Here is a 72,089-nt window from a genome sequence, read left to right as displayed (position 1 = left end):
TTTACAGAGCCTGCCCATTATTTACCACATTTGTGCGATCTCCCTGTGTAGGGCCCCCAAGCCTATTGGGCCTACATGACCCAGTTTGGGCCAAAATGGCCCAATATTATTTTGACCTATGAACACGATCATGGCCATCTCATCGACCACACAGCCATGTTTTGTTACATGGGCGACCACATGCCCGTGTGGTGTTGACAGTCCATTTTTCGGCTTTTCGGCTTTTGCCGTTTCCCATCTAATGGTAGTGTTACACACAACTGTTATGAAATTGTAGCCAAGACGCTTCTGAGATCAAAGCACTTATGATTAAAACCAACCCCACTATCAATCCATATTCATGGTTAATCCAAAACTAGAGTATTGAAAATACTTTAACTGATTTATCGCTACCTACTAATCGAACAATCGCAAAACCCCATTTTTGTTCCAAACCCAAGGTTTACTTCCTGATGCTTTAACTTTCACACGAAATAGTTAACCGACTCATAAGAATCAATAAACCATCATAACTATATCTAAAACTTAAAGCACTTACCACGAGAGAAAGGATCCTTGCAAGGGCAGGGCAATCAGCCTAACTCCTTAATTAAAGAAAATGAGCCCCTAGCAACAAATGAACGAAAAGAGGTGTTAGATAAACCCTTCCCCCAAGGTAGAAAAAGAGAGAAAAACAACTGTTCAGCCTAAAGATATAGAAGCTGAACCTTTGAGAAGAAAGCCAAATAAGATTTGGCTAGGGGAAAGTTATCATAAAAACAACACTTACCAAGAACTTAGTGGGATTTCGGCAGAACCACAACTAGAATCTGTTAGGGAAGAAAAGAAGATGCTTAGGGCTTAACAGATTTAGCCAAAGCAAGAAGAACAAAATATTTAAGAGAGGGAGAGGAGGAATCGATCAAGAAAGAGTCAGTTGAATCCAAGGGAGAAGAAGGAATAAATCGATCGACAAGCAAGGCTCAAAACCAAAAGGGGTTTGTGAGAGAACGGACAAGTGATATTCGGCCAAAGTAAAGAATACCAATGGAAAAAAGGAGTGATGGCAAGTAAAGGGCTAGAGAGAAGTGTAGAGTCAAACCAAACTAAAACCGAAAGGTACTCAAAACAAAAACAAAGAGATACACAGCTTCAGAAATAAGGGTGAAAGAACTAGAAATTGTCAAAACCCAAAAATGAAAAATGAGAGAAGCTCCTAACCTCAAGGCCAAATTCCCTTGCCAAAGTCCCTATTCGGCTACAACTCTTCCCCTTTCAAATCCCACATAATCCTCCTCAAATCACTCCCCCATTATCCCCTCAACTAACAAGTTCAAACTCTACTCAACCAAGCAGAGTTTCGGTCAAACATAACCTCCTCCCACGGCCATCAGTAAAAATACTCTTCGTATGCACAAGCAGGGATTCGAACCTTAGACCCCTTGCACACTCTACACGCCACTATCCTTTAGACCAGCAGGCCTATTCTGTCAAGTTTTTGACAAGTTTTTCATATAACCATACCGACCAAAGGTAGGGTTTAACCTTAACAATTTTTCTTTTTGTGGAAGCCAAGGCTTGAACCCATGACTTCCTAGACACTCCTAGAGCACACTACCACTAAGTCAGCCATACTTTCACGTCATAAACACACAAAAATAATTTTAACATGGGTTTTTAAGATTCGGGGATTTGGGGCGTTACAAAATCAATATTTCGATTTGACTAAAAACGGGCTGTTACAACTCTCATTCCTTAGGGATTTTCGTCCCCGAAAATCTTATTAGTGAATAGGTTGTAGTATTATCTTCTCATAGTTTTCACTATCTCATGACAATTTCATAGAACTTTCACTAAGGTTATGCTTTTGTTTCTTAAACCTTTAATCTCACGTGTCATAATTCGGATAGGTTCTTCATTATCTGACATGTCGACTAAATTTCAACGTATGTCAGAGAAATTATATAAGAATGCTCTGATCGTAACATAGATAACTGAAACACATTATGAATCTATTCTAAGTTTGATGGTAATTCAAGTCGATATGTCACTGGCCCTCTCTCTCGATAAACTTATACAGCCCAATAAATTATAGAGTCAAATTTTCTTTGCGATTACATTGAAAAATCCTCTTTTAGGGTGATACTTTCAGAAACACTCTGTCACCGATTTGAAATCCAATATCTTTACATTTCAAATCTGCATACTATTTATGTCAATCTGAAACTGCTTTCAACTTTTACTAATCACTTTCACTCTTTCTCCAGAATCACAAATTAAATGAACCTCATGTATCTTTTTCTCACTAAGCTTCGTCCAATATAATAGATTTCGTCGTTTACAACCACATAAATTTCATACAATACCATCTTATACTCGACTGAAAATTATTATTATATGTGAATTTGACCAACTGTAAACATTTTTCCTAGTTACATTTGAAAATTTTTCCCAGTTACCTTTGAATTCTAAAATATAGTAACGAAGCATATCTTCAAGAATTTGAATCACTCTCTCATACTTATTATCAATCTGAGGATGAATTGTAGTGCTAAAATACAATCGCATACTCAGAGCTTCTTGTAGCTTTATCCAATAATCACGATATAGACCTTAGATCTTTATTCAAAATAATAGAGACTGGCACTCTGTATAACCTGACAATCTCAAAAATACATAACTCAGCAAATCTACCACGTGAGAAATCTTTACGTACTGGAAATAAATATATAGATTTAGTTGGCCGATCAATAACAACCCAGATAGTATCTTTCTTTTTTAGAAATTAGGGTAACCTCGATATGAAGTATATCATAACTCTATCTCATTTCCACTCCAATATAATCATTGGCTATAATAGTCCTGAATGCACTTGATATTTGGCTTTAACTTGTTGACAAATCAAACATCTAAGCACAAAACTAGAAATATCACTTTTTATACCCGACCACCAGTGCTTCTACCTCAACTCACTGTACATCTTATTACTCCCCTAATGAATAGACAAGCTACCACTGTAAGCCTCACGCAAAGTTTTCTGTATAAGCTCTGGATTCTTTAGTACACAAATTCTATCTCGCAATAATAATAACAGTCATCAGGTCCAACCTAAAATTTAGAATCAAAAGTCTATTCATACTATACTCATTTAGCTTGCAACTTACTATCACATTTCTGAGCATCTTATATTTGCAATGAAAACATCGGTTTAGCTTTTAACTCAGCTAAGATTGTACCATCATTTCAAGGTCAATCGTGTAACCATCGTTCATAAAATAAAATAAAAATTTCCACTCAAGCATTGGCAATTATATTTGCTTTTCCCCAAAGGTTAATCAATAACTAACTCACAATCTTTCAATAGCTCGAGCCATCAACACTGTCTCAGATTCAAATCTTTTTGTGACATGAACTACTTTAAACTCTTGTGATCAGTAAGTATGTGACATTTTTCATCGAACAAATGATATCGTCAAATTTTCAAAGCAAACAAAATAGCAACCAACTCTAAGTTGCATGTCAGATAATTTTTTTAATATGGCTTTAATCGTCTGGAAGCATAAACTACCACTTTACATTCTTGTACTAAAACACATCCCAATCTGTTCAATGATGCATCACTGAAAATTACAAATTCTTTACCTGATTCAGGCTAACCAAAACTAGTGTTTTGGTTAACAATGCTTTCAACTATTTAAAACTTTGTTAACAAGTATCAGACCATTCAAACTTCACAAGCGCGATAACTTTATCAATCAGAACAACTTTAACTCATAATAACGTCTTTCAATTAGAAAAAATCTAATAGATATATTTCTGTATCATGTTTTCTAGAACATGAATTCTTCATTCAAACTGTCAGTCTATTTACCCGTGAATACACAAAATTATTTCCATACCTGAGGATAGACTTAAATGCATATAACACAAATTATTCTTCAATTAATTAACCCCCTTAAATTTAAAGAAACTGAATCGATCTTATCTATCGGATAATGACATTTCAAAGTAATCTATTCTTCATGTTGTTAGAACAACTCAAACATACAATCTTTCATAACTCTCTCAACATAATAGTCAAAGATCTTTACAAGCTGCATTAGCTCAATGAATCATAATATCCCGATTTAACTCATTGACCTTAATCAAGCTTACCTAAGAAAAGAAAACCATTATACAAATTTGAGCTTGAGCTTCCACCGTCTATACTTTTTTCAATGTCAACCCTTTTCACGAAACTAGAAAAACTTGAGATCAGCATCACCATGCTCTCATGATCAAACTAGAAATTATAACCATAATAAATTTAATTATTTCCACTCACTGAATATCCTTTACAGATGAGTCATATTTGATACAGTAAGAATGATAAGAAAACTGAGATAATGAAATATAAGATGTGAAGCTATACTGAATTTTTAAGAACACAATCCATATTGGATGATAAAGATCTCGATGATATCTTAGAGAAAATCCAGAAGAAAAACACCACTTATAAGCACTAGAATCAATTGTGACAGAAACAATATAATTTCCATATATATATAAAGCAGGTCAACAACGAGTAGAAACAAAATACTAGCATCATATGAATTTTACCGTCAAATTTTCTACCAAATGTAATGGAATAGAATACCAAAGAAAAATAGAGTAATGTCGATCATAAACCAACTAAACCCACAATGCTTTCATCTAACAATATGGTTAGTTAGTGTTCTCGTACAACAAGAATCTCATCTGAAAATGAAAATGTATATTTATCTCTGAGAATGAATGACCACATAGAATACCCAGAAGAAATCGTCATAATCTACTCAACTATAACCACTACACTAAGATATCTTTACAATTCAAAAATGATTCCACTAACTATTACAGTCATCACTAATCCCACATTATTCCATTCACTAACAAAAATCAATTTAGAAGAATTTCCAGTTAATACATTCTTTAGACATTATACCTGAAGGAGTCGATTAGTCGAGATTAACTTCTTCTTTAATAGTGTCACCGTGTAATTCAAATGATCTTCAGAACAAGCTGATATCTCTTCTGGAACTGTCTTTGCTTGCTAACCTTTTATCATCTCTAACCACATTAATAATTATTCCACCACTGAACTCTTTAGTTTCACACTTGTGAGCTTATCCAATCTAAATCTTGTAAACTTCATTGTATAACACTATATTGGTGAGGGGGTGAAGATTGTAAAGCCTCAAAATTTGACTATCATATATACACACATATAATATAACATTTATCATCAACACAATATTAGGGACTTTTATTCATACCTTTATGAGTTTCAACTCATCATAGGCACATTTTTATTCAGATGCCTAAGTATCATTTTTAGTATCATCGGAACTAGCTCAGTTGGAAAACATCTCTATCTAAGTTAGACAAATCTCATCAAATTCGGGAGAGATCACACTATCATAGGTTATGTAATGGCATGTATAGCTAGACTCACATACGCTACGTTAGTTCGAGAATCGACTAAATTGTAGCTCTGATACTAACAAATGTAACACCCCTCACCCGTATTCAATGACGGAATAGGGTTACAGAGCATTACTGAACTTATAATTCATTCAATCATACATTTGACCTACAATTAATCAAATCATATACATTTCATTCACAACAAATCATTGTGTCCCTAATACAAGCCTACGAGGCCCTAAACATACATTGGGAGTGGTTTGGGACTAAACCGATAACTTTGTAAACTTTTTGAACACATAAGAATTTTTCTCAAAAACAGGGGACACACGACCGTCTGTCTCAGTCGTGTGTCTCACACGGCCAACATACACGCCCGTGTCACAAGTCGTGTGGACATTCGAATTGGGAGCACATGGCCGTGTCCTAGCCCATGTCCGACCTCATGTAACTCTCTGACTTGGGTCACACGGCCAACACACACGCTCGTGCGGCTAGCCCATGTGCCCTAAAAATGGCCATACACGCCCGTGTGCTAGGCCGTGCCAAACTTGTAGGGTATACTGACTTATGCCACATGGCCAAGTTATAAGCCCGTGTGTGAGGCCATGTGGAGCATACTGACTTGATTTTAATTTCAACATCAAAGGACACATAGCCGTGCACATGGTCGTGTATCACACACGGCTGAGACACATGCCTGTGTCTTTGTTCGTGTGGACAAAAATAGGCTATTTACCAAGCCATTTTGCCACCCAAACTTGTGCACACCTATATTAACCCAAATGGCACTAAAACATAACATTAAAAGGCATTTTAATTAACCAATTTAGCCATACCTCATGCACATTCTATTCTCTTATTCTCCATGCACACAAATCACAAGTACATGCTATACCATTTATACCAATTCACATTTATAAATCAACTAATTATACACTTCTAAACTTGCACCATTTTGCATTAAAACCACAAGCATGATACTACTCTAAAATCAACCACTTAACATCCTAATCTTTATAATTCCCAAGCACTATATATTCATTCATACACTCACATTTTATCATGCTTATAACAACCCAAAATTTTCATTTATTTCACATATTAACCCCTAAATTTACACATTTCATAATTTATCCCCTAATTTGCATTTTCATTAAAAAACACTTAACAAAACTTGTATATCTATCAAAAAGCATTCATAATCTATCAAGATACGTGCTTATTCATCAATAGCAACATTCAAAATCTTTAATAGTTTTGCAAATTAGTTCTTGGGCTAACTAGACCTAGTTGCAACGATCTTAAAAGCGTAGAAATATTGAAAATCAAGACAAAAATCATACCTTAAATGAAAAAGATGAGATTGTTAAAATTTTAGCACAAAAATGGTTAGGCTTTCTTCTAAAATCGGTGGAGAATAGAAAATAAAAGATGAAATTTGGTTTTGGTTTTATTTAATTAAACATTATTTATCTTTTTACTAATTTGCCATTAAAAAAATTCATATTTACACAAATGCCAAACCAAATATCATCCACTAACTCACAATTGGGCTAATTACCACAAAAAGACCTTTACTTAAGGTTCTATATCTATTTGACACCTTTAGCTATTAGAACGTCACTTTTTCACTTTAAGTGATTTAGTCTTTTTTATTAAATTAAACATTCGAACGATAAAATTCCTTAATGAAATTTTCACAAAAACATATTTTAATGTTGTGTACATTAAAATAATAAAATAATTATTTTGACTTTGAATTTGTGGTCCTGAAACCACTATTTTGATTTGACTAAAAATGGGCTGTTACAATAGGGATGTGATTAACGGAGGATTTAGGGCTTCTTGAGAAGGATTAGTTGGTATAAATTATGTGTTCACAAACTGTTAAGCTTGACAACCCTAATAAGTTATCATAGGCTAGACAAGGTCGGGCGATAAGTCGAACCGAGTAAATCATAATTTATTCTAGTTGAGAAAGTGAGGTCAAGAGATAAGCGAGTATTAACCAATCGATTAGTTAATTAGAGGCCGAGAGGTAATAATTGATTAATCGATGACTAATCCACCCTAAAACCCTAATCTGAAGTTAGTTACAAACTCTGAAATGAGTTAATCTTCCTGATTGGTTTATTGATTTATTTTGTTGTTTATTTGTCATTATTTATTTCTTTTCATTGTTTGTTTATTTTTATCTCTTCAACTTATTTTATGATTTATCATCATATAAGAATTAACTATTACTACTTAGACTTATTACTGTAAAAAAGTGTTTTCATTATTTATTTTATCCTCTCTTGAGCACAATCCTTGGAATACTTCCAAGTGTTTCGTTGTACAAACTATATTACAATTTGACACATGTACTTACGTACACCTGTAATAGCCCAAAATTGGGTCTAGTTGGAACAGAGGTTTCGAGACCACAAAATCCAAGATATAAATAATTATTTTATGATTATTTTGAGGTCTATGATATGATTGCATGATTATGTGAAAATTTCGTGAGGAAATTCTATGCATAAAGTGCTTAATTTGAAGTTAGGGACTAAATTGAATAAGTTGCAAAACTTGCATTCTAGAAGTTTCTAGTATGAAATTGCTTTGAAATATTAATTAGAAGGTCTTAAATAGAAATTTTAACAATTTATAAGTTATGGACAAAAATTGGACATGGATGGAATTTTTGGAAAGTTTAGTAGTAAGGGCATTTTGGTCATTTAGGGGTAAAATGAATTAAAATACAAAATTAAAAGCCAATTTTGCTCATCTTCTTCACCATGGACGTGTATACCAAGGGAGACTCCATGGCTAGGGTTTTCAAGCTTTCCAAGCTCAATAGTAAGTCCGTTCTAACCCCGTTTTTCAAGTTCTTTACATTTTTTGAGTCCTGGTAACTTGATTTAGCTTATGCTAGTAATAATTCAACCTAGGGTTCATATTTGAAAAAATACCCATAGGTGAAATTTGTTTATTCTGGTGTTTTATGATACAATATGAGGTTTTAAATTATGTTATACAACTTGTGCTACTCGGTTTTAAGTGAAAACGAGCAAAAGGGCTTAATCGGTAAAAATACCTAATAGTCATAAGTATATGTTAGAGTGAGAATTTGATGTTGCCATATAAGGGAAAAATGATCAGCATGTCATAAAACATAAGAATAAGGGATGAAGTTTAATTCCCGAGCCTAGGGGCAAAAGTGTAAATATGCAAAAGTTTAGGGGCAAAATTGTAATTTTTCCAAATTTTGAGTTAAGGACTGTTTTGAATAGTACATTAATTAAATAAGTAAAATATGATGTTTTAGATCCCGAAAATGAGATTTGAACCTAGAATGAGAGAAAATCAAAATTGGGAAAGTTGGTAAAATGGCCATTTTAGTATCGAGGAAGTTCATATGTATAATAAGCATTAATTTATGCATTTTTCAATGTAAAATTGATATATTTACTATGATTTCGAGGTGTTGAAAGTATGTAAGTTGGTATGATAATAATACTGACAATAATGTTGTAATTTATATTTGAAAGTTAAATTTAGTGAATTAATTGAATTATGTTAAATTAAATGTTTATGGTGCCCAGTTTATGAATTGATTTAAAAATATGTCTATGGTACATGAAGTGCATTGAATTATCATACATAAATGTGATTTCTATGATTACGGATATTATGAGAAATTGTAAGTTCATATGATTTTTAATAAGGTAATGTGTAATTTAATGTTATTGCCTTGATATTAAATGAAATGTAAGTTTATATGTAAGTAATACATCACTATTACTTGTATTATGATATTTCATAATAACATTGAAAATATGTTTGTGGATAATTACTTGATTGGTGAAATTGTTGGAAAAGAGAGAGAAATCCCTGTTGAACCTTCGGAAAGATTGGATGATACAGATGGTATGTAGCTAGGTCATATGTATGGTGCTGAGTGCACATCATGTGTACAAGAGAGCTACAAGAAATTATGATGTAGCTAGGTCGCATGGGTTATACTATGTGTACACCATGTAGACAAGAGAGCTACGAGATATATGTAGCTAGGTCGCATGCGTGGTTCCAGGTGAAGGACACCATGTAGATAAGAGAGCTACGAGATGAACTGGCTAGGTCACATGGGTGGTACTAAGTGTTCACCATGTGTACAAGAGAGCCGAATTATATGATGGGTGGAGCTATGTGCTGAAACCACCAAGTATCGAGGATTGATCCGAAGTGTTCAACAGGAGACTCTCTATGTATTGCTTTGTGAGTTTTGTGATGAATAAGTGCAGGATCTTGGTTATGTGAATGATGTGTTCATTAAGTGACCAGGATGTGGTAAGGTTATAAACAAGTAAGTTATACATGAGAATGATTTTATGGTGACTTTGTGATCATGGGCCTATACTTGTGATGTATGAAATGCGGTGAAAATGATTTGTGATATGTATGTTAAAATGAGATTAATACAAAGAAAGTGTGAAAGAGTGAATTAGCAATAAAACTGTTTTGGACAGTAGTAGTGATGTGAATTTGAAAAATCACCAAAAATATTAGAAATTCAATAAGAGACTGAATAAGATATCAAATTAAATCTTAATGAGTTTATTTTCATATAAAAGAAACAGAGCAAGAAAAGGAGTTCTATATTTTGAGATATTTATGTTTTTGTGAGACTGGTTCAGAATAATTACGTGATCCCCTGTTCTGACTTTGGAAAATCACAAAAAATTGGAGAAAAATAATTAGAGGCTCAAACTTATATTTTTAAAATCCCTAATGAGTCTATTTTCAATATAAATCAACAAAAACATTATCTGAGTTCTATACTGTGATATAATTAATTTTTAGTGAAGAGAAGTCAGAACTGTCAGAAAGTGAAATAAGGGAAATTTTAATGAATAAACTATACTAATTGGCTAAACCAAAATTTATGAAAATCTTATGGTGGAAAGATATATGAGTCTAGCTTCATCAGAAATTTATGGATCTTAATTTGGAGCTCTGTAACTCGAATTATAAATAATTAAGTGACTATGACTCGTGTGGACAATTTGATGTGAGAATTTATTAGTAAATTGTGAAATCGTACTTACAAGAATGCTATATACATTAAGGATGTGGAATGGAGAGGAGGAGGAGGAAAAATAAATATATGTGGAATACATGGAGGAGGAGGAGGAAAAATAAATATATGTGGAATACATGGAAACTATGGTATATGAAATATTGATATAATGAAATCAAGGATATGTGTTTATAAGAAAACAGAAAGAGAATGTTATGTATCATGACATGTATATATATATATATATATATGACTAGTCTCAATGTAATGCTTGTTGGGTATGGAATTGAATTGAAATGTTTCAAGAAAACATCTTATTCTGCGCATCTGAATTGTGGTATTTTATAAAGATATGATCTATCTTTAAATATGAATGCTTGATGATTAAACTGAAGATATTTGATAAGATGATAATCTTGGTATAAATGTATAAGTGGTACTATAATAAACAAGGTAAAATGAGTATGAGAGACACATGTATGATGACATAAAAATGCTATGTTTCTGGTTTAATTGAGGATGTTTAATCATTAAATGAATACCATGTTATATGCTTTTGATTTTGTATAAGTGTGTAAGAGATCAAGGTTGACCACAGCTTGGAAAATAGCCTAGGTATATTCCACACGGCAGAGAACACGACCATGTGTCTCAGTGTATGAAACACGACTTTGGGACACGGTGTGTGGAGCCTTAAAGCATGAAATTTCCAAGATTTTCGTAAGTTCTCGGTTTAGTCCCGAACCCTTTCTAAAGTATGTTTTGGGCTCCGTAAACTCAAATAAGGGACTATGTGTAAGTGAATGAACGCTTTGAAATATGAATGAAATTTTATGGCCCGTATTTTAGTTTAATGTTTGTATGTTTGTCCGGTAACGCCTCGTACCTTATCCCAGCGTCGGGTATGGGTAAGGGGTGTTACAACACCCCTGTTATTAATTCTTATATTTTTGGTGTTATATTTATTCTATAAATGATAGTATTTTCATAGGCGGTCAGTGTAACACCTGGATACTCCAATGGACTCGGAATTTAGGAAAGCTAGATTAAATTGAATGCACTTGTAAATTGTCAGACTCCAATGGGAGATTAGAAAATTTTAGTAGTTGAATTTCTGATAGTTGGATCTCGACCCTAGTTCAGTTTGATTGGAATCGGCTAGTTCCAAAGTAGGAGACAAAATGATTATGAATGGATGGTGGAAATGCTCGGTGAAGACCATGCCCAAAGAGCATATATATGCGTGAGTGGAGACAGAATTTTCTCAATTTTGTATGTAAATCTTCTCCTCTCCATAGTATGATCTTCTTTAGTCATTCTGAAGAAAAATAGGGATGCAGATGAAGGAAGCTCTGCATGTTGTAGTAGAGGTGTGAACTTAAGTCCGGTAATGGAGAAATTGAAAAAATGGTAAGACTCTTTATCTCTGTGTACTTATAAATTGAAGAAAGGAAGTAGAGAAAGAAATCTCAAAGCTTCTGGTTAATTATGAATTTTGTTTTTTAAGGGTTGGACACCTTTAGCTTAACTAATATATGGTTGTCATACTTAGCTACCAGTACGAAGGAGGCTTTAGTGTTTGGACTAACTAAGCTGTCAAGGATAAAAAAAAAAAAAGGTGAATAGCTACGTTCTGCCTTCTGGTTGCTAAATGTTGTTGTGTCAAATTGCAATACTAACTATTGATCATAATAGTAGATAATAGTTGAATGGTTATCTAGTATAATGCAATGCTTAACTATGTTCTGCATAGTATGCATGTTAGGAATGGGGAAAATGGGTGGTTATGTTAAATACCGCCATACGATATTGCTGAGTGCAAATCGTGATGTGCAAAGCTCCGGGTCCTTGTGGAGGGGACACTGTGATGTTCGTGTCACACCCTAAATTTTTATTTTTACTCTGTCAATTTATGTGCAAGCAAGTTAAGTAGCTTAGTGGTAAAGGGTTTAATTAAATTTCCTAGGATTTTAGGTTCAATTCCCCTTACCCACATTATTTTTACAATTTTTACCATTTAAAAATGGTGGTCAAACCCCTTTGTCGTCCATACCAAGTTTCCATGCAAAGGAAGATTCTTTCCTTGTTTATCTAGTCAACCTTCTCCCAATAGCCTCTTCTCTCCATTGGTTCCTTCATGACCCACTTTTCATGCCTTTGTCCCCCTTGTTGCCATTTTTCCCTCCCTTTTCCATGCTATTGTCGTCCCATGCTTCTAGACACCCACAATCTATTTTGCTTTTCATTTCCAACATTCTCTCGTCTCTTTTCTCTCTTCCTCCTCCTTCAACCACCATTTCTTTTACTTTTTTCCATAAAACACCACCATTGGCCGTCCCTTTCTCACCAAACCACCACTACAACATCACCAAAACTTCCTTCTCTTCCACGCTTCCTCCACACCTCACCATCGTTGCACTGCCATTATGTAACCCCCTAAATCTATCCTATAAGTTATGACTAAATCTCGAATATCACATTGGTCATGTTAATGGCGCGGGGAATGATTAGCTACTTTGGATTCAATGTTGTTAACTCCTTTAATAAAATAAAAATCAGTGAGTTGATTTGTTTGAGAAAAACTAAAGTAAAAACCCTTTGAATTTTTAGGAAGATTATTTCAGAAAAACGAACAACTTTGAAAATAGTCTAAATTTGAATATTTAAAGTTGACATCTTACATTGAATTGTAGTAGTGGAAAATTTTAACAAAAACTTATTTGTTGATTAAAAATCGTCATTGGATAAAATATTAGAATATTAAACAAACAGGATTAATGCTCGTAAAAACATTTGCTTGATTTTGCAATAAGTTTCTAAGTCGAAATTATCGTTGTATTGAAAAATTCAATTTTTCCACATTGATTTACTTAAACCATTTTAAATAATGTTTTCAAACCAAATCATGAAAAATACCCCAAAATATACAAAATTAACGCCCATGCTACAGTCTACAAATAATAATAAAACAGTCTCAAAAATACCAATAGTAAATTTTGACAGTTTATTTCCAAAAATATTTGAGTCCTCCTCTGTAAGCCTAACCCATGTCCTAACTTCGTGGGTTATCTGAAAAGTCAAAAATTTGAAGGAGTGAGCTAAAAGCCCAGTGTGAGTCCAACATAAAAGAAACAGTAATCAAGTCATACATATCATAATTATGGCAACATGTATAATTCACATAATTTTACATATAACAAGATGCATGAGAATGTCAATGCAACTTTTTCAAAAATCAGTGCAAGTTTTTCAAAAATATTACTACTCATCTCTACTACACACCAATAAAGAGTTCCTTAGAACTCGTCCATCCAATAACACACCACGTTGTGGCCAAGCCACTCAATGTTGTAGACAAGTTGCTCGTTGTGGTCAAACCACTCAATACGTTGTGGCAAAGCCACTCAATAGCATTGTGGACAAATCACTCAATATTTCAATAAAACTGCCAGATTCTTCCTTCTTTCATATTCATCCCAACCCTATACATGTGATATGGCATAAGAACAGTATTTTTATTAGGCAACTTATCATGTGAATCAAATCTAAGATCAATAGAGTCAGCATGCTTAGCATGCAAATCAAATCTCAGTTTATCATAGTTGGCATTCTTAACATGCAAATCAAATATCAATTAACAACAATGGCATGATTAAAAATATATCGTGCATAATCAATTTCGCCATAAAATCACATGTCATGAGAATTGGTTTATACCCATCATTTCACTTTAATCGTTTAATCACATCTCATATAGGATATAATAACAAAAATAGACAAATCGAAATCCTTACATATGTTTTCCCTTTTTCTTTTGGATTTTGCATCCCTTTGGAATACTTAATGTATTCTCAAATTTTCACACATGTAATTTTTTTATCAAAGATTAGATCTTAATATATATTTATTATCATTTTAATAATAATTCCATAATTTATTTTTCTGATACGTTAAATCCACACCTTGACTGGTAGATCTGAAAATTTGATCCCAAATTCGATACCAACACTAAGGGAAGAAATTCGGTCTTGAATCATTTATTAATAAATTAATAATATATTAAAAGTCTAAAAATAGACCATTCTCATTCTAAAAGTCGAACGGGTAGACTTACGTATCTATCTTCCAAGCGAGAGTACTTTCTCTTAAGGCCAGAACACAAATCCGAGCGGCACGAAGATGGACGCTTCACAAGTCCGTAATGTAACACCGCTTACCCGTATTCAACACCAAAACAAGGTACGAGGCATTACGGGACTTACGTCATAAGTGAACATACAAATTGAGTCATAAATTTGCATCCAAATTAAAAACCATTTGTATTCAATCATAAAGTCCCTAATACGAGCCTACGAGGCCCAAAACTTGCTTTGGAAGTGGTTCGGGACTAAACCGATAACTCAAGAAATTTTTACAAAACTTAGAAAATTTTTACTATAAACAGGAGTCACACGCCCGTGTGGGTAGGCCGTATGGTCACACACGCCCGTGTCCCTAACCCTTGTAACTCTCTGTTTTGCAAGGCATGAACAAATTGAAGTCATACGGCCAAGCCACACGCCCGTGTGCTAGGCCTTGTGGTTAATTAACTTTCATAAAATAGGTGCTGACTTCACACGCCAAGATACACGCCCATGTCCGAGGCCATGTCCCTCACACGGCTGAGACACACGTCCATGTCTCTGCCAGTGTGCTCAATTCTGAGCATTCTATTTCTCAAAATTTAGATGCAGGGGACACACAGCCAAAACACATGCCCATGGCACACATCTATTTACCAAGCCATTTGCCACCCTCATTTACACATACACATACACAAATTCAATCACATACACCATGGTATACTTAGGCAATCAAAACATCTACAATCATGGCCAACACATGTCAATGCAATGCCATCATCTATCATGCTCATGAAATTCCATTATGCCAAATCAAACATACCAATTTCACATTCAAAATACCACTAAGACTACTTTCAATTTGCATTAACTTATCAAGATAATCCATCATACCAATAAACCAAATTCATCCATTTCACAGCAAGTTAATAAGCCACAATCAACATTTAGTAAATCAATATAAACCACCTCACCAAAGGGACATTGGCACATACATCATATATATATATATATATATATATAAGCTTACAATCAATTTAACCAAAATGAGCCCATTTACATGGACAAATACCAAATCAAGCCTTTGACAATTACAAGCCAATACATTTGGCCAAAATCATGATGACACATATAACAAAATGACCAAGTCCTTATACATGCCATATACTCAAAATTTTAAAATCATCGATGCCCAAAATGACAGTTTGATAGTGTGATACGATCTCCGATGACCTCCAAGCCGAGTTAGCTTGGTAACACTATAAAACATGGAAAAATAAAATGGAGTAAGCTATATAGCATAGTAAGGTCGTATGAAAGAAATAAGCAAATCCTACCATACATTTAACATTCAAGTAATGTAATATAAGATAATGTAATTTACCATAATCTAATGACCATAATTCATTCCATCACAAACTTACATTGAGATCATCATTTCACTAATTTAATAATCATAAGTTTTATGTACATACCTGTACCATCTCGTAATAAGTTCATACTTATTCTCATCATTGACAAACCCAATGAAACACTCGAAATAATAATATCGGATACTCGGGAAACCTTGCACACAAGGTGTCACATATGTTTCCATTGCTACCTCTGTCTCATAACACATATATGCTCGCTCTCGAGCCATCAACGGGCCTGCTCACACAAGCTGTCAGTCAAAATGTATCTATACAGTACTGCTTATACAAGCTGTCAAGTAGCTACAACATATGCCAGTATACTCAGCCACGAGTAGGATGTACAGGACCAGCACTTGGATCACATAACATAATACCCTAGTGACATGTCACTTGTATCCTAATCTATTCCTAAGGTTCAATTGGGATTTCTCACTTGCCAAAATGTCGTCGAACGTTTCCATAGAGTCGTTTACACAATTCATACAAAATTAAAGCATTTCAAAATACAATTAAAATAAAGCTTATTTACATACGAACTTACCTCTGATGCAAAAACAACAAAAGGGATCTATTCGTTAATTATTTTGATTTTCCCCTGATCTAGATCCGAACTTCATTTTTCTTTATTTATAATGTCAAATTTAGCTTATTTAATCATCACATTATTAAATATAGACCAAAAACACATTATGGAAAAAATTATATTTTTTCCCCTAACATTTCATCATTTTACAATTTAGTCCCTAGGCTTGTAAAATGAATTTCATTCAATTTCATCACAACCCAAGCCTAGCCAAATATCATTTGTACACATAACAACCCAATTTTTCATTTATTCACACTTTTCTCCACATTTTATAATCTTTTACAAATAAGTCCCTATTTAACGTTTCTATCAAAAATCACTTTACAAATGTTGTTTAACTAACAACAAACATGCATTTTCTACCATCAAACATCAAAATACAAACATATTCAACATGGTTAAAATTTTATACTTTAACTTTCTTTCAAATTAGTCCTTGAAATAGCTAGATCAAGTTCCAACGATCTAAAAAATATAAAAATCATTAAAAATGGGATGAGAACAGACTTACAATTGAGCTTGAAAGCTTAGCCAAAACCCAAGCTATGGCTTCCTCCAAATTTCAGCTATGGGGGGACCAAATTGAAGAAGATGGACATCTTTTATTAGGTTAATTTGTCTTTATTTACCAAATTACTAATTTACCCTTAATGCATAACTTTAAAGTTTCACCTAATCATATCCATTTTTGTCCATCCTAAAGTATAATGGTCTAATTACCATTTAAGGACTTCTAATTAAAAATTCATAACAATTTACTACATTTAACTTATAGAACTCATATTTTGTAGCTATTACAATTTAGTCCTTCTAGTCAAATTGAGCACTCAAACGATAAATTTCTTAATGAAATTTTCACACAATTATTCTATCATACTATAGACCTTAGAATAGTAATAAAATAAAGATTTCTACTTCAAATTTGTGGTCCCGAAACCACTATTTTGATTTGACCCAAAAATAAGTTGTTACACGTAAAAACATTATTAGTTTCAACTCTAAGATATGAATGAAAAATATTGATATTGGAACTTCGAAGTTTACATACAAAAGTTTCAAGAATTAAAGGAGTCTTTGGTCCCATCACACTTCGTTTACAATGGAAGATTATCTAGAGAAATTGTCATTCAAAAGAAAATAAATGTTTAATTTTAATCTATGAAAAACAAAAGTGGAGGATTAAAAGTTTGATTTTAATGGAAGAAATGAATAAAAGATAAAAATCAGTGAGAAATGATGATTTATGGAGATGGAGGTGCAGCAGCGCAGTAGTGGTGAGAAAGGAGGAGGCGTGGAAGAGAGGAGAGGTTTTGGGCGATGTGGTGGTGATTTGGTGAAGAAGCAGTGGTCAACGATGGTGGTATAGTTGAAAAAATAAAAAATAATAGTGGTTGAAGGAGGAGGAAAAGGGAGAAAAAGATGATAGGAGAAGAATAAAAAATAAAAATGAAAATTTGGGGGTGTTTAGGTGCATGGCCAGCCAAGGTATGGTAAGGGGGGAGAAATTTGCAATATGGGGGAAAAAGGCAACAAAAGTGGATCATGGGAGTGAAAAGGGGGCTATGTAAGGTAATTTGACTAGAAAAAACAGGAAAGGAATCCTTGCTTATAAGGTAAGTGAGGTGGATGGCTAAAGGGGTTTGACCATCCTTTTTTACATGCTAAAATTTAAAAAAAAAAATAAGTGGATGATAAGAATTAAACCTAGGATCTCTAGGAATTAAATTAAGCCCTTTACCACTTGACCACTTACTAGCTTGTTCAATAAAGTGAAAAAATAATAAATAAAAGTATGGGGCGTGACATGTCGTACCACCTTGTGCCGCCGACATAGTGTCGTCACACCACCACCATCATTAGTCACTGTTCTTCGTCAATTTTTATTTCCTTGTCATTTCTTTAGTTATAATTGAATTCCTATTCCTCCTCTCCTATATTCATAGGTCGTTTCTATGTCTTAATGTATTCTTTTATTTTATTTTGGATGATAATTACGAGAAAAACCCATATCAATGTCTCCATTACTTATAACTGTGTATAGGGGCTGATTTTTTCATGACTACTTTTGGAGGGTTGATTTGATTATTTGGATTCTCTACATCCATAAGGAATTAATCAGATTTCTTCGTAGAAAGGAAACAAGAGTAAGTTCTCTACACAAAACCTTAAGTGTTAGGGATTGATTTCATGGCCAAGACTATTAATCGCATTTCTATAATAAATCGTTACTTTAATCTAATCAAGTGGGATATTTTTCTTTTTGTTCCATCATAAAAGATCGAAGTTTAAATCTAGTGGGAAGACCTATCATCAGGTGTGGATTTAACTTATTAGAAAATTTACATGGAATTATTGTCAAATGATTTATATGTAGTTATTTAAAAATTTAAACCTTGTTAAAGATCTCCATTATGCAAAATATTGAGAATACATTATGTCTTCAAAAATGGGATGTTAAATTCATAAAAAGTGGTGATATTCAAGGAAGTACTTCGAATTAATAATTTTATGATTGTATGTGATATTTGATGTGATTTAACGTTTGTTGTGAAATTATGTGTACATACCAATTCTCATGATATGTGATTTTATGGAAATGTTGATTTTGCATGATATATATACAAATTGTGCCATTGTTATGATAATTGAGATATCATTTGCATCTTAAGCATGCTCACTGAACTGATTAAATTCGATTCGCATGTTAAGCATGCTGATTGTGTTGATTATAAATCTGATTTGCATGTTAAGCATGCACACTAAAAATATTGTTCATATGCCATATCACATGCATGGGGTTCAGATGATTATGAAAGAAAGGAGGAAGACCCTGGCACTGTAATAATGAGTGGCTTGTCCACAACATCCAGCTTGTCTGGGATATTAAGTGGCTTGGCCACAACGTGGTGTGTTGTTGGATGGACAAGTTCTGAGGAACTCTTTATTAGTGTGTAGTTGAGATGGGTAGGAATGTTTTTAACAAAATTGCATTGATTTCTAAAAAGGCTCTGCATTGACATTCTCATGCACCTTGCTATGTATGAAATTATATTGAAATATAAATGTTGTTATAATTATGAAATGTATGACTTAAATATTATTTTCTTTTATGTTGAGTTCACAGTGGGCTTTAAAATCTCACCCCCATAAAATTCTTGACTTTTCAGATAACCCACGAAACTATGACATGGGCCAGGCTTATGGAGGAGTACTCAGACATTTGCGTATAAAATTTTATACTTTATTATTAGGTATTTTAAGACTATTTATTTATTATTTATGGACTATGGCATGGGACATTGATTTGGATTTTGGATTGATTTTGCATGATTTGATTTCACAACAATTATTAATAATGGTTTATCAAATTGATACAAAACAAATAGATTTTTCAATACAATTACGATTTTGACCCATTGATTTTATATCAAATTCAAGAACATATTTTTACTAAAAGATAACTCTTGAAAAGATTTATATTTCATGCCTTTAGGTCTAGCTAATTGCTTGTACTTAAGCATACTTTGTTGCATTTTAGGATATTTTAATTAGCATTTTTTTAATATTGCATTAAGACCTAGACTGGGTTGGAATTAGGTGCATTTAATAGCTTGTGGTGGAGCTTTTATGTGATTATGTCATCCGAGCGCTGGCCCCGTATGTCCTACCGGTGGCTGAGTATATCGACATATATTGTGGTTACTTTGTAACACCCCAAACCCGGCCTGGATGTTATGACCGGATCTGATGCGCCACATTGATGCGTTCAAAACACTTAGTTTGGAAAAGCTGAGTTGGTGTTGTAAAGACACTTTTAAAAGTAAGTTAAAGTGAATGGAAGTGCGCACTGTAGGAAACCGGAAGAAGAGGAGGTGAGTCCGTCGGTCGCTTAAGTACCAAGCTCTCTTGGATCCAATCCTAGACATGCACACCGCCATTGCCACACTCTAACATCTCGTATAATTTTGAGAAAACCGTTTGATTATGACCACTTAAGAAAATGATTAAGGTTGCAAATCGTTTGCTTAAAATATTTATTTTCTTGGGAAAACATTTACTTATGGAAACTTTATGCGTCATCATGATCTTTTAAAACAAGTAGATTTTATAAAACGAACCCTAGTGCTAGCAGTTTAATAATCCCCAAAATATAAGTAATTAAAAGAGCGACCTTATTACAACTTTAAGCATAATAAAATAATCCAAAATAAATGCTAAACTTATTTAAAATCAGCAATCAATCTTCATGGCCACTGAATCCCGCCTAACCCAAGTCCACCAATTCTAGGGCTCACCGCAAGGATGGAAGAGGAAGGGGTGAGTTTAGGAAAACTCAGTATACTGAAACCCATCCAAAGCCCAATTCAGCTCGAGCCCATTGGGCCCGAGCCCTATTCAGATAACGAGACACGATGAGGCCAAAGCCCTTTTCGAATCAAGAGCAAGGCCTTAGCCCTTTTACATAACAGTGTGGCCCATAGGCCCGATTCAAGAGCATGAGTAACAACAAGAATAATGAATGCAAGCCCATCCGGGAGACTACTCAACCCACCAACCGCTACACCGCCTGCACCAACCCTACACACCATGTGGGAATATCTCAACCCACCCAAATTTACACACACAGTTGCAAGACAGCAGCACTCAAATTTCGATCGATTGAGGCAAAGCCTCCAAGACGTGGATGAACCACTTTCAAGATTTCCTCCATTAATACCCCAATCCCATGCAACAGATATTAATAAATGCATATCATGCAAAATACAGAGTAATCAATCAAGCGGTTCACCAATTTAAAACCCTAGGGGTATATCGGTAATTTTGCTCTTTAGGGTAATTTGGTAATTTTGCTCTTTAGGGGTAATTTCGTGATCTACGCCATCGCACAAGCTAATTCATAATTTTTATCGGTTTTATGCAATTTGATTCCACCATCTACCTAATGAGCTAATTTGCCCATCTCTTACCCATATTGGTCCAGTAAGCCCATTGGGCCCGATTTTGGCCCATCGAGTCCCTTTTTCCGAAATACGCTAAAACGTCACGCTGAACGTGCTTACCACCTTGCGGTGCAGATCTAACAATTATTCTATGACTTGAGAGCATTCGATACCCACATGACCATGAAATGCCGAATTTGACATTTCGGCTTTTGCCTTTAATTGAACTAAAGAAGGGTGTGTTGTGACACACTGCTTTCATGACGATCGCCTCTTGAGATCCCTTACGATGTCCTACAATTATTCATCACCATTTTAGCATACAAGTTATGCTTAACAAACTCAAAATCCACCCTACCTTATTTACCAAAGAACCCTTATTGACCATAAGTTGCTTACCTTCACAGGTCCAATAATATGATTCAAGCTTATCCAAGTCGATACTCCAAGCCTCATTGCTCCTCCAAAGTTGTCTATATCGCACAGTCCAAGTCGGTCACTTGCCCACAAGGGCAAAATAGTCATTTAACACCCTAGGGGCAAAATGGTAATTTTATAAACAAAGGGTATTTTAGTAATTTTACAAACCGAGGGTATTTTGGTGATTTTATAAACCAAGGGTATTTTGGTAATTACAGTAAATTGAGGGTAAAATGGTAATTCAGAATCGAGTACTTTGGTAATTTTACAAGTCGAGGCATTTCAAGAATTGGTAAACTAAAGTATTCTAAACATGGATAACAATACGAATGGGCCTAAAGCCTATTCTTCTACCCAAATGGGCCCACACGCTCGTGTGGCCCTTTTAGCCCAAACCTAGCCACAGATATTCGATTCACCTAGCCTAGTCCAATATTTACTACACAATCAAACAACTTATCCAATTAGGCTCAGAGGCCCATTGGGCCCACATGGCCCCTTTCTACCATCGCACTCAAGTAGCAATCCAACAACAAGAGTAGTGATAAATACACACCGATAGGAGACTGGAGTTAATCCGCTCCAAGCACTTCTAGCCGATGCCCAACCCAAACGAGCTCGCCATAACGCGAAAGGATCACCAAGAAAGGTACCTTTGCTCTCCTCATAGTTCTCTATTTAAAGCCACCAGATCCACTCCTATGTTAGCTTACCGATGTGGGATCCCTCCATCATCGAGTTTAAATTCAACACCAACTCTTGCCATCCCAACATAGCAAAATAATCAACCATTGCATGCCAAGGATTCAACCAAAGTCCTCCTATATGCCAACTCACGCCATCACCACTAGGCCACCAACTCATTTGTGTCATAAATCCAACACATTAAACTTTAAAGCGCACCTACTTGCTTCTAGATTTATTGAAAAGAAAAACCAAAATATATTGTAAGAGCCAAGACTTGAACCTTAGACCCCTTGCTTCCTCTATGGCGTCACTTCCTTGTCCCTAAGTGGCGCCACCTTGCCACTACACCACACTCCTTTTTGTGTCACAATTTCTCCAACAATATTCTTAAGGCCTACCTACTACACCCGTGGTTTGATCTACCTTAAATTTTACTAGAGTCCGTGTTTGAACCCAAGACTTCTCCAACACTTCTCAAGACACTTAACCACTAAAATAAGCCTTCATTAACAAAATTTACATGCACAACAAAATATTAAAAGCTGCCTTCAACCGCTCCCATGCTCAAGGCCCAAAACTTCTAGGCCCAAATTCAGGGTGTTACATACTTGACAGCTTGTGTGAGCAGCACTAAGTAGCTACATCTTGACTAACAGCTTGTGTGAGCAGGCACGTTGATTAGCTCAAGAACGAGCAATTATGTGATATGAGATTGAGGTAGCATTGGCTACATATGTGGCACTTAGTGTGCAAGTTTCCCAAGTATCCGACATTATTATTCCGAATGGTTCACGGGTATGTCAAAGGTGAGAATAAGTGTAAATTCGTTACGAGATGGTACAGGTACGTACTCGAAGCTTATGATTTGGTATTTAGCCATGTAATTGGCTTAGTTTGGCTAAAATGGTTGTAAGCCCATTTATATAAGTATATGAGTTAATGCCTACTTGTTTTTGTGTTTTGTAATGGGTTGACTTGTTGTGAAATAGATAAGATGGATCCTTTGGTGTGCTAGGAAACCTAAGTAGAATTTTGCATGATTAAAGTATTCATGTTGATACTTGTGAATGTGAGATTGGTATGAATTGATTTGGTAGATTATGCTATAGTAAATATGTTAAGTGTTGGTAATGAATTATATGATTTAACCTTGTTTATGGATGTTTTAGTTGCTCAAATATGGCATGGATTATAGAATTGAAATTGTGTATGTGTAGGTGTAAAAGAGGGTGACAAATGGCTTGGTAGATAGCCTTTATTTTGTCCATATGGGTATACACACGGTCTGCCCCATGGGCATGTGTTCTGCCTATATGTCCCCTGCACCTTAATTTTTAGAAATTGAATGCTCAGAGTTGAGCACACAGGTAAAGTCATGGGTGTGTGTCTCAGCCGTGTGAAGGACACGGCCTGAGGCATGGGCTTGTGTCTCGACCATGTGAAGTCTGCACCTATTTTATGAAAAGTAAATTAACCACATAGCCTGGCATATGGGAGTGTGACTTGGCCGTGTGACATCAATTTGTTCATGCATTGCAAAATAGAGAGTTACACGGGTTAGGGACACGAGCGTGTGTGACTAGGTGACCTACTCACCCGGGCTTGCGATCCTTGTTCATAGCAAAAACTTTTTAAGTTTTGTAAAAATTTCTGGAGTGCTCGGCTTAGTCTCGAACCACTTCCAAGGTATGTTTTGGGCCTCGTAGGCTCGTATTAGGGACTTTATGATTGAAAGCGAATGGTTTTAATTTGGATGAAAATTTATGGCCCGAAATTGTATGTTTTCTTGCTTTGTAAGTTAAGTAATGCCTCGTACACTTTTTGTAATGCCTCGAATTTTGGGCCTAGAAGTTTTAAGTCTTGAGTGGGTGTAGTTAGGAGACTGCACATAAATGTTTAGTCGTGCAAGAAACTGACACAACTGTGTATCTGCTTCAGTGGTTAAGTGTTCTAGGTGTTCTGAAAGTGTCTGAGAAGTCTTGAGTTCAAGCCTTGCCTTTTGCAAATTTTTGATTTTACTTAATTAAAACCCTGTCTCTAGTTAGTAGGCTTCTTAAATAAATGTGGTTATTTCTTGTCATAAAAAGCCTACTAGTCTAGTGGTAAGTGGCGTGTGGAGTGTGTAAGGGATCTGAGGTTCGAATCCCTGCTTGTGCAAATGGAGATTATTTTTACTGGTGGCCAAGGAAGGAGGTTGAAGACCATTTAGTAGAAGGGTTATTGGTCGTGTTTTGGTTCCTTTCAGGTTAGCGTTTTGAATTCCCTTGCCTTTCTTTTCATCGTTCTTTCTCTTATCCCTTCTGGCCGAATGTCTTCAATCCCCTTCTCCCAATTTTCTTGAGATTATTACTTCCGTCTTTTGTTTAGTATACTTTGGCCGATTCTCTCTTCCTTCTTCCTTTCAATATTTCTTTTCCTTTAACCTTGTTCTTAGGCTGCATACCTCATCATTTCTCTCTATCTTTCTCTAGTTTCAGTTTTTGTGTAAGTGCTCTTAACTTCTCTTTTCTTTACTTCTTGCTTTTGGCTTTATTCTCTTTTCACTTTATGGGGTTAGTCGAACATTCCATTGCAGGTGTAACTGTAGTTTCTTGTTCTCTTTGTTCTTTTTCAATAGCTTTCCCCTCTAACATTTGCTTTTCTCTGCTGGTTGTTGTCAGAGGTATTGCACCCTCTTGTGCCTCGATTTAGGGTGTACTTTGTGTAAGCCGATTTCTATTACCCTCCACTTTTAGTTCTTCATTTCGGTAAGTTACGTACTAGGTTCAAGTTGTTTACGTTTAGGGTTCTAGTTGACAGATTAGGTTTCAATGCAAATCTTCGCCAAGGATCTTGAAGTTAATCTTGGTCAGTGGGATAAGTGGGTTGAAACACTTTTGTCAATCAAGGCAGGTAATAATCACCGTATTGGGATTAAGTGTTACTAAGAGGGTGCTTAACCTTAGTGTTTAAAAGATTGATTGTTTGTCATGTATGAATGTAGGCTGTGGCGCTTGTGGACTTTTAGCACTCTTCGCAATCAGGTGTGTAATCACACTACGATAACTGTTAATCGGCAAAAGGCGGAAAACATGTCTGTTGACGCTACACGAGTGTGCGCTCGCGTGTGTGGTGGTTCGAACGCATAAAATGTGGGCGTTTAACAAACAAGGCCACCATGAGCGAGTTCATGGGCTTAGGCCGTTCTGGGCCACATTGGGCCCAAATGGGCTATGTGGGCCCCACGGGTTCGTGGGCCCACATGGGTAAACCACACAAACGTGTTGAGACTATTGGGCCAAACTATGTAATTCACATGGCTAAGGCCATTCTGGGCTATATGGGCCATACGAACGTGTTGGCCCACATGGGCTCGCAATATGGGCTATGGGTCCATTATCATTGATTGACTCTTAAGGTTGCATGGGTTGCCCAAGATGACTGTGGACCTACCGTTGGGCCGGTAAGTGTACCCGGACCCTTATTTTTATAAATGACTGGTATACCCTATGTGATGTTTGAATGTTTGAGCATGCCATTTTTACTGTATATACATTGATATTATGTTGCATTGCATGGGGTGGGATATATGATATTGGAGGAAGTGTACTAGAAGGCTATAAGCCTATTATTGGCAGCTCTACTGCAAATACTATTTTAGTGCCGCAACCGGTGCTACTTGGTGTGTAGGGATGGGTGGGTCGATTTTATCTCCACATGGTGTGTACGGAGATGGTGTGTAAAGGCTAGATTGCGTAGGATTTTCTGATTGCATACTATACTGATTCTGTAATGGGCTTAGGCCCCACGAACACTATTACTGAAATGGGCTAAGGCCCTAACTATAACTGAAAGGGGTTAGGCCTCAATTGTGTTTACTCTGATTGTTTGCTTATATGAGATTACACACTGAGTTTTCGTAAACTCACCATTCTGTTTATCTACGCAGATAATTCTTAGGCAGATCGATGATGCAAGGGAATCGAAGGTGGCCACACAATAGCTCACACTTCCGAATTTATCTTTTAAACTATAAGTAGTTTAATTTGGGTATTTTTATGTAATAAGGCCTCTCTCTATTTTACTTTTAATTTGGGGGAACTTACATTTGTTTTGCTTTAATGCTGCCAGAAGTAGGAAAAACACGCGGATTTTAAAAAAGAAAAATGTTTTAAAAAATATCACGAATATGTAAACGGTTTTAAGAGCTACCAGAAGAAAATAATGTTTTACAAGTAATCGCTAGTACGCAACTATTTTAAAAAGCTTCCACTACAAATGAGATTTTGAAATTAATAACGTTTTAGATCAAAGAGGCTTAATAAAGTTGGGCTTTTCAAATGATATTATGCTTTACGAAAAACACTTCAATGTGACATCGCCAGATTCAACCATAACATCTAGGCTGGGTTTGGGGTGTTACATTTAGTTGTATCAGAGTCGAGATGCAAAACTCGACTATGGATTTGGGTTCCTTTTAAAATCGAGATTTTAAAAAAAATTGATTTAAATGATTTGAAGTACTTTGAGATGTTTTACTAAATGTGTGGTACACCGAGTCTCTGGCATCGATCTGTCTATTTAAATTGAAACACTGAGACTACTGTAGGTAGTAGGAAACATTTTGTTTAGGGTAAACTGAAACAGTAGTGAAACTATGATTTGCGAAAATTAAACTCTGAACTACTGATACTGTTTTTCATAAAATATCTGTTAATAAACACTGGAACTGTAAGTTGATGCATAAAACTGTTAAACTAGATAAAGCATAATTTGAAAATGAGCACCAGAGGTACTCGTGGAAGGGGTACAAGAGGTCGTGGCGGAGGCCGTAGAGGTGCTCGGGTCGAGTCTTCGTCATCGGGCCACATGTCGAACACGAAAGCTAGAGAGGCACTACCTTTACCCGTAACTGAGACTGGGTCTCATGATCGTGCTATTAGGGATGACGCACTATCCCAAGCAATGTTGCAAATTCTAGAGAGGGTCGCTAGACCCAATACTGGTACTGTAGGCCATGGGTCGGTTACGAAATGACTCCGGTCCAATGGGGTTGAGATTTTTAGGGCTATCACTGGAGTTGCCCCTAATGTGGCTGAATATTGGATTGAGGCCACAGAGAGGATAATGGATGAAATCAACTACACCCCCAAGAAGAAACTAAAAGGTGCAGTGTCATTGTTACGAGATGAAGCCTATCAGTGGTGGCTTATAGTTAAAGAGGGTACCCAACCCGACCTGTTGACTTGGGAATTTTTTAGACTGTATTCCAAGGAAAATATGTGGGCACTAGTTATGTAGATGCCAGGAGGAGAGAGTTTCTGAATTTGACTCAGAGGGACAAATCTGTACTTGAATACGAGGCTGAATTTTTACGACTTAGCCGCTATGCGCGTGGGATGGTGGCAACTGAATTTGAGCTTTGCGTTCATTTTGAAGACAGTCTCAAAGATAGTCTACGGGTTCTGATAGCTCTACAAAGGGAGCGAGATTTTGTTGCTTTAGTGGATAAGGCGAAGATCGCCAAGGATGTGTAACGCGCTGAGCGCCAGAACTGTGAAAAGGAAAGGAGTAGAAACAAGAGGGATTCGGAGCTCTGAAGCCCATTTTTTAGGCCTAAGAAAAAGCCCCGAGTTGAGGGGCCGGCCAGAGTTGAGACCCCTATTACTGTTACTGGACCGCAGCCTTGTGCAGATTGTGGGAGGTGCCATCAAGGAAAGTGCTGGAGAAGGATTGGGGAATGTTTTAGGTGCGGATCTTTGGTGCACTGTATCAGAGATTGTCCACGGAGGCCTAATCAGATGCAAGTTACTGGTACGAATACTGTTCAGCTGTCGAGAGGTGTTCAGCAGCCGCCGAGAGGCCGTGGTCAGGCCAGAAGTAGAAATGGCATGGACTGGTTGGTTAAGCATCAAGTGAATTTAGATTGTGCTAACACTTAGGTTAAAGGTGGTAGTGTTTTGGAATTAGAGTGTCCAGTAGGAGCGTGGTGGTGTAGTCTGTAAATGCAACTGTTCTGATAGTTGGAAATTTTGGGGACAAAATTTCTTTAAGGAGGGGTGAGTTGTAACGTCCCAAATTTTGGGCCTAGAATTTTTAAGTCTTGAGTGGGTGCAGTTAAGAGACTGTACATAAATGTTTATTCGTGCAAGAAAGTGACACAACTATTTATCTGCTTCAGTGGTTAAGTGTTTTGAAAAGTACTGAGTTCAAGCCTTGGCTTTTGCAAAATTTTTATCTTACTTGGTTAAAACCCTGTCTCTAGTCACTAGGCTTCTTAAATAAATGTGGTTATTTCTAGTCATAAAAAGCCTTCTAGTGTAGTGGTAAGTGGCGTGTGGAGTGTGCAAAGGATCTGAGGTTTGAATCCCTTCTTGTGCAAATGGAAATTATTTTTGCTGAGGTCCAAGGGAGGAGGTTGTGTTTGACCGAAGCACCAAAAGTTTGAACAGATTTGTTGTTAGTCGAATCTGAGGAGAGGATTATAGGGGATTTCGATTGTTTGAATTGGTGGACAGGAGGGAATTTAAGAGAAAATCAAGGAGATAGGAAGTAGAGAGAGTGTTGGAGCCGAATGGGGAACTTGTGAGTTTGATGTTGGGGAGTTTCGGGATTGGTTTTAGATGTTTTGCTCTTTAATTCGTTTTTGTCACTTCTTTTATTTTTAACCTTATTCTTCTCTGTTTGCTGAAGACCATCTAGTGCAAGGGTTATTGTTCGTGTTTATGTTCATTTCGGGTTAGTGTTTTAGAGTTCCCTTGCCTTTCTTTTCATCATTCTTTCTCCTACCCCTTTTGGCCGAATGCCTTCTATCCTCTTTTCCCAATTTTCTTGAGATTATTACTTCCCTCTTTTGTTTAGTATGCTTTGGTCGATTCTCTCTTCCTTCTTCCTCTCAATATTTCTTTTCCTTTAACCTTGTTCTTAGGCCGAATACCTTATCATTTCTCTCTATCTCTCTCTAGTTTCGATTTTTGGGTAAGTGCTCTTGACTTCTCTTTTCTTTACTTCTTTCTTTCGACTTTCTTCTCTTTTCACTTTATGGGGTTAACCGAACATTCCATTACGGGTGTAAGTGCAGTTGCTTGTTCTCTTTCTTCTTTGTCGAATAGCTTTCCCCTTTAACATTTGCTTTTTTTTACTGGCTGCTGTCAGGGGTGATTGCACCATCTTGTGCCTCTGTTTAGGGTGTACTTTGTGTAAGCCGATTTTTGCTACCCTCCACTTTTAGTACTTCATTTTGGTAAGTTGCGTACTGGGTTCAAATTGTTTATGTTTAGGGTTCTAGTTAACAAATTAGGTTCAATGTAGATCTTCTCCAAGGATCTTAAAGTTAATATTGGCCAATGGGATAAGTGGGCTAAAATGCTTTTGTCAATCAAGGCAAGTAATAATCACCGTGTTGGGATTAAGTGTTATTAAGAGGGTGTTTAACCCTAGTGTTTAAAAGATTGATTGTTTGTCACGTATGAATGTAGGCTGTGGCACTTGTGGACTTTTAGCACTCTTCGCAATCAGGTGTGTAATCACACTACAATAACTGTTAATCGGCAAAAGCTGGAAAACATGTTTGTTGACGCTACACGAGCATTCGCTCCCTCTTGTGGTGGTTCGAACGTATAAAATGTAGGCATTTAACAGACGAGGCCATCATGAGGGAGTTCATGGGTTTAGGCCGTTCTGGGCCACGTTAGGCCAAAATGGGCCGTGTGGGCCCCATAGGTTCGTGGGCCCACATAGGTAAACAACATGGACGTGTGGAGACTATTGGGCCAAATTGTGTAATTCACACGACTAAGGCCATTTTTAGGCTATATGGGCCATACGAGTGTAGGTCAACATGGGCCCGGAATATAGGCTGTGGGCCCATTTTCACCGATTGACTGTTAAGGTTGTACAGGTCGCCCAAGACGACTATGGACCTACCGTTGGGCCGGTAAGTGTATCCGGACCCTTATTTTTATAGATGACTGATATACCCCTCTGTGATGTATGATTGTTTGAGCATGCCATTTTTACTGTATATACATTGATATTATGTTACATTGCATGGCGTGGGATATATGATATTGAAGGAAGTGTACTGGAAGGCTATAAGCCTATTAGTGGCAACTCTGCTACAAATACTATTTTAGTGCCACAACCGATGCTACTTGGCGTGTAAGGATGGATGGGTCGATTTTATGCCCACATAGTGTGTTGGGTTGGTACGGAGATGGTGTGTAGAGGCTAGATTGGGTAGGATTTTCTGATTGCATACTGTTCTGATTCTGTAATGGGCTTAGGCCCACTCTATTTCTGATTCTGAAATGGGCTAAGGCCCTAACTGAAACTGAAAGGGATTAGGCCCAAATTGTGTTTACTCTGATTGTTTGCTTATATGGGATTACACACTGAGTTTTCGCAAACTCACTATTATGTTTTTCTGCGCAGGTAATCCTTAGGCAGATCAGTGCTACGAGGGACTCGAAGGTGACTACACAACAACTCACTCTTTCGAATTTATCTTTTAAATTATATGTAGTTTAATTTGGGTATTTTTATGTAATAAGGCCTCTCTCTATTTTATTTTTAATTTGGGGGAACATATATTTTTTTTGCTTTAATATTGCCAGTAGTAGGAAAAACACGCGGGTTTTCAAAAAGACAAATGTTTTCAAAAATATCACGAATACATAAACGATTTTAAGAGCTACCACAAGAAAATAACGTTTTACAAGTAGTCGCTAGTACGCAGCTATTTTGAAAAGCTTTGCTACAAATGAGATTTTGAAATTAATAACGTTTTAGATCAAAGAAGCTTAATAAAGTTGGGCTCTCTATTTTATTTTTAATTTGGGGAACATATATTTTTTTGCTTTATATCGCGGTAGTAGGAAAACACGCGGGTTTTCAAAAGACAAATGTTTTAAAAAATATCACGAATACATAAACGATTTTAAGAGCTACCACAAGAAAATAACGTTTTACAAGTAGTCGCTAGTACGCAACTATTTTGAAAAGCTTTCGCTACAAATGAGATTTTGAAATTAATAACGTTTTAGATCAAAGAAGCTTAATAAAGTTGGGCTCTCTCTATTTTATTTTTAATTTGGGGGAACATATATTTTTTTTGCTTTAATACTGCCAGTAGTAGGAAAAACACGCGGGTTTTCAAAAAGACAAATGTTTTAAAAAATATCACGAATACATAAACGATTTTAAGAGCTACCATAAGAAAATAACGTTTTACAAGTAGTCGCTAGTACGCAACTATTTTGAAAAGCTTTCGCTACAAATGAGATTTTGAAATTAATAACGTTTTAGATCAAAGAGGCTTAATAAAGTTGGGCTTTTTAAATGATATTATGCTTTACGAAAAACAATTCGATCTGACATCTCCAAATTCAGCCATAACGTCCAGGCCAAATTTAGGGTGTTACACTTTTCCTGTGTTGAATACTGGTAAGGGGTGTTAAATCTAGTGGTATCAGAGCTATGGTTTAGTCGTTCCTTGGACTAACGTAACGTAGCGTGTGTGAGAGTCTAGCTATGCATGCCATATTTAATTTGTGATTGTGTGATGAATCTTGATAATTTATATTATGTTTTCCTCTAGTAAATGGATCCTAACCGAGAGGTAGCTGACGATGTTGAAACTAATGCGTCGGCTCTCGCCGAAGGGACAACGCCTTCTTCTAAAAGATGAATGAGTGGTTTTCCATGTTTGTATGAACAACTCCAGCTGCCCAACATCCTCCACCCCCACCTAACCTCCCGGTTCTCATAGCTCCCCAAGGTTTGGAATTGGTAAGACTAAACAAGCCTCCAGCTGATAAGAGTCGAAAGTAAGGGGCCGAAGAATTTAGAGCATTGACGACGATCTTGAGAGAGTAGAGTTTTGGCTTGAGAACTCTATTAGGGTATTTGATGAGCTCTTTTGCACACCAGATGAGTGCTTAAAATGTGCTATATCACTTTTGAGAGACACAGCACATCAATGGTGGAATACTCTTGTATTCGTGGTATCGAGGGAAAGAGTTACATGGGAATTCTTTCAAGATGAGTTCAGAAAGAAATATATCAGTCAGCAGTTCATTGATCAGTAACGCAACGAGTTCTTAGAGCTAAAACATAGACGTATGTTTGTGACTGAATACGAACGAGAGTTTGTTAGGCTCAGTATGTATGCTCGAGAATATGTTTCTATCGAGGCTATCATGTGCAAGAGATTCGAAGATAGGCTAAATGAGGATATCAGACTGTTAGTTGGGATTTTAGATTTTTCGTGGTGGTCGGTCGAGCTTGCAAATCGAAGAGTTGAGCAAAGAAAACAGAAAGGCTAAGTTTGAGGCTAGAGACTCAAGAAAAAGACTGATAAATAAGTCTTTGTCAAAGAAGTCGAGGGATTTGTATACTCGTTCTATTGCTTCAGCTGGGTATCCCAACAGAGATCGTGGAAAGCAGTTTTCGGGTTTTAAGGCCCAAACTACGTCAATAGCGAGTGTTGGTAATGCTAGGTCTAATAGACCTGAATGTCAACATTGTGGTAGACGACATCCCAATCATTGTAGGATGAATAACCAGGCTTGCTTTAAATGTGGCTCCCCAGATCACTTCATTCGAGATTGCCTTGAAATGGCTGCGAAAGATAGTTTTCAGAATGTAAGGCCAAGTAACACTGCCACTAGAGGAAGACCACCGAGAAATATTGGGAGTGGGAACAGTAGCAGAGGTGTGATGAAAGAGCTAATTGTGAGATCAAAGGTTAGAGAACCTACTAGGACTTACGCTATTTGCGCTCGCAAAAATGCGTCATCCCTTGATGTTATCACTGGTACATTTTCTCTCTATAATACTAATGCAGTTGCATTGATTGATCCTAGATCGACTCATTCTTATATTTGCATGAATTTGGTATCTAGTAAGAATTTTCCTATTGATTCTACTAAGTATGTGATTAAAGTGTTGAACCCCTTAGGAAAATATGTTCTAGTTGATAAAGTTTGCAAGAATTGTCCTTTAATGATTCAGGGTCACTATTTTCCAATTGACTTAATGCTTTTATCGTTATATGAGTTTGATGTAATTCTTGGAATGGATTGGTTGACTCTACATGATGTCATAGTGAATTATAGATGAAAGATTATTGAATTGAAATGTCAAAATAATGAAATTCTTCTGATTGAACCGGATGAGTTGGGTGAGTTACCTATTGTGATTTTGTCAATGTCAGCTCAAAGGTATGTAAGAAAAGGTTGTGAAGCTTATTTTACGTATGTACTGAACATGAAAGTGTCTGAATTGAAGATTGAATCTGTGCTGATAGTTTGTGAATATCCGGATGTGTTCCCGGAGGAGTTGCCTGGATTACCACCGATCAGAGGGATTGAGTTTACTATTGATTTTGTACCAAGAACTTCACCGATATCGATAGCTCTGTATAGAATAGCTCCAAATGAATTGAAAGAATTGAAAGCTCAGTTGCAAGAGTTGACAGATAAGGGTTTTGCGAGACCGAGTTTTTTGCCCTGGGGTGCACCAGTGTTATTTGTCAAGAAGAAAGATGGATCCATTAGAATTTGTATTTATTATCATCAACTTAATAAGGTTATGATAAAGAACAGGTACCCTTTATCGAGAATTGATGATTTGTTTGACTAGTTGAAAAGGGCAACAGTGTTCTCGAAGATAGACTTGAGATCAGGCTATTATCAGTTGAGAGTTAAAGAGTCAGATGTGCCGAAGTCTGCATTTAGAATGAGGTATGGGCATTATGAATTTCTTATCATGCCTTTTTGGATTAACTAATACTCCTACTACTTGTATGGATTTGATGAATCGGATCTTCAGACGTATTTGGTTAAGTTTGTAGTTGTGTTCATTGATGACATTTTGATTTATTCTCGAGATGAGGCTAAGCATGTTGAACATTTAAGAATTGTATTGCAGACTTTGAGAGATAAGAAATTGTTTGTTAAGTTCAGCAAAAGTGAGTTTTGGCTCTGAAAAGCCAGATTTTTGAGGCATATTGTCTCAGCGAAAGGTATAAGGGTTGATCCGAGTAAAATTTTGACAACTTTTGATTGGAAACTTCGAGGAATGTATCCGAGGTTAGAAGCTCTTTGGGCTTAGCCGGGTATTATCAATATTTTGTAAAGGATTTTCTATGATTTCTATGCCTATGACCAGATTGTTACGAAAAGATGTAAAATCCGAGTGGTCTTAGAATTGTCAAAAGAGTTTTGAACAGTTGAAAGCGTTGTTGACTGAGGCACCGATATTAGTGCAACCTGAGTCGGGAAAAGAGTTTGTGATTTACAGCAACGTATCATTGAACGATCTTGGCTGTGTGTTAATATAAGAGGGTAAAGTGATAGCTTATGCCTCGAGACAGTTGAAACTGCATGAAAAGAACTATCCAACAAACGACTTGGTATTGGCTGCGATTGTGTTTGCTTTAAAATTTTGGCGACACCATTTATTCAGTGAGAAGTGTCACATCTTTACTGATCACAAGAGTTTAAAGTATTCGATGACTCAGAAGGATTTGAATTTGCAACAACGGAGATGGCTCGATTTGTTGAAAGACTATGAGTTGGTAATCGATTATCATCCTGGGAAGGCGAATGTAGTCGTCGATGCTTTGAGTAGGAAATCTTTTTTTGCTTTGAGAGCAATGAATATGCGACTGACTTTTTCTAATGATGGATCAATTCTAGCCGATTTACAAGCTAGACTGGTATTTCTTCAGCAAATTTGCGAAGCTCAAAAATGTGATAGTGAATTGCAAGCTAAGAGAGTACCGTGTGAACTGAATGGTGATTCAGACTTTCAGATTGGTGCTGATGATTGTTTGACGTTCTGAGGTAGGATTTGTGTACCGAAAGTACAGAGTTGATTCATAAAATTCTTCATGAGGCACAAAGTGGTTGTCTGTATGTTCATCTAGGAAGTACGAAAATGTATAATGATTTGAAGAAATTGTATTGATGGTCAGTATGAAATGAGATATTTCTGAATTCGTATTGAGATGTTTGATTTGTCAACAAGTAAAGGCCGAACATTAAGTACCTTCGGGTTTACTTCAGTTTGTGACTATACCCGAGTGGAAATGGGACAGAATTACGATGGATTTCATAACTAATTACCTCTGACTCCGAATAAGAAAGATGCCATTTTGGTCATTGTTGATAGATTGACGAAATTGGCTCATTTTATTTTGGTACGTACTGATTATTCACTTGATAAGCTAGCTAAATTGTACATTGCTGAGATTGTTAAATTACACGAGGTGCCTACTTCTATTATTTCCGATAGAGATTCGAGGTTTACGTCGTGATTTTGGAACAAAATTACAAGAAGCGTTAGGTACAAAGTTGAATTTTAGTACTGCATTGCATCCACAAACTGACGGTCAATCTGAGAGAGTGATTCAAATTCTTGAAGATATGCTTCGCTGTTGTGTTTTAGAGTTCGAAGGTAGTTCGGAGAAATACCTACTGTTTGAATTTGCTTATAACAACAGTTATCAATCGAGCATAAAGATGGCACTGTATGAAGCATCGTATGGCCGCAAATGTCAAAATCCGTTGTACTAGACTGAGCTTAATAAGAAATAGATTCACGGGGTTTAGTTGGTCAGAGAAATCAAAGAGAATGTGAAAGTAATTCGTGATTGTTTGGAAGCAGCTTCGGACCTACAGAAATCATACGCAGATTTGAAACAAAAGGATATTGAATTTCAGGTTGGTGATAAAGTGTTGCTAAAAGTATCACCGTGGAAGAAAATTCTTAGATTTGGTCACAAAGGCAAGTTGAGTCCGCAGTTCATTGGGCGGTATGGCGTTATTGAAAGAATAGGACCAGTGGCATATCGATTAGCTTTTCTATCAGAATTGGAAAGGATTCACAATGTGTTTCATGTATCAATGTTGCACCATTATCAATTAGACCCTTCACATGTAATTTTACCAACAGAGATTAAGATTCGACCCGATATGACTTATGGTGAAGAACCGATCAAGTTAGCTTAGGAAGTTAAACAGTTGAGAAATAAAAGCATAGCCCTAGTGAAAGTTTTGTGGCAACGACATGGAACCGAAGAGGCTACGTGGGAACCTGAGGAAGCTATGAGAAAACAATACCCTAACCTCTTTTCTGGTAAGATTTTCGGGGACGAAAATCCCTAAAATGAGGGAAAGTTGTAACAACCCATTTTTGGGGAAAATTGAAATAGTAGTTTTGGGACCACAAATACGAAGTAGAAATGCTTATTTTATTATTTCTTAAAGGTCTACAGTATGATTGAATAATTGTGTGAAAATTTCGTTATGACATTTCATCGATTGAGTGTCCAATTTGGCTAAAAGGACTAAATTGCAATAGGTGCAAAACTTGAGTTCTCTATGTTAAAGGTGCCTAATTTCTATGAATTCTTAAATTAGAGGTCCTTAAATGGTAATTAGACCATTATATTTTGGTATTGACAAAAATAAACATGGTTAGATAAAATTTCAAAGTTTTAAGTGAAGGGCATTTTAGTCATTTGGTAAATAAAAACAAAAATTAACAAATAAAAGATGTCATCTTCATCAAATAAGTTCCCCATGGCCAAAAATTGCAAGGAGAAGACATTGCTATTTCGAGCTTGATTGTAAGTCTGTTCTTGTCATATTTTTAATGATTTTTATATTTTTAATACAGTTGTAACTTTGATTTAGCCATTTCAAGGACAAATTTTAAAAGAAGGTGAAGTTTAAAATTTTACCCATGTTGAACATGTATGTATTTTGATGCCTGATGGTAGAAAATGCTTGTTTGTTGTTTGTTAAACGACTTTTGTAAAGTGATTTTTGGTAAAAATGACAAATAGGGACTTATTTGTAAAAGTCTATAAAATGCATAGAAAAATGTGAATAAATGAAAAATGTGGGCTGTTATGAGTACTAGTAAGGTTCGGCTAGGCTTGGGTTGTGATGAAATTGAATGAAATTCATTTTTCGAGCCTAGGGACTAAAATGTAAAATGTTAAAAAGATAGGGTCAAAAATGTAAATTTTTACATAGTATGTTTTTGGGCTGAATTGAATAATGTGATAATTAAATAATTTAAATTTGGTATTATAGTTCAAGAAAAATGAAGTTCAGGTCAAGATCGAGGGAAAAACAAAGTAATTGACGAATAGCTCCCTTTGGTCGTTTTTGTAACCAAGGTAAGTTCGTATGTTAAATAAGCTTTAATATAATTATATTTAAATGCTTTAATATTGCATGAAGTATGATTGATTGTGTGGATGAGTTTAACTCTACGAACGAGTTTGACGACGATTCGATAAGAAAGAAATCTCGTTAAACCTTAGGAATAGATTAGGATACAAGTGACATGTCACTAGGGTTACCATGTGTTATGTGATTGTGTGATCCTGGTGCTGGTCTCGTATGTCCTACCAGTGGCTGAGTATACCAGCATTTGTTGCGGTTACTTGACAGCTTGTGTGAGCAACACCGAGTAGCTAGGTCTTGACTAACAGCTTGTGTGAGCAGGCCCATTGATTAGCTCACAAACGAGCAATTATATGATATGAGATTGAGGTAGCATTGGCTACATATGTGGCACTTAGTTCCAAGTATTCGACATGATTATTCTGAGTGGTTCACGAGTATGTCAAATATGAGAATGTGTAAATTCTTTATGAGATGGTACAGGTATACTCGAAGCTTATGATTATTTTTTCGTGAAATGACGATTTCAAGGTAAGTTGTGATGGAAGTGAATTATGATCTTGAGATTATGGTAAACTATGTCATCTTATGTTATAATACTTGCATGATTAATGTAGGGTAAGGTTGCTTATTTCTTCATATGAGCTTGCTAAGCTATATAGCTTACTCTATTTTATTTTCAATGTTTTATAGTGTCACCAAGCTAGCTCGGGATTGGAGATAGTCGGAAGTCGCATCACACTATCAAACTGTCTTTTGGGTACCGATGATTTTAAAACATTTTGAGAGTATGACATGTATAGGGACTTGATCTTTTTGTTATATGTGTCATTTGATTTGGCCAAATGTATTGGCTTATATTTGCTTAAGGTGATTTGGTATTTAGCCATGTAATTGGCTTATTTTGGCTAAAATGGTTGTATGCCCATTTATATAAATATATGCGTTAATGCCTTCTTGTTTTTATGTTTTGTATTGGGTTGCTATATGTTTATTATGGTTAAATGACTTGCTATGAAATGGATGAGATGGGTCCTTTGGTGTGCTAGGAAACCTAAGTAGAATTTTGCATGATGAAAGTATTCATGTTGATACTTGTGAATGTGAGATTTGTATGAATTGAATTATTCTATAGTAAATATGTTAAGTGTTGGTAATGAATGATATGATTTAACCTTGTTTATGGATGTTTTTGTTGCTTAAACATGCTATGGATTATGCCATTAAACTTGTGTATGTGTAGGTATAAAAGAGGGTAACAAATGGCTTGGCAGATAACCTTTATTTAGTCTACACGGGTAGACACACAGGTGTGTGTCTATGCCGTGTGTGACACCCGGTCTGCCCCATGGGCATGTGTTCTGGCCGTGTGTCCCAACTGTGTGAGGGACATGGCCTCAGGCACGAACGTGTGACCTGACCGTGTGAAATCTGTACCTATTTTATGAAAATTAAATTAACCACATGGCCTGGCACACGGGTGTGCGACTTGGCTGTGTGACATCAATTTGTTCACGTATTGCAAAATAGAGAGTTACACGGGTTAGGGGCACGGGCACATGTGACCACACGGCCTGCCCACACGGGCATGTCCCAAGCCACTCGAGCTTGCGACCTGTATTCATAGCAAAAATTTTTTATGTTTTGTAAAAATATTCGGAGTGCTCAGTTTAGTCCCAAACCAGTTCCAAGGTATGTTTCGGGCCTCGTAGGCTCGTATTAGGGACTTTATGATTGAATGCGAATGGTTTTAATTTGGATGAAAATTTATGGCCCAGAATTGTATGTTTGTTTGCCTTGCAAGTCCGGTAATGCCTGGTATCCTGCTCTTGTGTTCAATATGGGTCAGGGGTGTTACATCTTCTTTCCCAAAATAATACATGAAAACCCTAGGAGAGAGAGAGAATAAACTTTCATGGCCAAATTGGGTAAGTTTCCTTGGCCTGTTTTTAGTAATTTTGATATTTGGGGGATCAATTTGAGAAGTTATCAAAGTATGAAAAATGGGTCATGGATGTATATACTGAAAATTAGAAATTTTTGGTAGAAAATGAAAGGTTTTTGATAGATAAAAAATTTTACAAACTGATTTTTGATGAAAACATGATTGAGGGACTAAAATGTCAAGTTGTGAAATTTAAGAAAAATGCTGAATTTTTATGAATACATGTGCTGTAAATTTTGTAATGGGATTTTGGTTAGGCTTGGAATAAGGAGTAAATTGCACAAATTTTATTTTCTGAGCCTAGGGACAAAATGGGAATTTATGAAAAAGTTAGGGGCAAAATTTACTCGTATAGATCCAGATAGTCCAAATCCGGAGCTAGAACGAGGAAAGGAAAATGTCGGATTAGTAGATTTTACGTACACAAACATTGTCGAGGTAAGTTTGTGTAATTAAATTGTGTTTATTTACATGCTTGCATTGATTGTGTTTATGTAAATTGTATAAATGTCATAAATATGTGAAAATGATTACATATCTGAAGCCTGATAAATAAAAATGTTTGAATTAAATGATAATGCCCGATAGATGATAAAGGATAAACGATGAGGATGTTACTTATATGCATGAAATAAATGTGGAACGTGTTTATTTGAATTGTATGAATATGGATTGTGAAATAATCACATGCCCGAAAATGCTTGAGAAAATTGTTGAAATCCCGGTTGAATAAAATGGAAATTCAATGGATTATATGATTTTTCGAAATGAGTGAGGTCCTGCATTTTTTGCTGAAGGGATTTAGCTCGGATGAGTAATCCAATTGACCTTATTACAGAAAAGATTTAGCCCGGACGAGAAATCCAGATCAAGCTCCTTAGAGCATATGTCATAAAAAGGATTTAGCCTGGACTAGTAATCCTATTGTATACATGTGTGGCTCAAGAGTGTACTCTCTAAAATAGTACCTTATGGGTACCATTGAATATGAATTGACGAATCCTACTTTGTACACCACGAGTGTACTACTTGTGTATCCATCGATATTTCAGATAAATTCAACGGGTAAAAAAATTTCTTGACATGAGAAGATAAAATAAGAAATGGGTTATTACACATTGGCCTGTGTATCCTAATTTGATGTGTATGTACATCCTTGATTATAGACTTATATACCTTGAGTGTAATAATTGTGACATTGATATTCTGAGTAATATGAGTAAAGTTCTGATATGAATTGATCTGAACTCGAAATGAACTAGTATGAAATTATACTTGTAATAATGAGATAAATTATGCATGTTGAATGAATACATGTTGCGAAAAACATATGTGCTTGGAACCTTGATTGCTGTTAAGCCTATATATGTTTTGATGTTATTGTGGATTATATGACTAATAAGGGCAATGAGGATGTGTGTAGGGCTTGAGTTCAAATTTATTGAATATGCCTTACATAATTACCTCAAAATAGAATGAATGGTAAGTTAAGTACCATGTTATACGAACTTACTAAGCATTTTATGCTTTCTTAGTTTTATTTTCCTGTTTTAGAGTAAATCGGAAGCTCGTTGGATTGGAAGCTTGGCAGAGATCACTCACACTATCCATCGGCCCATGTCGGTGTAATATGGTAAATCAATTATGGTTGTAATGACATGTATAGGATATATTGGCCATATTGGCATGTAAATGTAAAAGATGCTTGTAATCTAGCCATTGGAATGGCTAGTAATGGTTTGTTTTAATATACTTGTAATGTCAAACTATGATAGTTACACATATGTTAAGTAGTTGATCAAACTATGTCTAACTTGAGGACTTAACTAAGGTAAGTTTATAGACATGTATGCATGAAATGATATGCCATGATGAATGATGGAATTTGCTTGATTTGAATGCTTGAAATGGTTGGTTTTTGGATATGTGATTCAAGTGCAGGTCATGGGTGTGATTTTGAGTGAGAAATGAAGCTAGGAATGGCTTTATTTTGTCCACACGAGCAGACACACGGGCATGTGTCTAGACTGTGTGTGATACACGGCTGAGTACATGGGTGTGTAGATAGGCCGTGTGTCCCCTACACCTTAAATTTGAGAAATAGAATACTCAGAATGGAGCACACAGACGTGTGCCTCAGCCGTGTGCACAAGTCAGAGAGTTACATGGTGTCGAACACGGCCTCTAGCACGGGCGTGTCCCAGGGTCACATGGGCATGTCCCTCGAACCACACGGGTGTGTGACCCTGTAACTTAGAATTTTTTTTGAAAATTCATGAAAAATTCTTAGAGTTCCCGATTAAGTCCCGACTCGATGCTAATGCTTGTATTGGGCCTCGAGGGTCCAATTAAGGGAGTTTTAAGTTATCTCGGTTAATGAATAGTAATTTATGAGAATTATTTCAAAAGTATTCTGAAAAATTCTAGTAACTCTTCGTAACCCTATTCCAACGACGGATACGGGTTAGGGGTGTTACATGAAGTTTTGTTAGGGAAAGTGTAGATAGTTTGCCAACACAAATGCCATGTGAAAACACAAAAATATATAGACTTTTTCAGCACCTTTTGAGGCCTAGTTCATTCAGTTTCGTAGTAATTTTTTACGAAATTCACACTTTAATTATAAAATAATTTATTTGCACTTAAATTATTAACGTATTAAATTTTAATTATTTTTATAATAAATTTTCACAAATTTGGTTTACTTTCGACAGTTTTGCACAAAAGGTGGACCAAGAGCAAGGCTGAATATTTTTCTTGCCAAGGATGGTCCAAATGATGATTATTTTATGCACTTTATATTTAATTTTAATCCAAATTTAATTGGGTTAAAAATTAATATAAAGCCTAGAGGAGAAAATGACCAGATTGTGCTAATAAAAGAAGACTGATCCAACAAGAGAGACGGTGGCCCAAAACCGTCCAACAAGCTAACCCAATCAGTTGAATTTTTCTAATTTTTATGCTTGCAAAACAATCCTCAAAGTTTCCTTAAACTCTATTCAAACACCTACACTTTTTGTGCCTTTGAAGATTTACCCCAAGCTAAATTTAGCAAAGTTTGAAACATTCAAACTTTGCTCCATGTGTGGCTAGCCAAGGGGAATGTATGGCTGCTAATTATTTGCTATTTTTAGCAGCCACTCCCACCTATAAATACCCCTTTTTTCTACTTTGTTCAACACACCCTTCATTTCCCACACATATCTCTCTTTCACTCACTTTCTCTACTTTGTTTTTCCCTTTTTCTTGTTCACTCCCTTGTCGATTTTCCTCTTGAAAAAGAGCCTTCTTCCACCTTGGAATAGCATCATCCAATTATTCGTTGAGGCCTCGGTTCAATAGAACAAGTAGAGAAGAAGACTTGTCTGGCTTCAGAGAAATCCTAGATTTGCTTCCTAGTTCCCTTCTCTTTAATTTTCTTATTTATGTTGTGATCATGAATATGAATAATTTTTTTTGTTGTTATTCTTCTAATTAAAATGGGTTAAATTTAATTCATGTTAGATTGATTTCATTCTATCCACTTAAATTATTAAAATAATTTTTGTGTTGTTATAGGTGTTGGTGAGTTGTTCAATTAAATAAAAGCGTGCTTATGCTATACTTGCATTATAAAATGTAAGGTAATGAATGAATTAATTATTAAGTGTATTGAAATTGTAATTAATTGAAAAAATATTTGATTGATGCATGTTTAATCTTTTAAGGTAACTGAGGTTAAATTAGCGACGGTATTAAATGGTACATTAGCCTTGCATAACTTGCAAGATTATTCTGATTAAACTGATTTAGTACAAAAATATATTGTTACCACACTTAATCTTTTATATGCTTATGAAGATTGATTAATTGTTTGAATTGACATTGAAAAATGTTCAAGAGATTGGTTAAATTAGTAAGTATGTATGGGCAGTAGTTAACAAATTACCAAGTTGCCGTGAAAAAATTCGTAACAACTTGAACTTGGGTTTAGTAATTCTAAGTTAAGGAATGTAATTGATCTAACACAATTATGTCATGTTGATTAAAACTCATCGTTTTTCGAAGTCGTGCATTGGAATTTTTTACTTTTTATTTTTATTAATTAGTTAATTTTTAGTTTTTAACTCACTTATTCAAAACAACATATTTTTCTCATCACCAAAATGTTTGATTACATTTCATAAATATTTTTCTTTCACAATTCCTATACTTGACATTTACTTGTCACTTTATTACTTGATAACTAATACACTTGCACATTTTTGTCATTCCACCGTGGTAATTCTGGGAAGGCCAAGTCAACATTTTTTACGTAGCAATCCCAGTTCAAATTCAAACTTGTACCAGATAAATCCCCATAAAAAAGGAGAAGATAATCTTGAGTTGTTAGCCAACCCTAGCCTAATCTATCTATAAAAGCAGATGAAGGGGACCTCACAAAATAGCGAACAAAGTGGGAGAGATCTTTAGGTGTGAATAAGGGTTCGGCTGCACAAAGGAAAGGAAGTCTAAGGCAGTCCTTCTTAGCCGTCACAGGGCGATGTGCTGCTGAAGTGGGGACTAGGCAAGAGAAAGTTGTTTCCCAAAGTTCTTCTGTTATTTCCATTAATGTTCCTTTGAAAGATTGAATTGAAGTAGTTGAACATAATGCCGAATAATATTTTGGTTTGGAATTTTATTTCCCAAGCCATGAGCTAAATCTCAGAGGGTTAAGATTACTTTCGATGAAACCTTAAACTATTTTTATAGATGCAACATATATCTAAGTTACTTTACTATTTCAATTGATTGTTCTTATTTCTTAATTAAAATGCAAATGATCTCTAGACATAGAAGACTGTTCACATACTTATAAATTGATTCTAATTCTGGAAGGTTCGGATTGGTTGGATTAAAATTAAATGAAATGAGCTTGTACTCGATAAACACTTGTAGTCGACTCTAGACATAGAGTCATGGTTGTACAGAAGGAACTCATGCAAGATATCTAAAAAGCCTATAGACACGAGTACGGTAACCTGAGGTTTTGCTCTCGCGAGAGGCAGGCCATTTTACAACTCTTTTGTGCAGTAAAGTAGATACGATTTTTCCAAGGCATTATTGATAGTAATGGTTGATTCTGGGTAATCCTAACCTTCCAAATCAACATCACCCTATCCATATTCTTTGTTGTAGTATTTTTTCCACAACATATTTAGTTGCTTATTTATTTTTTTACATTCTATTCGAATAATCACTCTCGTTATTATCATTACATTTATACTTTCACTTTTGTCAGTGCATTTCTAATTATACATCAATTCCATCTATCGCATACATCATCACTCCTTTGAATTATCACTGCATACTTACCTTAGTTTACCATTGCATCTTATTCGTCAGTCTTGCCATAAAATTCATATTACAATAACTTGAGCATTTTAGTGCCTTATTCTAATCCTCGTGGGAATGATACTCACTCTTTATTTTATTACTTGATTCGATGTGTATACTTGCACAAATCGCATATCATATTCACATGTGACAAGTTTTTGGCGTTGTTGCCGAGGATTAATAGTTTGGTGAAATTTGGTTTGGTTATTTTACTTAGTAATTTTATTTAACTTAGTGTATTTGCTTTTTATAGGTTGTCCATCAGTACATGAGAAGAGGCATTCCTGCTAACACAGAATACCTTTTTGATCTAGAGATTAACAGAACCTTACGGAGAAAGAGAAAAGAATTGAGAAAAATGGCTAGAAGCAGGAATAATCTTAATGGTAATCAAAATGATCATAATGAAAATCCTTTCATTAGACGTGTGGTGGATGAATGACATAGGCCAATTAGAGAGCATGTCATCTCAATGCTAGATGATCTAAATCCAAGGATAATTAGATCAACCATACAGGCTCATTAGTTTGAACTGAAACCAATAATGTTTTAGATGTTACAAATAGTACGATAGTTCAGTGGACTACCCATTGAAGACCCACGATTACATTTAAGACCTTTTCTAGGAGTATGTGATTCATTCAAACAACAGGGTGTTCCTAAAGACACCTTGAGACTTAAGCTATTCTTTAAGAGATAGTACAAGAGCATGGCTGAATGCTTTCCCATCAAGAATAGTGGCATCATGGAATGATCTTTTCTAGAGCTTCTTGCCTCGGTATAACTGACCTATTATGAATGACAAGTTGAAAATGATATTACGTCTCTTTGGTAGATGGAGGATGAGACGCTATATGAAGCTTGGGAACGATCTAATGAGTTAATTTAGAAATGTTCGATCCTTGGATTCCAACATTGGACTCAAATGGAGATGTTTTACAATGGGTTGAATGCGCACACAAGGACGGTACTTGATGCGTCTGCCAACTGTATGTTGTTGGAAAAAACTTATAATGAAGCAAACGAGATCTTGGAAAAGATTGCCAACAACGATTATCAGTATCCGATCAAGAGAGTTGGGACAAGTAAGAGAGCTGTCGATACCATCAAGCCTGATGCAATCACTTCGATAACGACCTAGGTATCTTTTCTAGCTAATATGATTAAAACTATGAAAAATCCAACTGTAGTTCAGAAGATGAAAATAGTCGAGCTAGCATGTGTTTATCTTGGTTAAGATCATGTGTTTGATGAATGCCCACAAACCTAGCATTGAATACAACATGGGTAATTTTAAACAAAATAATAATCCCTATTCCAACACATACACTTTACTTGAACAGAATAAACCTTTTAATTTTAATGATCAATGTTTGAAACCTTACGAGGAGCTCAAGAAATGACTTGTAGCAGCATCAATTATGGTTTCTCCAGAATGGACATTGCCCTTTGAACTTATGTGCAACGCTAGTGATTATGCTGTGGGTGCAATGTTGGGTCAAAGGAGAAACAATGTACTACATGTAATATATTATGTTAGTCGGACATTGACAAAGACTCAACTTAATTATACTACTACCGAGAAGGAATTACTAGTAGTGGTCTTTGCATTTGACAAATTTTGTTCTTATTTAGTAAAAACAAAGGTCACAGTCTACACAGATAACTTAGCTATCAATTACTTGGTATGAAAGAAAGATGCCAAGCAGAGATTGATTAGGTGGATACTCTTGTTACAAGGTTTTGATTTGGAAATTATAGATTAGAAGAGAATCGAAAATCATGTGGCTGACCTTTTGTCAAGAATAGAATTGGGACATGAAGATGAAAGCAAGAAACTTATTAAAGAATAATTCACATATGAACGGTTGCTCATTGCCAAGGCATTATCTTGGTATGCCAACATAGTAACCTTCTTAGTAAGTGCATCGCCAATGATAAGATGCATAGTATCTTACAACATTTTCACTTAGCCCCATATAAAGGACATTTTGGAGGAATGAAAATAGTTGCCAAGGTACTTCAGTCAGGATTCTATTAGCTAAGTTTATTTAAAGATGCTCATGAATTTTATAGCTTGTGTGACCATTGTCAAAGAATAGGAAAGGCCATTAGAAAGTATATTGAAGATTGAACTGTTTGATGTATAGGGAATAGACCTTATAGGTCCATTGCCACCATCCGTGGGCAAGCTATACATACGTTTGGCAGTAGACTATGTTTCTAAGTGGGTAGAAACAATAGTCTTAGCCACTAATGATGCTAAGTCGGTATTGAAATTTTTACGTAAGAGTATTTTCACAAGATTTGGTACACCAAAAGCCATTATCAGTAACGAGAGATCCCATTTTGATTGCAAAATGATGGCGAATGCCTTGCGCAGGTATGAGGTGAAACAAAGAATTGCCACGGCATATCACCCGATCTATTGATCAGTAATTTAATGAGATGGAGATGCTTACGCAAAGAATAAATGTGCGATAAGAATAAGAGACTACCGTCATGGTGTGGTTCGTAAATGGCTTGAACATTTCGATAGCCAATAGTCTTAATCTTCAAACTTACATTGATCTTGAAGAGATGGTACACAAGACAATTGAGATTGAGCAATAATTTCAACAATGTCAATCTCGTCCATTTGGTGCATCACAAAATTATAGAGGTACGTGTTCTAATTCTAATTTCAAGAATTTGAAACACCCTTATGCTACTAATAAGTTGTTATCAAAACATGATGAGACTAAACCTTTTGAGTGGAAAAGTCAGGCTCCTACAAAACCTTCTTCAACATCTTCTAAGCAGACCACTTCTACTGATTTGTCACCAAAACAACAAAGATCTCGTGAAATTGAATGTTTTAAGTGTAAAGGGCATGGGCACTATAGTAGTGATTGTGCCAACACAAGAATTTTGTTGATAAAAAGAAATGATAGTGAGAATTTTTTCCTCAAATCTATGAAGTTAGATGAGATAGAAACTTCATGTTCTCCCACTAAGATATATTGCACTAAATTGAATATTCATAATACTTGGGATGGGGGTATGGGAAGTGAGGAAGAATCATGTGAAAAGACCAAGAGAAAAAAAACCTTGAGTGATAAAAGTCTACCTAATGGTCCAAACTTAGTGAGTGGAATTACATATAAGGTAAAATTGAAGAATTCTCAAGTGGAAAAAGAAAATATAAGCAAGAAAATACGCATACAAAAGTGAGGAATGATTATGTTTTAACTAAACCTAACTCAAATTTGTTTAGTGATGTTCATTTATTACACGATTTCAAGGATCCATTGACAAACTTCCAATTATATTACTCTACCATTGACAAACGATTTTACTTATGGGAGAGAGGTAAGTTGAACATTGATACTTCTCCAAAAGTGATACAGGATAAGAAAGGTAAGCCAACATTAGAAATTGATTTAAGAAGGCAGACCTTGAATTTTTTTATAAGTATGCTACTGATTTTGTTTTTCCTTACAACATGATTTGTTGTTGGTCAAATTTCATTAAACCTTGGTCAGAAATTTCAATTGATTTTACAGGTTTATCTAGATTTGTACAGGTTAAAAATAGTAATTTTGTTGCACTAGATAGGTTTATAAAAGCATTTTATATATTTACTCTTGCAATAAAATTTTCTACCTTGACATTTAACGATGACTTTTTACATAATCTTAACCTTCTTGATTTTTATAAACAAGTGAAATTCTTGACTCATCGTTGGAAATTTTGATGGATGACCATGTATATTCAAATAAAGTTACATGTTATGTTTTACTTGAACACTCATCTACCTAGTATTTCTTTGTTTAGTGTCGATGATTTGTTTTTGAAGGAGAGATACTTGATCCATGCTGATTTGGGATATCATAATCATATCTTTGATCCTAGAGATAGTTTTGGCGCACAAGAAAGCTTAGGTAAGTATTTTTTTTTCAATTTATTGTTATTTATCCTAATATCTTTTCTTTTGGAGCAGCTAAATATTCAAGGACGAATCTTCTTGAGGAAGGTAGGAATGGTGCAAGTTTCAAGGTCCAATTTTAGACCCATGAATGTAATGGGTTCACACTACCTCAAGGCGCAACAATAATTTCAAAGGCCAAGCAAATAAAACCAAGATTTTCTCAAAGACCAGACGAACGACCAAGCTGAAATCTCTAATAGGGAAATTAAACAAATTCTGGAAAAAGCGGTGAGTCCATCTCAAAAGAACTGGTCTACTATGTATCACCCCTTACCCGTATTCGACGCTGAAACAGGCTACGAGGTATTACCTAACTTAATCTCAAACAAACATTCAAAACTGAGACATGGATTTCCGCTCAAATTTAAAACTTTTTGAAAACATTCATATCGTCTCTTAAACGAGCCTACGAGGCCGAGAACATACATTGGAAGTGGTTCGGGACTAAACTGAGAACTTTAGAAAACTTCCAAACACTTAGAAAATTTTCATCAAAACAGCAGTCTCACGCCCATGTGGGTAGGTCGTGTGGTCACACACAGCCATGTCCCTAACCCGTGTAACTCTCTGTTTATGACGCCATCAAAAAATTGTGGTCACACGACCAAGTCACACGCCTGTGTGCTTAGGCCGTGTGGGCGATTTAAATTTCATAATTTTTCATAAAATAGGTGCGGACTTCACACGCCCAGGGCACATGCCCATGTCCCTGGGCCGCGTCCTTCACACAGTTGAGACACACGGCCGTGTCTCTGCCCGTGTGGCCAATTCGAAGCTAAAATTCAAAAATACAGGGGACACACGACCGGATCACACACCCATAGGGCAAGCCCTGTGTCACACACGGCCTAGACACACACCCGTGTGTCTACCTGTGTGGACAAAAATAAGGCTATTTACCAAGCCATTTTGCCACCCTTACTTGCACCAACCTACACAACAACAACCAACACAAATCCAAGTGTATTCATACAATCAAATCAGCCACAACCAAGTCATTCACACATCAGTTACATGCTACTTTCTATCACATACAACATCTCCTACTTGTCATCTCAAACCATGCAATATCCACATTCATGAAGGGCGTCATCATATGTATATATATACTTAAGCCAATATTAGCCAATTTAATGGCCATTCACAAAATGAATTATCAAATAACATAAGCCAACACTTTTGGCCAAATCAACTATGACACATAACAAAATGACTAAGTCCCTATGCATGCCATACTCAAAATTATGTAATCATAAGTACCCAAAATAGTAATTTGATAGTATGAATGGATCTCTAACCATCTTCGATCCCCAAGATGGCTTGGCGACACTATAAGACAAGGGAAAAAAGAAAGGGAGTAAGCTTGAAAGCTTAGTAAGTTCCTATGCAAATAATAGGCATCATACACACACTTTAACATATAATTATATGAAGTAAATTATCATAAATATCATTGTAAACTTTCATGATCAAATTTAGCATAGATGTCATTAAAACCTTAACATCAAAACTTACTCAATCATACCACATCAAGGGTTCATACCTGTATCAACTTGCAACATACCATTGTCTCCCACAACATATCATAATCTTTCATAACTTTAACATGACCGTTAAGTTACCCGTTGAACCACTTGGAATACTAAAGGATACTCAGGATATCTCACACACATAGTATCATACCAATGCCATATCCCAGATATGGTCTTACATGGGATCTCATATTGATGCCATTAGCCCAGCTATAGTCTTACACAAAATCTCATATTGATGCCATATCCCAAATATGTTCTTACACGTAATCTCAACTAACCCTAATGTCATTACATTTGTATCCTAACTATTCTTAATGTTCACCTGGAATTTTCTCTTTTCGAACTTTGTTGAATTCATTCAAAGAGTAAATTAATTCATACTATATTAAAGCAATTAAAGCATAAATAATGATGCATTATTTACATACAAACTTACCTCGGTACAAAAAAAAAAGAGAAATAGATTTAATCATCAAACACCTTATTCTTTCCTCGATCAAGGTCTGAACTTCGTTTTTCTTGATCTATAATAGAAAATTTAGCTTATTACCCCTAATGTTTCACACTTTTATAAATTAGTCCCTAGGCTCGTAAAATGAAATGTATTCAATTTCTTTGTTACCCAAGCCTAGCCGAACCATATACATGCTCATATCAGCCCACATTTTTCATCAAATCAAATTTTTACTACCCATTTTACATCTTTTTACAAATAGGTCCTTTTTAGATATTTTCATGAAAAAACACTTAGTAAAAGTTGTTTATTACACATCAAACTTTCATTTCCTACCATTAAACATCAAAACACATGCATGTCACACATGGGTAAATTTTTGAACATGAACCCTACTTCAAAATAATGGTAGAAATAGTTAAATTGGGTTATGATGACTTCAAAAATGTAAAGAACATTAAAAATAGGGCTAGAATGCATTTACTATCTAGCATGGAAGTTGACAAAACCCTAGCTATGGTGAGCTTGAAATTTTCGGCCAAGGTAGGAGAAGATGGACAGAATTTTGACTTGATTTTCCCTTTTTATTCTTTTATTTACCAAATGACCAAAATGTCCTTTTTGCCAAACTTTAAAATTTTATCTCACCATGTCCATTTTTTAAGTAAGCCATGTTATTTACTTGTTGAACTTGAACATAAAGCGTTTTGGGCGATTAAGACTGAACATGGATTAGGATGCCGCTAGGGACAAGAGATTGTTAGAATTGAATAAGATTGAAGAGGTTTGAATATAAGCATATGAGGATGCTCGTTTTTATAAGAAAAAAACCAAGCAATGACATGATGCCAGAATTTTGCCAAGGTAAATTGAACCTGGAAAGCAAGCATTATTGTTCAATTCCAAGCTCAAATTATTTCCTTGTAAGTTAAAATCTCAATGGTCAGAACTTTTGAAGTAATTCAAGTGTTTTCATAGGGTGCTATTGTTGTTAAAGACCTAAGAAAAGGGGCTACATTCAAGTTTAATGTACAACGCTTGAAGCATTACTAGGGTGCTCCTATAAAGGGTGACAAGCAAAGCATTAGCCTTCATGATGTTTGAAATTTTTTGTTTTCATTAATAAGTAGTTTTTTCATTTTATTTCCCGTTTCTATTTTTTTTTTTATTCTCTTTATTTTTAATACAATTTTATATATTTTATTATTATTATGAATAAGAGCAGAATAAAAGAAGCAGGATTTGTTAGTGTATACAGAGTAGCAGTTTGTCGCAACATTACAGAGAAACATTATGTCACGACAAATTGAATGATGATGTGTTAATAAAAGAGTTGACGGCTTAGAAAATTCCAAAGGAGAGATTTTTAGGCAGTTGCATTTAGTGAATATTGGGAAACCCAAAGTATGAAGCCTACAATGTAGGGATCAATTATTTCATTTTTCCCCAAAAATGTCTTTTCTATTTTTAACTTTTCCTCCACATCGTAACCCTTTTTCCTCACGTTTCCCGTTCCCTAAAAATTATCATCTTTATCCCTTTTTATTTTCTTCAAACTTTTCATGTTTCCCAGTTCTCACAAAGTTCACATTTTTACAGTGTTCGCTTTAACATCTCTACTTTTTGATGTATACTCTATTATTTTTATTTCTATTTCCCTGACGTTCTTTTCTTGGCTCATGTAAAGAGTACTTCTAAAATAATAGAATCTTCGCGTGCTGGTGCCCCGTAGTCGAAGATATTCTTCAATGTTGCTGTTGCCACAAGGTATTCAACTAATATTCTAAAGCGGCCATTTTGCTTTGAATAGGGATTTTTATTCAAGGATGAACCCCACATGGGGTACAATGAATCTGTATCCTCAATTGTAGAAAAGCACAACTCGAGCAAATTTTGTCTACACCTAGGGGCTATTGTGGGTAAAGTGGTACGAGTGTTTTAGCGAAAACCGTGTTTTCATTGAAAATCCTTCTTAAAATAATTAATTAACAAAAAAAAAAACAAACTCCGTAACATCACTTGTTTGAAGCATATGTTTTTATGAAAACATGTCACTTAAAAATTGAGCTGCGGAAGCATAGAAAAACATACTATAATTTAGGAATCCCATGTTCAACTTCTCGTAATTACAATAAAAATAATAATAATCCAGATAATAATAATAAGGAAGCCTTATTACATTCCGGTCCAAAAAATACTTAATAAAATAAAGAACTTATATGCTTTTAAAAGAGAAACAAGTCCAAGTTGTCTTGCTAGCTGGCCACCCAGAGTCTCTCCAAACATCGAACCCTCTACTGAGCATCACTTGAAAATAAAATAAAAGAAGGGGGTAAGATTTCGCAAACTCAGTGTGTACAACCCTCGACGGAAAACAAGCATTCAAAAAAGACATCATTCATCAATCATGCAATGCAATTCCATCCAAATTATGCATCCGCTACACACCAGCTCCGTCCCCCGTCACACCATGTGGGGATATAAATATAGACCCACCCAACCCACACACCATGGTAGCCTGGTTACGGAACTACCTTCATTTACATATTGGGCTTTAAAAGCCGTCGGTGAATCCACGATTGTCAAGCAATGATGCGATCCTCATATACTTCCTCCGTTCCATAATTCCCACCCATATGCAACCTAAGCAGAATATCATATGCTAGGCCCAAAACCCCTTACAAAGCCCAAACAATTTCACATACCTGTATCTGGCCCATTAAGCTTAATCATATTCATATGGCCCATTAGGCCCAAATCACCTGTATATGGCCCATTAGGCCCAAATCACATTTATATGGCCCGTTAGGCCTACTCACATTCATCTTCAAGCTCACATACAAGTTCCTATCACATAGCATCAACATTCAATTTTTGCCCATTTAACCCATTCCGGCCTGATAAACTGTAAATTATATATATCTTTACCCCATGTTTAATGCATTTTATAGATGATTTCTCATTAGAATTGGTGAATTCTAAGCTCCTAATGCTTTAATTTCATGTTTTGTACTCAGGAGAGCACCAAGAGTCAAAAGGAGCCAAAAACGAGCCAAAAAGGGACAAAACAAACCTAATCGAGAAGATGACACGGCCTAAGCCTTGCCACACGGGCAGCTCATACGCCTGTGTTTTTCGAGGGTGTCAACCAAGGATTTCATGATTCAGACGGCCTGGCCATTGACCCACACGGCCGTGTGCAATTTAACGGATCGAACACGGCCTGAAAATCATGTCACACGGCCGTGTCACACGGGCTTGTCCCTGTTGAGCCCAAGTTAAGTCCAATTTGGAAAAGGCCACTTTGGAGGGTTTTTAGGCATTCCAAAGCCTATAAATACGCGCTAGAGGAGGAGAAAAAGGGAGAAAGAGAAGAGGGGTAAGGAATTACCCCAAGGACGCCGATGGATCCATCTCAGAAGACGGATTCATCATCAAGACTGAGGATCTCTCCTCAATTCCCCTTCGGGAGTTTTGGGTTTTCTTTATGTTTTGTATTCTTTATTCTTCTGAGATGTTTTCTTATTTATTTATGAACTAAATCCCCTAAATACCTAAGGGGAATGAAACCTAAGACGAATCTTGTTATTATTTTCTGAATCGTATGATAAATATTTAACTTGTTCTTAATTATGTGTTCTTAATTCTTTCTTTGATATCCCAGGATACTGATTCAAGACACGCTCTTATTCAGAGGAGGAATAGACCCTGTCTAAGAGTACATTTGCCATAATTAAGCGGAGTTGATTGCGCGCCTAGAAATAGGGTGACAAGATTTTACCGGATTAGGGTGAAATCTAATAAGGGGATCCATAGATCGAGTTAGTGCAACCCTAGAGTGTAAATTAGAGAAAAGTCTCGGTTATTCAATCTAGGGATTAGACGTTATTAGTCTTGAATAGGGATAATAACATAACTTTGGGATCTCCACGGAACAAGTTGAATGAATAAATCGTCCGATTCGGAGCCAGAATAACAAGTACAGTCTAGGTGGATTTTTCCTTAGGTATTGTCTCAAGTCAATCAATTTTCCCAAAAGCAATTCCCCAATTCTTTTCTCTGTGCGTTTTTAGTTTAAATAATTAGTTAATTAAAACAAACACCTTTTATTCTTAGGCTAGATAATAAAAAGATAGTTATTACTAGTACTTTTGGTTCCCTTGGGTACGATAGCGCGGTCTTGCCATTACTATACTATTGTTCAACAGGTGCACTTACCTTTTCGTCATGATAATAGTTAGTCTAGGTTTGATCTTCATTATAAATATTTATTACTTGTTACAAATCACACTATTTTTTTACTTGCCGTTGCCAGGGAACTAAAATATTAGGAACACTAATTTTTTATTACTTTAGCCATTTATTTTTCTTGCAATTTTATTTTATTTTATTATTTATTAATTTACTTTTTCTCTCTCTTGGCAGGTTTTTATAGTTTATGACTAGAAGAAACCTGTCAGGACCATTACTCTTTGACGAAGAAATCGATCGTACAATTTGCAAAAATTAAAGAGAAATAAGGCGTAGTTTACGATATACAGAGAACGAGCGAGAAGATGATACTCAAACCCCAACCAACGAGATGGCTGAAAACCAAGGTAATCAGCTACCTCCTGCAATTGCGACTAATCAAAATCCTACTCCACGTACTATGTATGATTATGCTAAACCTTCTTTAACAGGAACTAAATCTAGCATAGTTAGACCTGCTGTAGCTGTAAATACTTTTGAATTAAAACCTAACACTATTCAGATGATACAGCAGTTTGTTCAGTTTGATGGTTTGCAGGATGAGGATCCCAACACGCACTTAGCAAATTTCCTGGAATTTTGCGATACATTCAAAATCAATGGCGTTTCTGATGATGCCATTCGTCTTCTGTTATTTCCCTTTTCACTGAGAAACAAAGCTAAACAGGGGTTGAACTCGCTACCACGAGGGTCTATCACTACTTGGGAACAAATGACCAAGAAATTTTTACTAAAATATTTTCCGCCGGCTAAAACAGCTAAATTACGTAATGATATCTCTTCCTTTGTGCAAATGGATTTAGAAACACTTTACGATGCATGGGAGAGATACAAGGACTTACTGAGAAGGTGCCCTCACCATGGGTTGTCTCTTTGGCTTCAAATACAAACATTCCACAATGGTCTGAATCCCTCGACTCGGCAAATGGTTGATGCAGCTGCTGGCAGAACCATCAACAACAAAACACTTAAAGAAGCTTATGAATTCATTGAAGAAATGTCACTGAATAACTATTAGTGGCAAGTTATGAGGACAAAGCCAACGAAAACAGCCAGTGTCTATAACAATGATTCAGTCACCATGCTCTCAAATCAGGTAGAACTTCTCAATAAAAAGATTGATAGTTTTCTTGGTTCTACGCAGGTACATCTAGTAATGAGGTGTGACTCAAGTGGAGGAGGTGTGCATACATAATATCAATTCTTCAATCCCACAAACGAAGAGGAACAAGTCAACTATATGGGTAATAATAACTTTAGATCTCAAAATAACCCATACAATAATATTTATAATGCAGGTTGGAGGAACTACCCAAATTTTTCCTGGGGAGGTCAAGGAAATCAAAAGCCACAAAATCCTCAGGGTTTTCAACAGCCACCTTATCAACAGGAGAAAAAACCAAACCTTGAAGAGATGCTTTCTAAATTCATCTCGGTGTCAGAAACCCATTTCCAAAATACCTAGACAGCACTTAAGAATCAACAAGCATGGATCCAAGGACTCGAAACTCAGATAACCCAGCTGTCTAAACTAATCTCGAAAAGACCACCAGAAAATTTATTTAGTAATACCAATTCCGGAGAGCACGTCAAAGCAGTTACACTAAGGAGTGGAAAAGTGTTAGCGGAATCTGAAAAAAAGTTAGCACAAGAAGCAGTGGAAAGCGAAAGGAGGGAAGAAAACTAAAAAATAGTGACAAACCAGTACCAGAGGAATATTCACCACCAGTTCCATATCCAGCAAAATTAAAAAAAGATTGCATTGATGCACAATTCGGTAAGTTTCTTGAACTTTTTAAGAAATTACATATCAACTTACCTTTTGTTAAAGATATCTCGCAGATGCCTACATACGCAAAATTTTTAAAGGAGCTTTTAACAAATAAAAGGAAGTTTGAGGACTTATCTATAGTAGAACTCAACAAGGAGTGCTCCACCATACTCCAAAATAAGCTCCCAACCAAACTAAAAGATCTAGGAAGTGTTACTATCCCTTGCTTAATTGGTAATCTGAATATTGAAAAAGCACTAGCTGATTTAGGCGCTAGTATTAATTTGATGCCCTATAAAATGTTCAAACAGCTTGGTCTTTGGGAACCTAAACCTACTAGGATGAGTATTCAATTAGCTGATAGATCTATTAAATATCCCAGGGGTATTATAGAAGACGTACTCGTAAAAGTAGATAAATTTATATTCCCTGTTGATTTTTTTGTGCTTGACATGGCTGAATATGTGGAAGTACCCTTAATTTTAGGGTGCCCATTCCTAGCCACTGCTAGAGCCATGATTGACGTGGGTGACAGAAAATTGGTACTTAGAGTAGGTGACGAGGAAATGATATTTAAAATTTATGATGTTATGAGATTCTCTAAGGAGCAAGATGATTCATGTTATTTCACCGACTCTATTGATCATATTACTCAAGACTCTTTTCAGGAAATTGTACAAGAGGAGATGACAAAACTGTGTCCAGCTCCAGACGAGGAAATAGGTGAGGAACCTAATAACCATCCGTCAAGATAAGTAGAATATGAGGGTATTAAGATCAACGATGAACTTAAGCAAAAACCCTCGATTGAGGAGCCTCCCAAACTGGAACTTAAACAATTACCAAACCATTTAGAATATGCATTCCTTGGAAATAATTCTACATTACCAGTTATTATTGCTTCTAATTTGCAACCCAAGGAAAAAGAAGTATTAATCCAAGTATTAAAAGAACATAAGAAGGCCATAGCATGGAAAATTTCTGACATTAAAGGAATCAGTCCTTCTTTTTGCACCCACAAAATCTTAATGGAAGATGAATACAAACCATGTGTGCAAGCTCAAAGACGTCTGAACCCCAACATGAAGGAAGTTGTAAAAGCTGAGGCAATTAAACTTCTGGATGCTAGAATTATTTATCCTATTTCTAACATTTCTTAGGTAAGTCCAGTGCAGGTTGTCCCTAAGAAAGGAGGCATGACAGTCGTGACCAACGAGAAGAATGAACTAATCCTAACAAGAACGGTTACAGGATGGAGAGTTTGTATAGACTATAGGAAACTAGATGACGCCACAAGAAAAGGTCACTTTCCCTTGCCATTCATTGACCAAATGTTAGAAAGATTATCCGGACACATGTATTACTGCTTCCTAGACAGACTCTCTCATTACTTCCAAATCCCAATAGCTCCTGAAGATCAAGAAAAGACGACATTCACATACCCATATGGTACATTCACTTATCGTAGAATGCCTTTTGGATTATGTAATGCCCCTGCTACTTTTTAGCACTGTATGATAGCTATATTCGACGAACTCGTGGAAGATATCATGGAAGTCTTCATGGATGATTTTTCGGTATTCGGTAACTCTTTCCATCTCTACCTTAAAATTTTAAAACGAGTTTTAATAAGATGTGAAGAAACAAACCTTGTGCTTAACTAGGAGAAATGGCACTTCATGGTTTAAGAAGGTATTGTACTAGGGCATAAAATTTCTAGTAAAAGGATTGAGGTGGATAAATCTATAGTAGAAACAATCGAGAAATTACCACCTCCTAGTTCAATTAAGGCTATTAGAAGCTTTTTAGGACATGCTGGTGTTTATAGAAGATTCATTAAGGATTTTTCTAAAATAGCTAAGCCTTTAACTAAATTGCTAGAAAAAGTTATACCTTTTAACTTCGATCAGGAATGTTTAGAAGCATTTAATACTTTAAAGGATAAATTAATTAATGCTCCAATTATAATTGCACCTGATTGGAACTTTCCATTTGAACTAATGTGCGATGCGAGTGATTTTACAGTAGATGCAGTACTGGGACAGCGAAGAGACAAGCATTTTCAACCTATCGATCACGCCAGCAAAACCTTAACGGCTGCACAAGAAAACTATACTACCACGGAAAAAGAGTTGCTAGCTGTGGTTTTTTCTTTTGATAAATTTCGATCATATCTCATATTGTCTAAAGTTGTTGTTTACACTGACCATTCCGCCCTTCGTTATCTTTTAACTAAAACCGATGCAAAACCTCGACTCATCTGAGGGATTCTCCTTTTGCAGGAATTTGACTTGGAAATTCAGGACAAGAAAGGAGTTGAAAATCTAACGGCTGATCATCTGTCCAGACTCGAGAAAACCAATACCAGAGAACTAGATGACGTGGAAATAAATGATTCATTCCTTGAAGAACAATTTTTCGCTATATCTGACTCCGACGTACCTTGGTTTGTAGACATCGCGAATTTTTTAGCTGCTAACATTATCCCAAAAGGGTTAACACACCAGCAAAAGAAGCGATTCTTTAATGATGTAAAAAAACTAATTTTGGGACGATTCATTTCTGTTTCGTAAATGTGCAAATCAAGTCATCAGAAGATACGTTACAGGATCAGAAATATTGAAAATATTGGAACACTACCACTCAGGGCCAACCGAAGGACACTATAGTGGAACAAAGACCGAACAAAAAATATTTGAATCAGGTTTTTATTGGCCTTCGTTATTCAAAGACGCTATCAGGTATGTTACTTTATGTGACAAATGCCAACGGACAGGTAACATATCTAAACGTGATGAAATGCCTCAAAACTATATGCTTTCTTGTGAAATATTTGACGCGTGGGGTATCGATTTCATGGGCCCATTCCCCTGTTCATTTGGAAATAAATATATCTTAGTATCAGTTAACTACATGTCCAAATGGGTAGAAGCACAAGCTCTACCTACTAATGATGCTAGAGTGGTAGTACGTTTCCTTAAAAAACTCTTTTCGAAATTCGGAACACCTAGAGCAATTATTAGCAACAGGGGCACTCATTTTTGTAATACCCAATTTGAAAAAACCCTTAAGAAATACAGAGTTCATCATTGAATGGCCACCCCATATCGTCCTCAAACTAATGGACAAGCTGAAGTAGCAAACCGAGAACCCAAATGGATCCTTGAAAAAATGGTAGAATCAAACAGAAAAGACTGGGCAACAAAAATAGACGATGTCTTATGGGCTTACAGAACCGCTTTTAAGACTCTTATAGGGACATCACCTTACAGACTTGTTTATGGCAAAAGTTGTCATCTCCCATTTGAACTAGAGCATAAAGCTTTTTGGGGTATTAAATTTCTAAACCTTGATCCTGAACTTGTAGGAAAAAACAAGTTGATGCAGCTGAACGAGCTAGATGAATGGCGAGCCAATGCATACGAAAATTCACGCCTATACAAGGAAGCAACAAAGTGGCGCCATGATGTTCATTTAAAGCAACGGAAACAATTTGAAGTTGGAGATCTTGTCTTACTATACGACTCAAGACTCAAATTGTTTCCCGGGAAACTAAAATCACGATGATTAGGACCCTTCTTAATTCAATCTGTTCATCCATATGGCACGATAGAGGTAAGTCACCCATCATATGGTACTTTCAAAGTAAACGGACAACATCTCAAACTTTATAATGATGAGGATTTTAAAGTCGATGGAGAGGAGTTACGACTCCACAAATCGCCCTGAATATACTAACAAGGTAACAGTCGAGCTTAGACTATAAACAAGTGCTTCTCGGGAGGCAACCCGAGTATTAACCATTTTAAATTATTTTAAATTCAAGTTTTAAACATTTAGGTCACTAACAGAGTATTTGAAGCATAAGTTCCCAGCATCACACGGCCAGTAACACGGCCGTGCTTAAGGCCGTGTGCCCAACACGAAGGGAAACACGACTGTGTGATACAGTCGTGCGAAAACAGGGCAAATGATTTTCCCCAAAACACAAGGTGCGATAAATCCCCACGGCCGTGCGACATGGCTGTGGGTGCACTTGATAGGAAAAACACGGGCGTGGGGATAGAAACCCACGGGTGTGCCAGGGACAAGGCTCAATTCTGTTTCTTCGACACGAGCAGGTGACACGCCCGCGCCTTTCAGCTGTGTACAACAATCTACGGGCATGCTACCATAACACACGAGCATGGGGGAAGCGAACAAAGCTAGGCACGACCGTACGATATGGCTGTGTACCACACACGCTCAAGACACACGGTGTGGGAGAATAACCAATCACGACCTAAAATTGCAAAATTCGAAACACACGGGCTTACCCTCATAAGTACACGGGCGTGGCCCTAGGCTGTGTGGCCCTCCCCTATATAAGCAAATCACTATTCATTTTCTTCTTCCTTTCCAAAGCCCTAGCCGAAATCTCCCTTATCATTTTATATTTTTAATTGAAACTACTTCTTATTTTTTTTTAGATTTTAGAATTTTATTTTTAATCATGAAGTTCGGTTATTCCTTTTCAAGTACTTATTCTTCCTAATATCCCCTAAAAAGTTCCTAATTTTATCACAATTATATAGAACTCCTAAGCTCATCATCACATAGGAACTACAACTCCACCAGGGAAAGTTCTCCACGACTGCCATGTCTTGCTCAACCACGACCATAGCTACCACTAGATATAATATTCTTTTGGCGCAGGACTTATGGCCTAATGAACCTCTACAACCGCCAGAGTATCCTCCTCCACTCTCAAACCGATCACTCTCCCTATCTTATTTTTATTCTCTAACATCTATCTTTGTACATTGAAGGCAATGTACATCTTAAGTGTGGGGGGTATTCATTAATAATCACCTTGTTCTCATGAAAAACTCTTATATCATATTTAGGATAAATTTTAATTGATTTATGATTCTGATTGATATATCTTGAATTAAAACATAGGGATTTATGCATTGGTTATTTAAACTTTAAGAAACTAGAGAATCAAGCATAATAAGTTGATTTTTAAGAAATTAAAATTATAGGTTGTTTCCCTAAGTCTAAGTATTACTTTGAATTAGAATTCACGAGTCTAAATATCAAAAAGCCATAATTTTTGTGAGATTTTTGAGCCTTTTGAGCATCTATTCATCCTTTCATGCTCACTTTTATTATTGCTTTGAGTACGTCAGTATTGAACTGCTATTCTAGAACTTGCTTGATTATGCATGTCGAGACCACACCATTTGATTTGATATATCAAAATGATTAAGGCACTTAGGATTAACCCACTCATGCCATGAAAAGCCTACCTCCACGATTAACCCCTAGTAAACCCCCTTGAGCCTAACAAGCCATTCCTTGTATTACCCTTAATATTAACCATTAACCCATTATTGTTGAAATCCCCCAAATTAATTTGATCCCTATTTTTGTTGAGATCTGAGTTGGAAAAGTTGCTTAGCTATGTTTTTCTTCTTTATTTAACTTGTTCTTAAATAATAATAATAATAATAATAATAATAATAAACTATGTATACATATTAGTAATTCCATATTATGAGAAGAAGCTCTGTTGTGACCACACCCCCTAACCAAACCTGATTACAACCCTCTAAAGACCTTTTGATTGATGTATCATCTTAAATTATAATGGTGGAGATTTGATTTTCATGCAAGCCTATGGTAATGACTTTTCATTATTGACTATTGAGTGCTTCATTTATTGTCCTTAAACACCTTGAGTGATTTGAGTGAATCTGTAGTGAGTATGTGAAACTCTGTGATATTCTGAATCAAAGGTAATTACATAGATGAGGGGAGACACCCATGTTTGCATGAATAAAAAACTCAACTTGGAATGTTTGAAACTTTTACGCTCTTTTAGTTGAACTCTCAATGTATGATTACCTGTGGATTATTTTGAGATATTATCGATAAGAATTATAAGTTGAGAAGAATTTATGTTGATTATAAGTTGAGAATTTTGCTTGAGGACAAGCAAATGCTTAAGTGTGGGGGTATTTGATAAACCGTAAATTATACATATTTTTACCCCATGTTTAATGCATTTTATAGTTGATTTCTCATTAGAATTGGTGAATTCTATGCTCTTAATGCTTTAATTTCATGTTTTGTACTCAAGAGAGTACCAAGAGTCAAAAGGAGCCAAAAAAGGACAAAACAGACCAAATCGAGAAGATGACACGGCCTAAGCCTTGCCACACAGGTAACTCACACACCCGTGTTTTTTGAGGGTGTCGACCAAGGCTTTAATGATTCACACAGCTTGCACATTGACCCACACGCCGTGTGCAATTTAATGGATTGAACATGGCCTGGCAATCACGTCACACGACCGTGTCACACGGGTGTGTCCCTTCTGAGTGCAAGTTGAGTCCAATTCAGAAAAGGCCACTTTGGAGGGTTTCTAGGCATTCCAAAGCCTATAAATACACACTAGAGGATGAGAAAAAAGAGAGACAGAAAAGAGGGGTAAGGAATTACCCCAAGGAAGCCGATTGATCCATCTCAGAAGACGGATTCATCATTAAGACTGAAGATCTCTCCTCAATTCCCCTTCAGGAGTTTTGGGTTTTCTTTATGTCTTGTATTCTTTATTCTTCTGAGATGTTTTCTTATTTAGTTATAAACTAAATCCCCTAAATACCTAAGGGGAATGAAACCTAAAATGAATCTTGTTATTATTTTCTGAATTGTATGATAAATATTTAACTTGTTCTTAATTATGTGTTCTTAATTCTTGCTTTAATATCCCAGGATATTGATTCAAGATATGCTCTTATTTAGAGGAGGAATAGACCCTATCTAAGAGTACATTTTCCATAATTAAGCGGAGTTAATTGCGCGCCTAAAAATAGGGTGACAAGATTTTGCCGGATTAGGGTGAAACCTAATAAGGGGATCCACAGATCGAGTTAATAAAACCCTAGAGTGTTAATTAGAGAAAAGTCCTGGTTATTCAATCTAGGGATTAGACGTTATTAGTCTTGAATAGGGATAATAACATAACTTAGGGATCTCCACGGAACAAGTTGAATGAATAAATCGTTCGATTTGGAGCCAAAATAACAAGTACAGTCTAGGTGGATTTTTCCTTAGGTATTGTCTCAAGTTAATCGATTTTCCCAAAAGCAATTCCCCAATTCTTTTCTTTGTGCGTTTTTAGTTTAAATAATTAGTTAATTAAAATAAACCCCTTTTATTCTTAGGCTAGATAATAAAAAGATAGTTATTACTAGTACTTTTGGTTCCCTTGGGTACGATATCCCGGTCTTGCCATTACTATACTATTGTTCGATAGGTGTGCTTGCCTTTTAGTTGTGATAATAGTTATTCTAGGTTTGATCTTCATTATAAATATTTATTACTTGTTACGAATCACGCGATCACGGCCCATATGGCCATATCACAACCCAAGTCTACAGAATCACCCGTGAGCCTCAGGCAACCTATCGGTCTCCCCCTTACGAGTGTTCGTGCACTCGCAGGACTACCGTAGCCAAACTTTTAGCTTTTTGGCATTTCAGCTTTTTGGCTTTTTGGCATTTCGGCTTTTGCCGATACATAATGTGTGTGCAGTGTATGTACACACCTGGTAAGCAAGTGTGATGCGATCTCCTTAGCCCAAATTTACAAACGATATCACCCTTCCATTAATCGCATGCTTAATACATATCCTTACTAAAACCGAAACCACACCTTAACCTTACATTGCGTGATCATCCCTTTCTTAAATCACTAACCACGATCAACTCCTAGATCAAAACTGCAAACACCTAAAGAGCAATTCGACAAGAGCTAAGATCTGAGATCCGATAGTAATTCCACTAGATTCTGTCAAAGAGTATTCAACCCTTGGGAGATTCGGCTTTTCAAACTTAGTATGGTGAATAAGGTTTATTTGGTACAGACTAAAGAAGTAGAGTAGAAGAAGAAATCGGCTAAGTGAAACAAGGAAAATTGTGTAGAGAAGAATAGAAATCGGCAGGAAGACAAGAAAGAAAGACGAAAGGGTTTTCGGCTTTTAGAGAAAGGGGTTTCTGGCAACAAGGTGAAGAAGAATTTTGGTAGTAGCCTGGCAACCCTATATTCGGCCCCTATTTATAGCCCTTATAGCTGAATTTTCCATGTCTAATTCCCAATATGGCTCCATCACTTTTCCCTTCTTATCTCCTCATTTTTCTCCCTGATAACCCCTTGATCCTTTCCTTAATTTTCTCTTCTGAACACTCCCCTTAGAGTCCATCTTCACGCCACTTCCATCCTTCTAGAAGGCCAAAATTAAAATTCTAAAACACAAAACTAGGATTCAAACCTTGGACCTCCTTGCTAGCTACTAATGCCACCTTCCTGCACTTTAAGTGGCGTCACTTACAACTCTTCCACACGGCTTTTTGATGCTATTTTCCCCTATCTTTATTTAAAAGCCCAACTACTTACCGACCCTGATTCTTTTAATAATTAAAATATAATTTCATTTTTCCTAGGTTCGAACTCAAACCTTAATTAAGACCTACTATAATTATCACATGGCTAGGAACATAAAACACAATTTTTATCAAAATTGAAAATAAAGAAAGTTCGGGATTTTGAGATTTTTGGGTTTCGAGATTTTTGGATTTTAGAATTTTGAGGCGTTACAACTCTACCCCCCTAAAAGAAATTTCGTCTTCGAAATTTCCAACTACTAACACAGACTACCACACCACACTTCCGCTGCGCACTCTAATTCCAACTTAAGTAAATAGCACACTACGGGTAAGTACGTACCATTTTTCGCCTTTGGAGCGTCTCCATCCTCTTGACGACATACTACATAGACCCAAACCGGCTATCTCGCCTCAGCATGACCAGCACCTCTGCCTGGTGCTCCACGACCCAAACCATTTCCACCACTGGCCTGATCACAGCCTCTCGGCGTGGTCGACCACCCCTCGGTGGTCAGACACCACCCGGTCCCACGGCCTTTGAGCTTACATTCTAGAGCAATTCCTGATCCTATGCTCCAGAGATCCACAAGCTAGACAAGCTCTCGTCCTCTTCCAACACTCGCCTACATGACCTTTTCCACAATCAGCACAAAGTGGCACCCCTGGATTAACAGCAGGGTCCCCGCTCTATCTGGCCCATTAACTCTAGCCCTAGCCCTAGGCATCTGTCCAACACCATGAGTCTCAGCCTCCCTCTTATTCTTATCCCTTTCCTTCTCCCGGTTTAGGCGCTCAGTGCGCTTTATCTCCTCCGTTATCTTTGCTTTCTCCACCAACTCTGAGAAAACTCGTTCCCTTTGTGGAGCTATCAGTACCCTGAGGCTATCTGTAAGCCCATCCTCAAACCTAACGCAACGCCCATACTCTATTGCCACCATTACCCTTGCATACCTATTAAGGCGTAGAAACTCCACCTCATACTCCGCCACCGATTTGTTTCCTTGGGTCAAGTTCAGGAACTCCTTCCTCCTAGCATCCACATAGCTTGCACCCACATACTTCCCTTGGAATGCAGCTTTGAAAAACTCCCAAGTGACCCGCTTTGGTTGGGTGCCCTCTTTCACTGTCAACCACCACTGGTAGGCTTCCTCCCTAAGCATTGACACCGCCCCTTTCAACTTTTACTCAGGTGAGCAGTCCAAATCCTCCATTGTCCTTTCAGTGGCCTCCAACCAATATTCTGACACATTAGGAGCCACGCCAGCCACGCCCTTAAAGATCTTAGCCCCGTTCGATTGAAGTCATTCTGGAATGGACCCCCGATTTCCATTGCCATTATTGGGCCCAGCGACCATTTCTAAAATCCTCAGCATTGCCTACGACAATGCATCTTCTCCCATGGCCCGATCATACTGTCCATTCCCAGCCACAAGTGAGGCCGGAGCGTCTTCTACTCCAATGTCGGGCATATGGCCCGATGCCGATGATTTAGCCCTAACGCTTCTACGGCCTTGGCCACGGCCCCTTGCACCTCTTCTAGCACTCATCGTCGATTCGTGTATTATTTGAATTAAAATTTTATGAAGTTTTAGTTAGTTTAATAATTACACCGATGTTTTATGAAAATATTTAAAGAGAATATTGTTTTCGAAAATCCTCTACAGTTTCAAGTTCCTGCGGGCTTTGGTTCCACTCTAACAAAATCATCTAAAGTAGCCCTCTAACTATCTACTGTATAACAATTTAAACGAACTTAAGAATAGGAATACTTACTTGGTTCGACGTCAGAGACTCGGTGTGTCGCTCAACAAGGTTTCCCTTTTTCCAAAACATTGTGATTTAATCAAAAATATTTTTTTCTTTTTTTAAAAAAAACACAAAAAGAAACCAAGCAATAAGGCCTGATTCATAGCCCGAGTTTTGCAACCTGGGCTCTGATACCACTAAATGTAACACCCCAAACTCGGCCCAGACACTATCACCGAATCTAGTGTGTCACATTGAAGTGTTAGCGAAAATCGTGTTTTCATTGAAAACCCTTCTTAAAATAAAAGAAACCTTAATTAACAAAAAAAAAAAACAAACTCCTTAATATCACTTATTTGAAGCATATGTTTTTATTAAAACATGTCATTTAAAAATTGAGTTGTGGAAGCGTAGAAAAACATACTATAATTTAGGAATCCCATGTTCAACTTCTCATAATTACAATGAAAATAATAATAAGAAGGAAGCCTTATTACATTCCTGTCCGAAAAATACTTAATAAAATAAAGAACTAAGATGCTTTTAAAAGAGAAACAAGTCCAAGTTGTCTTGCTAGCTGGCCACCCAGAGTCCCTCCAAACATCGAACCCTCTACTCAGCATCACCTAAAAATAAAATAAAAGAAGGGGGTGAGTTTTCGTAAACTCAGTGTGTACAACCCTCGACGGAAAACAAGCATTCAAAAAAAACATCATTCATCAATCCTGCAATGTAATCCCATCCAAATTATCCATCTGCTACACACCAGCTCCATCCCCTGTCACACCATGTGGGGATATAAATATCGACCCACCCCCCATACACCATGGTAGCCCGGTTGCGGAACTACCTTCATTTACATATTGGGCTTTAAAAGCCATCGGTGAATCCAAGATTGTCAAGCAACCATGCGATCCTCATATACTTCCTCCATTCCATAATTCCTACCCATATGCAACCTAAGTAGAATATCATATACTAGGCCCAAAACCCCTTACAAAGCCCAAACAATTTCACATACCTGTATCTGGCCCATTAAGCCCAATCATATTCATATGGCCCATTAGGCCTAAATCACCTGTATATGGCCCATTAGGCCCAAATCAATTTATATGGCCCGTTAGGCCCAGTCACATTCATATTCATGCTCACATACAAGTTCCTATCACATAGCATCAACATTCAGTTTTTGCCTATTATGGGCCCAACAGCCCATCGGGCCCATTTAGCCCATTTCGGCCCATATGGCCAAATCACAACCCAAGTCTACGGAATCGCCCGTGGGCCTTAGGCAACCTATCGGTTTCCCCCTTACGAGTGTTGGCGCACTGCAAGACTACCGTAGCCAAACTTTCGACTTTTCGGCATTTCAGCTTTTCGACTTTTTGGCATTTCGACTTTTGTCGATACATAATGTGTGTGCAGTGTATGTACACACCTGGTAAGAAAGGATGATGCGATCTCCTTAGCCCAAACCTACAAAAGATATCACCCTTCCGTTAATTGCATGCTTAATACATATCCTTACTAAAACTGAAACCTCACCGTAACCTTACCTTGCACGATTAGTCCTTTCTTAAATCACTAACCACAATCAACTCCTAGATCAAAACTGAAAGCACCTAAAGAGCAATTCGGCAAAGAGCTAAGATTCGAGATCCAATACTAATTCCACTAGATTCGGTCAAAGAGTATTCAGCCCTTGGAGATTCGGCTATTCGACTTTTCAAACTTAGTATGGTGAATAAGGTTTATTTGGTACAGATTAAAGAAGAAGAGTAGAAGAAGAAATTGGCTAAGTGAAACAAGGAAAATTGTGTAGAGAAGAATAGAAATCAGTAGGAAGGAAAGAAAGAAAAACAAAAGGGTTTTCGGCTTTTTGGATCTTGAAAAGAAAAGGGTTTTCGGCTTTTGGAGAAAGGGGTTTCTGGCAACAATGTGAAGAAGAATTTCGGCAGTAGCCTGGCAACCCTGTATTCGGCCCCTATTTATAGCCCTTATAGCTAAATTTTCCATGCCTAATTCCCAATTCGGCTCCATCACTTCTCCCTTCTCATCTCCTCGTTTTCATCCCTGATAACCCCTTGATCCTTTCCTTAATTTTCTCTTCTGAACACTCCCCTTAGAGTCCATCTTCACGCCACTTCCATCCTTCTAGAAGGCCAAAATTAAAATTCTAAAACACAAAAATAGGATTCAAACCTTGGACCTCCTTGCTAGCTACTAACACTGCCTCCCTACACTCTAAGTGGCGTCACTTAGCCACTCTTCCACAAGGCTTTTTGATGCTATTTTCCCCTATCTTTATTTAAAAGCCCAACTACTTGCCAACCCTGATTCTTTTAATAATTAAACTATAATTTCATTTATTTCTTGGTTTAAACTCAAACATTAATTAATACCTACTATAATTATCACATGGCTAGGAACATAAAAAATAATTTTTATCAAAACTGAAAACAAAGAAAGTTCAGGATTTCAGGATTTTTGGGTTTCGAGATTTTTGGATTTCGGAATTTTTGGGGCGTTACAATTACACCGGAGGGGTTGGCAAAAATATTGGAGGATTTATGCGTTGAAGGAACGCAGTGGATTATTTCAAGCCAGGAGTGTTACACGGTTGAAAGAGCTGTATTAAAATCAATTAGAAAGGTGTGGTACAACTTTTTTCAGGAGTCTTCTTATGTTGCCTACGCATAACACGACTATTTCGAAAGAAAGAATGTTGTTATTGCATTCTATTTTATAAGAAAGACAAATAAATGTAGGGAAGATTATCTTCCATGAGGTCCATAGGTGTGCTAATAAGAATGTCGGGAGTTTGAATTTTCCTTCCCTCATTTCTGCCCTATGTAAGACGACAAATGTGCCTTTAGTTGATGCTAAGAATGTTACCCTAATAAGGGTGGGATAACACAAGCAATTTTTGTCAAGCTACGAGAAACTGAGTTTGCTGTAACATCCCAAAAAAATCAAGCTTCCCCTACCACACATGTTCCCACAACAACATCTCCTGCCTCTCATGACCAGAAAATCTTATCTATAACAGTTAGAACATAGGTTGTCTCTGTTTGAGGTGCAACAATACCAAATGATGGAAGAGTTGGAACATAGCAACGAACACCAGGCTTTGTACGGGTCATATGTGAAAGATAAGGATTTGGAATTAAGAAGATCCCTCCAGAAAAATTTTTGAGACCCATGCCAAAATTTCCTCCTTTGATAGCTACTTTGCTCTCGTCTAATGAGTACAGAGAAGAGCCAGTTCCATTCGTTGCCAGAACTAACTCTGTGACTGAAAGAGCTACTGTAGATAAAGGAAAAGCTGCTAAAGAGGAGTTAGAAAATCCAACCTTTGCCGAACTAGAGAATGATGTAAAAGAAGGAAAGGAAGAAACAAATGTCCCTGCCATTACACTAGCTACTACCACTGAAAAAGGTAAAACTCCTGAACTGACATCTTTACTCATCTCTATGACTGCACAAGATCAAGCAACAGATCAACTGATCTATGAACTAAAAGATACCGACAAAGAAGGAGAGGAAGTTTACCTATTGAAAAATAAGATACGATAAAAAGTTAGTGCTCGCAAGTCGACAAAAAAGAATTGAATGAAGTGCCAACATTCCAGTTCAATTTTTGTTTTTGTTTTTCTCTCATGCATTGCATAATTTTTTTTTCTTGTATGCATATTCATACTTGTTATATATTGTTCATGACTTTATGTAATGTCCCCACGCTCGAAACCGTCACCGGAGTCAAGCTTGAGGTGTTACTAAACTTATCTTAATTTTTAAACAACTCTAAACCACTTATTTTAATTTTCAGAATAAACTATTTTTCTGCGTCATGGTTGCTTAAAAATTCATTTCTCGAGTTTCAAAACTCAAAATTAAGATCCGTCAATTTTTCCTGAAACTAAACTCATATATCTATCTACTAATTTTGTTCTAGAATTTTTCACTTAACCAACTAGTAAAGTTTATTAGTTAAAGTTACCCCTGTTTCAGAATTTGACTGCACTGGCCTCTACTTACTACGAACCACTTTTCTCTCTGTACAAAAATCATATGACTATACTGTCTCTTTCTATTAAAACTAGTTCAATAAGTATTCTAACCATATAAAGTAAACCACCTAATTATGTTTTTAAAATTTATGGTGCATTTCTAAATTTGGAACAGGGGATCCAGAAATTGCTCTGGCCCTATTTCACTAAAACTCAGATATCTTATAAAATAAAAAACCTTTACCTGTTTTGCTTATTCCATATGAAAATAGACAAAATGAGCTTTAATTTCATATATTATTCACCATCAACCCATGTCTCTACAATTTCTTGTGATTTTTAAAAATCACGTTATTTCTGATACTTGAATTTGTTTTTAAGTTACTTTCACATTTTTCTTAGTTTTCATGTGATAGTTACTTCTTAATCATACATACTATTAAACATGTATATTGTAACACCCCATCCCCGATACCGTCGCCGGAGTCGGACACGAGGGGTTCTAAGACCAACTCTCATGTGTCACACAGACTATTTTTCACATTTCCAGCCTAGCTGGCAAACTGCGTCCCTGTCACCTTAAAAATCATATCTCGAGTTCCAGAACAAGAAAAACAGTTCCGTAAATTTTCCCTGAAACTAGACTCATAATTCCATCTACACATTTTTTTCTAGAATTTTTGGTCAAGCCAATTAGTACAGTTTATTAGTTAAAATCACCCATGTTACAGGGGTCGACTACACTGACCTTCGCGCATTACGACCTGGATATCTTCT

The 72,089-nt window shown here is 36.3% G+C and overlaps 1 long non-coding RNA gene and 1 other non-coding gene across 2 annotated transcripts; both read right to left on the bottom strand.

The window, feature by feature from the left end:
* Positions 1-15,646: 15,646 nt before the first annotated feature.
* LOC128290199 (uncharacterized) lies at positions 15,647-17,195 on the bottom strand. The gene is made up of 3 exons (XR_008279843.1): positions 17,123-17,195; positions 16,086-16,260; positions 15,647-15,869 (listed from the first exon to the last, which is right to left on the bottom strand). It is a non-coding gene; the product is annotated as an uncharacterized LOC128290199 (long non-coding RNA).
* A 38,918-nt stretch (positions 17,196-56,113) lies between these two features.
* On the bottom strand, positions 56,114-56,220 carry LOC128282313 (small nucleolar RNA R71). Its single transcript, XR_008272548.1, has one exon. It is a non-coding gene; the product is annotated as a small nucleolar RNA R71 (small nucleolar RNA).
* Positions 56,221-72,089: the final 15,869 nt, after the last annotated feature.

This window comes from Gossypium arboreum, chromosome 1 (genome assembly GCF_025698485.1).
Source record: "Gossypium arboreum isolate Shixiya-1 chromosome 1, ASM2569848v2, whole genome shotgun sequence".
In the NCBI taxonomy this organism is placed as follows: Eukaryota; Viridiplantae; Streptophyta; class Magnoliopsida; order Malvales; family Malvaceae; genus Gossypium; species Gossypium arboreum.
This window is presented reverse-complemented; position numbering and strand designations above follow the sequence as displayed.